The 66,658-nt window shown below is 42.6% G+C and overlaps 1 protein-coding gene across 1 annotated transcript; it reads right to left on the minus strand.

The window, feature by feature from the left end:
• Window positions 1-19,469: 19,469 nt before the first annotated feature.
• Window positions 19,470-58,230, minus strand: TBC1D25 (TBC1 domain family member 25). Its single transcript, XM_082264026.1, has 6 exons — window positions 58,085-58,230; window positions 42,902-43,011; window positions 38,949-39,100; window positions 35,239-35,360; window positions 28,654-28,842; window positions 19,470-21,776 (listed from the first exon to the last, which is right to left on the minus strand). The coding sequence occupies exons 1-6, from the start codon at window positions 58,172-58,174 to the stop codon at window positions 20,346-20,348; spliced, it is 2,094 nt and encodes a 697-aa protein (XP_082120152.1). The 5' UTR covers window positions 58,175-58,230; the 3' UTR covers window positions 19,470-20,345.
• Between the last annotated feature and the right edge of the window lie 8,428 nt (window positions 58,231-66,658).

Consider the following 66,658-nt stretch of genomic DNA (forward strand, 5'->3'; position numbering starts at 1 on the left):
GTTTCCTGTTCTTATCTGACAGGAGTGGCCCCCTGTGTGGTCTTCTGCTGCTCTAGCCCATCTGCCTCAAAGTTCGATATGCTGTGCATTCAGAGATGGTATTCTGCATATCTTGGTTACAACCCGTGGTTACTTGAATTACTGTTGCCTTTCTATTGCTTTGAACCAGTCTTCCCATTCTCCTCTAACATAAACAAGGCATTTTCGTCCACAGAACTGCCAATCACTGGCTATTTTCTCTTTTTTGGACCATTCTCTGTAAACCCTAGAGATGGTTGTGCATAAAAATTCCAGTAGATCAGCAGTTTTTTAACTACCAGGCCATCTGGCACCAACAACCATGTTCAAAGTTACCTAAATCCCCTTTCTTCCCAATTCTAATGCTTCGTTTGAACTTCAGCAAGTGATCTTCACCACGTCTAGATGCCTAAATGCATTGTGTTGCTGCCATGTGATGGGCTGATTAGCAATTTTTGTTACTAACTAAATTGAACAAGTGTACCAAATAAAGTGGTTGGTGAGTGTATTTCCTTTTGACTTCTCGTAAACTATTGCTACTTTTTATCCCGTTATCCCCCTTTGAGTGTGTTTATTTGAAAGCTTAAAGTGATTGTAAATAATCACCTTGTACAACAACCCATTATGTTTAAAATCTTAATAAAAGGCAAAACATTTGTGTATAGATATATAAAAAGAAAAATTATATATTTTTTTTTTCCCTTTATAAGTGATCACATTCCCTCTGTTCTCAGCTGCATAAGAGCTGGGGGAAGGAGAAGCAACAGTACACTGAGCTTCCCAGTGAATGGCTATGCAGAGGGGGTGTGTGTCGGGACAAGTCTGATCATTGGAGGAGTGCAGCCTGAGTTCCCAGGACAGCTAGAGAGCTAACCACGCTGTGTTCTCCTGCTTTGTGTGATCAGTTTTTATTAGGAAAGCAGAGGGACTGGCAGGAACACCATTGACTTTACACAAAGGAAGCAATACAAAGAGAACAGGAGAATTTTTCATGCGAGCACATGGTACAGTAGGCTCACATCATGAATATGAAATGCTGGGGTAACAAACATCTTAAAGTGGAGTTCCGGCCACAAATTTTTTTTTTCAATAAAAATACCCACGGAACAGTCAGGGCTAGTACATTCCACAATGGATAGCCTCTGAACTGTTTCTTCTCCAGCGCTGCCATCTCGGATGTGGGCAGCTGAAGCCAGCGCGTCCTCTTCCGTGTTCTCTTCTCCCAGAATGCGCCTGAACCGGCCCGCTCGTCACTTCCGGTGCGGGCGCGTCATCCCTCCACAGCTTCTGGGCATGCCCAGAAGCTGTTTAGCAGGGAATGAGGCGCCGCACCCGAAGTGACAAGCGGTGCCGGTGCAGGCGCATTGATTCCTGGGAGCGATGACGTTCAGCTCCCAGGAATCAATGCAAAGAGGAAGTGACGGCGCGGGAAGAAAGGGAGGAAGTGGAAGAAAGGTGAGTATATTTTTCTTCAATAACAAGGTAAGTAAACAAAAAAAGAAAAAATCGTAACTATCCATTTCTTTTGCAGGTGACCAAAAGCAAGCGGATGGCCCAAAATCGATTATGTCGATTTTGTGGCCGGAACTCCGCTTTAAATAATTTGAAAAACAAAAATGGCTAGAAAGTAGGCATGGCATGAAAATTCAGCAAAGGGAAGACTTGTAAGAAAGATTTAGAAAAAAACAAAAAGAGGAATTTGACTTACCTGTAAAATTCTATATCCTGAAGTACAGGATAAGGGCAGAACATTTTTAAACCATGAGTTATAAGCATGTACCTTCAGTTGAATTGACATTGGCAAAGCTTTAGTGGGCTTCTTCCTGGGCACCTTCCCTACACACTACCCCACTCTGAATTTTGTAGCAAGCAATGGAGAGTAAACCAGGAAATGGCAAGTAGGGTGGTCTGTAGTATACTCCAAGATATGGAATTTACAGGTAAGTCAATTCTTCTTACAGTACAGAACACAGGTAGAATATTATACACCATGGGACACCCCAAGCATAGGAAGGTTGGGCAACAATAAGGAGAACAGAACTGTACCAACAGGACCCCAACAAGGGTCAGAAAACTCAACCTCAGAGAGCCACTATGAGAACTTTACCTTGGATGTCCACCTTGTAAAACTTTGAAAAAGTATAAACAGAAGACCACATAGTGGCTTTTCACAGCCACTACTTAGGCTACAGAAGCTTGATGCTGAAATGGCCAGGAAATGCCCACCAATCCAGTGGAATGGGTACGTAAAAGCAAAGTAGGAGATTTCTATTTGAGAATGTAAGGTCTCGCAATCAGATTTCATATCCATCATGCAATGGTGGACTTTGAAGGGTGTCTGTTGTGAGATCCAGAGAACAGGACAAGCAACGATCTGTCTGCCGATTGGAGAAGCACTGTGGTATACTCTAATGGCTCTGACTACATCCAAGCAATGTGAGGAGATTTCCCTTGTATGTTTAGAAGCCAGGCCCAAGGATGGGACAACAAAATCTTCATTGAGGTGGAATGCGGAGACCATGTTCAGGAGAAAAGATGGCCTGGGATGCATGACACCCTTATCGTTGTGAAGTATGAGGAAAGTCTCTTTACAGGAATGGCCCCCAGTTGGGAAACACATCTGGCAGATGTGACAGTGACAAAAAAAAGGCTATTTTTCATGAGAGAACATCTAGGGCATGGGTGCTCAATCTGTGGCCCTCCAGCTGTACACTCCCACAATAGGTTAAAAGGGTGGTTTCTGCAGGGCACAAAGAACCAAGTTGAGATAAGGAAATACAGCGTGCTGGAAGGGGGACGCAATACAGGACACACTTTGAAGAAAAGTTCTTACAAGGGAAAGTGAAGCCAGAGGCTTATGAAAAAAGAATAAGGCAGATTCCTGACCTTTAAGAGTTCTTAAGCCCAATTTCTGGTCAAGAATTGATTGCTGCAAAACCAGGATGGAAGGCGCAGAGTAATCTCTGGGACTAAACAGGAGTTTCAATAGCCATGTCGTTAAAGCCAGAGACTGAGAAACAGGATGAAATAGAGCACTTGAGATAGCAGACCTGGCCTCTGGGCATTGTCAAAAGTTAGACAATTCCTTGGCATGGCATTGTCTAACTGTACCCAGATTGGGTGCCCCTTCAGAAGAGGGTCCAGTGCTTCAGAGCAAGGCTGACTGCTCTGAGCTCCAGCTTCTATCAATGACCATGTGCCTTGTATAATTAGGGATAAGAACACTCCTCCCCATCCTGGGAGACTTGCATCTGTTGTGACTACTTTCCAGTGATAGGGAAGGAAGAACTTCCCCACTGTTAGGGCTGGTGATCCACCAAGATAGGGAATGCCCTACTTTGCTGGACAGAAGCATTGGCAAATCAAGAGAAGGTGCCTGCTTTATCCAGGTCAAAAAGATATTTGGTTGGAGAGTTCTTTATTGGCATTGGTTGAATGGTACTGCTTTTAAGGAGGCTACCATTGGGCCTAATACTCTCATTGAAAATCTCAATGTGGGATTCTTCTTGGATCTCTGTTCTCAAGCTTGTTCTCTTTGGTAAATAATTTTCTTTTCTGGTAGAAAGACTTTTGCTTGGGGTGTGCTAGGTGTGGCATATTGAAAACTGACTCCAGTTGAGAAACAGGAGCAGGAGAAGAGGCGTAGCATTTTTAGGGCCTGGACAGAGATAGCTGTAATAAAGCTATAATCCGTCAAAGGAAATGTGACATACATGCACAGAATTCTGCTGTAGTCAATAAAGCTGCTAGATGTGTGCCTGAAATAGAATCTAATACTGAGACTGGCGTTAGCCAGTTCTTGCTCTCGCTTATTGGACACATTGTCATTGAGGTTGAGTGTTCTGTGGTCCTTCAGCATATCGATGTTTGCTAGCAAATTTGCATTGGCTTCCTTTCATCTGGTCTCCACCATAGATACAAGTTAGGGTATTCCCCTGTGAGGTACTCAAAGATGTTAAAGCGTAACTCCACTTTTATTGAGAAAAAAAAAAATTCCCCTCTGGGTGATACATGTACATTGTAGGGATTTTAACAAACTTTGTTGCAGATTCCTACCTTTTGTTTTTCTGAAGGAATCAGTGTTTGTTCCTCTGTGCCGAGTGGATCAAATGGTGGTTTCATAATTATCAGCTGTGCAGCTGCTGGGCCTGCATCCCTTTAGACGCGTTTCTATTGGGAGTAACTCACCAAAAATATCATTTTTATTGCAGGGGATGCCAAAATATGACTTGTATCTTAACCACTTGCTACCCAGTGCAGCCATTGTTCTGGGACGCTGTCATATGACGGCGCACCAGAACAGCCTCTCGCGCATGTCCCCTTGGGGGCGCGGAGCGGCAATCGTGGCAGCACCGTGTTGCTAGGACACGGCGTGACTCCGATCTCGGTAAAGAGTCAATGACATGACTCTTTACCCATGTGATCGGCTGTGTCCGATCACAGCCAGTCACATGTAAATGAGGAATTGCCGTTATTCGGTTCTCCTCGCCTCACACTGGCGAGGAGAGCCGATCAGCGGCTCCTCCTCATCGGGGAGACAAATACAAGTAATCAGGTCAGTGATCATCAGTGCCCTGATTACACAAAATGTAAATTAACTGCCAATTACTATCCACCATCAGTGCCCATAGTGCTGCCAGTCAGTCCCGTTCCTCTAGGCACTGATTGGCAGCACTATGGGCACTGATGGTGCTGCCCATCAGTGCCGACTGTCAGTGCCGCCTATCAGTGCCACCTATCAGTGCTCATCAGTGCCGCCTATCAGTGTGTGGCATATTAGTACCTCCTCATCAGTGCCACCTCATAAGTGCCACCTCATCAGCACACATCAGTGAAGGAGAAAAATTATTTATTTTCAAAATTTACTCAGAAAAAAAGAAAAACTTTTTTTTTTTCAAAATGTTGTCTTTTTTCTTTTTTTGTAAGAAATAAAAAACCCAGAGGTGATTAAATGCCACCAAAAGAAAGTTCTATTTGTGTGAAAAAAATGATACAAATTTCATATGGGTACAGTGTAGCATGACCGCGCAATTGTCATTCAAAGTGTGACAGCGCTGAAAGCTGAAAATTGGCCTGTGCAGGAAGGGGGTGAAAGTGCACTGTAGGCAAGTGGTTAGGCAGACTTCTGGGAAAATTGGTGAACCAATCACAAAAGCAGGAAATTATGTTTCTGGGGTGTGGACAGTACACATTCTGTGTACAGAACAGCTTCAGGTAGCCATATTCCATTGCAATTTAAGAAAATTACAACAGCTGCAGACTGAAAAGTAAAAGGTAATTTTTAATAACATTCAACTACAATATGATTTGTGTCGCAATTATATACGCTATATTGTTTTTTTTCTTTATTTGCTCCCCCCCCCGAAAGTGGAGTTACCCTTTAAAGGTGCAGAATATAGGTTAAACCTGTCTGTAATGAGTAAGCGGTATACCCAGGTGTAGACAGTCCTGTAGCCAATCCTAATCGCGAAAGGGCAGGATTAGCGAGAATACCGAATTAGGGCTCTAGATGGAAGTGGCATTAAAATATTCGACCAGTGGTGTAATGAAATACCTGGTCTTCCACCTGAGACTGAGCTTTGAGTGGTTGAGTTTTAGTGCCAAGTATGAAACGTTTACACTGAGGGGGAATACATTTCAAACCTAAAGCCGTTGTAACTGTAACGGTCAGAAATTTTAGGTGACCCTCTCTTCATGACACAGAAGAGGAAATAAAATTCAGGCTTCACCCAGCACAGTGGGCATACTCCTAAAGGGGTTTTCAAGGACTAGGGTTCATAACGATAGACCATGGCCCTGGAACCTGTATAGCCTCCTGTAGCTAACTAAAAAAAAAACCCAAAACAGTGGAGTTCATATAGACATGGATAAGCGAGTTTGGGGTGGAGGATCTTGATTAGCCTGCACAGAGTCCTGACCTCAACCCGATAGAACACCTTTGGTATGAATTGGGATGACTTAGACGGGAGACTGCGAGGCAGTGCCTGATGCACTTCTGGAAGAATGGTCAAACATTCCCATAGACACACTCCTAAACCTTGTGGACAGCCTTCCCAGAAGAGTTGAAGCTGTTATAGCAGCAAAGGGTGGGCCAACTCAATATTGAACCCTACGGACTAAGACTGGGATGCCATTAAAGTTCATGTTCATGGTAATAGAGTGTATATTATTAACTGTTTTCTTTTTCTTGGTTAAGATTTGAACAGGCTTCCCTCCAGGTCACAACACCATACTTTATTTTTTAAAAGTAGGAATAAAGTAGAGCCAACCAGCTGATGTGGTCCAATAAAGACCGTTCTTTTTTTTCAACCAAGTTCATAAATAAGCCCGTGTCTGCAATTTAGTTAAAGAGTTTTTAGCTAAAGTCAAAAGTGTGGATTTGATTGCATTTCCTAACTGTATATCTGTATGCACATTGGCTTTTAAAAGTTTATGCTAAATCCTGTCAGCCTTATTTGACAGTAAGAAATGTACAAGGCCAAAAAAATAGCTATATATAGGCCTATATTTGTTCAAGCCTTTTTAGCCTCAAGGTAAGTTATCAAACCTGCCATGTAACACAGTTCCATATTGTCATGCTGTGTCCTATTTATCTAGATGCTGCAGGTAAAAAATGGTCTCAGACGGTTTGCTTTACCCACAGAAACCAATCAGCTAGGCCCTCTGCTCTCCCATGCTGCATTGGGAGAATGAAATATGTAACCCTTCTCAATAACTATATAATAGTCACTGAGTGATGACTTCATCGCATGATGATACCACCTTTTTTTTTGCACCAAGGTAGTAAAGGCTGATGGATCTATTAAGATAAGCGCAAACCAAGAAGACGATATGCAAAAGGAAGTGATCGCTAACAGCCAGCAAGATTCAAGTTCATCATAGTCAGACCTGGAAAGGATTTAGGATTGGTAATTACAGGTTGCGGCACTTTACACACCACTCTACTCCTTGAATTGCCTTCTGGAATAAGCTCATTAGTGTTGCCTGGACTTAAAGTATGGGTATAGAAAATAATCCCCCCCCTCCTTTAAAATAATCACATTTTGTTGCAGCCTGAAATGAAGACAGACACAGCTTTTGTTTTATCCAGCTGTATTGACATATAACATCCAAGTGAAAGATAGAACACCAACATGTCAGGAAAAAAATAAAAAAACAATCACTGAGTTGTAAAAAAGGATCACCTCCCCTTATGTCAGTATTTTATTGGAACCACCTTTAAATACAGCCTTTAGCTTGTTGGGATATGTCTCTACTAACTTTGCACGACTAGACTTTGCAATATTTGCCCCCTCTTTGCAGAACTGCTCAAGTTCAGTTAAATATGATGGGGACCGTTTATGAACTGCAGCCTTCAAGGCATATTCCACGGATTTTCAGTGAGGTTTAAAGCGGAGTTCCGGCCTCAAATACCTTTTTTAACTAAAAATACCCCTAGAATACTAATCCATCGCCCTTTACAGAACCGCTAATCTCATACTTACAAGGTGTACAGTATTGGATTTTAGTCAAAATCGTACTTTTAAAAACGCTGTCTGGGCGCAGCCATCTTGGATGTGGGCATCTGAAGCCGAAGTGTAATCTGCTGTGTCAATCTTCCTGTTTCCAGGGAGTGTTCTGGGAGTTCTGCCTGATTCCAGCCTCCTGGGAGTGATGACAAACAGCTCCCAGGATGCAATGCAAAGGCGGAAGTGATGTCGGTGTCCGTGGTCACAGAGGGGGGAGAAGGAGGAAGTACAATCAAAAATGCCCTGAAAATAAGGTAAAGGACCCCCGAAAAAAATTGAAAATGCCCAATTGTTGATCAGCATAGCGAGCACTCCAGGAATCACTAAAGTTGCAAAATAGGCCGGAACTCCGCTTTAAGTCTGGGCTCTGACTAGGCCATGCAAGGACATTCACCTTTTTCTCCTTCAACCACCGTGTGCTCATTTTTGCTGCATGCTTTGGGTCATTGTCATGTTGGAAGGTAAACCTCATTGCCAACTTTCTGGCAGAGAGGTTTTTCCTCAAGTATTTGACAGTATTTTGCTCAATCCATTTTACTTCTATCCTTACAAGTGTTCCAGTCCCTGCTGCAGAGAAACATCCCCATAAAAGCATATTACCACTTCCATGCTTTACTGTAAAAATTGTGTTATTTGGATGGGGAGCTGAATTGGATTTCTGCCAGACATATTGTTTGGTGTTGACACCTTTTTTCCATGTGGCCTCAGAATCTTCAAGGAGCATTTTGGCAAAGCTCAGTCGTGACTGCATGTGGCTTTTTTTAAGTCGTCACAATGACCACTCTTTGCCATAAATTCCTTCAACTTCTTCAGAATTGCTGTAGGCCTCTTGGTAGCCTTTCTGACCAGTTTCTTCCTGGCTCTTTCATCCAGTTTGGAGTGACGTCCTGATCCAGGGAGGGTCTGTGTTGTACCAAATACCTTCAACTTCTTAATAATAGACTTCACTCACTGTGCTTCTAGGCATTGATAAAGCCTTTGAAACTTTTTTGTATCCATCTCCTGACTCCACAAGTTTCCGGGAGATCCTTTGACAGTGCCTTGCCACCCATAGTTGATTGTTTGCTTCAGTTACACTACCGCGACTGAAATGCTTCAGGAAAGCTCTTTTCATGCTGAGGAAATCAAAATGATCACAGCTGAAAATCAAATGGCTTTGTGTACCATTAAGAAGGTGATTAGCTACACCGGATTGAGTTTACAAATCATTTTTAGGCGGGGAGCTGATCTTTTTTCCAACTCAGTGACTCCGTTTTGATTTTTTTTTCTGACATGTTGGTGTTATATCTTTCACTTGGATGTTATAAGTTGCACTAACTAGATTCAGCTGGATAAAACAAAAACTGTTTATTTTAGGCCTCAAAGCAAAAAAATGTGATTATTTTAAAAGGGGGTGATTCTTTTCTATACCCACTGTCTATGAATCCTCACCATGTAAAAACAACCCATTCAGGGCAAAACGTGTGTATACATATAAAAAAAAAAAAAAAACATAATACATTTTTTTCACAAGTGATCACATAATCTCTGTTCTGAGCTGCATAAGTAGCTTAGAGAGCTGGGGGAGAAGAAACAGCAGCACATTGAACTTCCTAGAGAGTAGCTGTGCATGGGGGGGGGGGGGCATGTCAGCACAAGTCTGACTATTGGAGAACAGGCTAAGATTCCAGCACAGCCAGAAAATGACCACAGTGTGCTCTCATAGCTAGCGTGGTCAGTTTTTAATAGGGAAGCAGGAGGATTGGTAGGATCACCAGGTATTTCACACAAAGGAAGCAATACAAAGGGAACAGGATACATTGTATTGCTTCCTTTGTGTGAAATACATGGTGATACAAAGGGAACAGGATACTTTTTCATATCAATACATGGTACAGCAGGCACATATCAGGAATATGAAATGTTGGGTTAAAATTCTTTAAAGTACAACTCCAGCTTTCCCTTCAGCCTTGACAAATAAGAAATCATAAGCCAGGGAAGAGAAATACTTTAGTAAACGGTGTTTAATACGTTTTTGCTCTTTAATGAGGTGATGGAGTTCATTAACCAGCAAAGAATGTATGTGAACAATGAACTGTCAACTGCAAGCAGACAATGCTACCAGTAACCTTCTAATACAGTTGGGTTGACACTGCTGTCCTCTTCTCTGTTTAATGCCATAATAATTCAATTGCAAAAGCATAACACAATAAAAGGAGTTCAATACTATTTACACACTTTATTATTTTGTGGCCCTGACTTACAATAACTGATTGATGAACAGAAAATGTAGAATGACACTAAGTTGGAGTTACATAGGAAATGCCATTATAATTTAGACAATAAATATAACAATACATAAAGACACATGTTTTTTTTGGTAACAGATATTAGCCGTTGTGGTCACCATTAAAGGGCTATGTCCCCAACTCTGTTTGCTGTGGTGAGTAGAGGGCCCAAATAACTCAGCAGCGTATAATATCTCCCATGGACTACAACAATGACCCCTCTGTTCTTCCAGCTCCACCCCTAATGCCTTGGACTCTCAGTCATTTTGCTTTGACCCATGTAGTGTGAAAAGTAAAAAATAAAATATAGACATTTACCAGGGATAGCGTAAACCTTTCAAACTGGCTGAAGTAGATGAGCAGAGCTGGAATCTCAGGTGCAAGAATTTAAAAGTTTCCAAGATGCTAAAGGGTCATTCAACCTGATGGCGCCAACCAAAAAATGACCACGTTTAGAGATTGCTCGGACCCTTAAAAGGAAAACCCAGTACACGAACACATTGACAATGGTTTGTGACTGAGGTAGGTCTGGCTGTCCACAAGAAAGCTTCAGTGTCATGGAATTGGTGAAAAAGCAGGGATCCACAACACCCCTTCATCTAGAAAGCTACCACCAGGGGCATGGTACTAAAAAAAGGCAAAAAAAAGGTATGTTGCAGTGTTACTACTGAAATATATAAAACCTATAAAATGTATTCGCCCTTTTGGAATTGTTCATGTTTTATCACCAGAGCATGAACCACATTGGAGTCAATCTTGTGGGTTTTTTTTTTCTTTTTTTTTTACTGATAACAGAAATGAAAACAGATTTAATAAAATTAAAATTTAATTAAATTCTTAATTAAAATGTAAAAGAAAAGACACAAAATATCTGCATAGGGTTGCAAACTAAAGGCTGCCATACACTGCTTGATTCTCTCTCAACTCAGCCCACAGGCTGAAAGAGGAAATCTATTGATTACCCTAGCTATGCCAACAAGGATGAAGGAATCTCCACTACGTCTGGCTAGCTTTGGTACTGGCAATAGTGAGGATCCCCCCCCTGGGAGTTCTAAACCTCCTTGTCTTGCATGGCCCCCAAGTTCACCCCCCTGATCACTTATCACCCTCTCCTTCGCATCTGAAGTCGATCAGCACCCACCCAATTAGTCCTAAAGAAGCAAGTATATCTCGCGAAACGCGTAGACGTTTAATGTATGGAGCAACATAGGGGCCGCTTTTTGGTGATCTACATTGACACTATATCTACTGAATTCACTGTTGGATTTCAGGACGCTTTATGATGTGTTGTGGCTCTTTACCTCCATACAATAGGATTGGGTATCGGTTGACTCTTTTTTAGATGGAGGGTATTTTTTTCGTTTTTTTTTCAATGTTTGTTGCATTTTAATGTATTCCTAATAAAACTAAGTAATTTTTTTGATACATACCACCTCATGCTATGCCTACAAAGTCCACCTTTTTGAGAAGTTTAGCCTCTCCACATTGTCAGATGTTGTATTCAGACTGTTGTGACACCCGCGGCTGTCTGAATACCTGAACAGTAACTGCATCTGATAGGATGCAGTCACTGTTTGGTTCATAATTTTCCACCTGACCTGAATTTTTAAACTGACTTTTACAAAAGCTGGGTGGTGCTTATAGGACCACCCACAGTCTAGCTGTCTATGGGGACCTGAGCTTCCCTTCACACCACTCTACTACAGCAATGCATATTAGCATTACAAGCGGTAAGAGTGAGGTGTTGCCATTCCATCTGAAATCAACACACTTGCACAGCAGCGCAAGGAAATGCACTAACACGTTGTCGTGAGCGTATGTATGTACATTTTTCGGTGCATTTTGGTGTGTTCAATTGAACTAGTTGTCTTAATGCAAGGCACATTAATGAATGGCATTACTTGCACTAATACGAATGTGCTAACACAGTGTAACAGTGTGAATGGGCTCCTAAAGTTAGTACTTAGCTGATGCAATTTTGGTAGCAAAATTACAGTCTTCAGTGTGTGTATGGATCTTTATCAGCTTTGCACATCTGGACACAAATTTCCACCATTCCTCTTCAGAACAGATCCAGATCAGTCAGACTGCATAAGGATTGCGAGTGAACAGACTATTTTATGTCCAGCCACACTTCTCTATTGCAGTGGCCTCCAAGCTGTGGCCCTCTGCTTACCTCTATCTGGTCCTTGGGCCACTATTGCTCCTACTGACACCAATGGTAGGACACTATTCTTCCCACTGACACCAATGGGGCACCATTCCTTCCCCTGATAACAAATGGGGCAATATTCCTCCCACAAATACCAATGATGGGGCGTTGTGTATTCCCATTGACGCCAAGGCATTTTTTACTGTCAATGGTCACAGTTCGCGGCCCCCCCCCCCAAAGTCTGAAGGAGAGTAAACTCGCACTCTGTTTAGAAAGTTTGGAGACCCCTGCTCTATTGGTTTCAGATCTTGACTCCTACCTGGCCATTCTGGGAGATTAAAACTTCCAAAAGGGTGAATACTTTTAATAGGCAATATATGTACACATGAACAGCTGTGTGTCTGCCCAAATATCCCTTAGTTACAAACAAAGGGTTTTTTTTACACCAAAGTGTGAGATATGGATTCTACATTGGGTCCAAGTCCTTCTCTTTAGAGCCACCAACCTGTGTTCATAAATTTATATATACACTCCAAAAGCCTCCCATGGGTTATTATGACTCAAAGTCTGGTAAATTTGTCTACTGTAAAACACTACTATGTGAAAAATAAAGATATAAGTCTGATCTCCTGATAATGCTAATTGCCTGGCTGGTATGCCCGATCCAGCAGCAAACATGAAAAACGTCCTGATATGCAAGTTTGTTCTAGCTGAGCAGTGCAGGAAAGCATTAAAGCCTGGAGATGAGCATGACAGCCAAAAAACTAGCAGTTTCAGGGGATCAGCAACCAAACCAAAAGGTTTTTTCTGAAACGCTTTACATTTATACTTGTCACTGTAATTAGAGCCAGTAGGATAGACCAGTCATTTCCCATAAAAAAACAAGAAATTAAGAACCTGTGAAATTTGGCAGACAATAAAGTACTTTAAAGAGAATGTGTGCCTAGTAGTAGGCTCCCGTTAATGTGCCTTCCCCAGCTGTTTATTAAAAGGAATTTATCTAGCTCTAACAATTTCACACAGAACTTTACATACTGTACCATTCACATCAGTCCCTGCCCTCATGGAGCTTACAATTTAAGTTTATATGCATACATACACAAACACACATGCTAGGGCCCATTAACCTAACATGTCTATGGAGTGTGGGAGGAAACCAGACTACCCAGAAGAAACCCATGCAAACACAGAGAGAACATGCACACTCCACGCAGAAATCTGCCGGGGAAACGTACCAAGGACCCCCAGTGCTGCAAGACAGAAGTGCTAAGCACTAGGCCACTGTGCTGGCCTTTTCCTTTCCTTAACTCCCTCTCACTCTGTTCAGCCGACAGGGTCACATTAGTTGGAGCTTACACAAAGGGTTAAGGACTCACCTCCACGTGACAGCTCTGGTCAATCACAGAGGCAGCTACATGGGCTGAGTCACAAGTTCCTCCATACCCAGAAGAACAAGGTAATTTCTTGGCTCCTGATGACTAAACAAAGTGGTAGGGAGCAAAGAAAAGGCGAGAGTGTGCTGCTAGGGAAGGGACATTAAAGTGAACATTTTACTATTCACTACATAGGCAAAATACAGGTTTGCTTTAAAAGGGGTTTCCTAACTTCAGATGACTGAACCTGTTGATCTGTAAAAGCACTTCTGCAAGTGTTCAGGTAAAGGCGTTATTGTTGTTCTGGGATCCAGACTATTAGCTTTGCTCCTTGCATTAGAGTCTACTGTATCCAGAAAGCGACTTTATATGCTATCCCAGGACAACAGAAATACACTTAGCTGATGATAGATATAACAACATGGCTGAACAGAAGGAAGCTATATAGCAAGGCATGTAAGCTTACATAAACTGACTGATTGCCGCAGGGCTGTGGTGCAAACCACTGGTTTCTAAGCATTTTTAGCCACTGACATGGAACAAGTATACAGATTTGGAGTGCTTATTAGAGTCACTGCATGCTGCTAAAGGTCAGTGACTCAAAGGACTGAAGATAGGCAGGCAACTAGCATTTTCAACAGCATTTCAAGTCAGTCAGTCCATTAAATCTTCTTGACAGCTTACCTTTAAAGCTTAAAGCGGACATCCAGGGATGAAAGATTTTGCAAACTTACCATGGGCCAGCTGGGTACAATGTAAGTATGCATATGTAATACCCGATTCCCCTCTGTGAAGCTCTAAATCACTGTAGTGGTTAATAAACAGTTATTACCTTTTGTATCACTTAACTATTCCTCTTAGGCCTGGCCATACACAGAGATAAATAAATTTGCTCGATTTATCCCATCGACAGACAGTTGATGAGAGATTCCCTCCTGCCGGCCCATTGTCTTCTCCCAGTGGCAATGCCATCCCCACCGGGAAAAGACAGTAATTATTGCTAGTTGCTAGAGTACCCGCTAGCGATAATCGCAGGTAAAACCCGGCATGCTGGCTGTATCCAGGTTGATCAGTCAAATACAGTGATGGCAGTGATATTCCAGGTGTCTGCAGAGCTGTGATAAGCAGTACTTCTGCATAGTAACTACAGTCGGTTGCAACAATGCATGGGTAGAGGTCCTCAGCACAGTGGGAAGATTCTGGCCATCACCGTCATAGCTAGGGCTATTACAGTGAATTCCATGGAGGTTGATCAGGTATCACATGAGCTTAAATTGGGCCACGTTGGCCCAATGCAAGTATGCAAATTATATCATCCCTGTAGATTAATTGAAGTGCAACCAAAGCTAATTTTAGGTTTGGATAGAGTAGGGGAAGCATTAGAACCACTTATACTTTATCAGGTGCTCCATGTTAGAGATTTTCCCTCACGTCCTACCATGGTGACCGCAGCTTCATCAGAGAGGAAGTGAGAGAAAATCTCCAACAGCAACACAAATCATTTATTTTTTCTCAAGGTAGGCTAAAAATTTTCTGTGTCCCTGCTGCAGGTTTTCATCAGGACAAGGAAAAATGTCTCCAACAGAGCCCCAGATAGCACTGAAAACCTGACCAGCTTCCTAATCCTTTCCCACTCTATCCAAAAGTAAAAAAAAAAAAAAAAAGAAAAAAAACTGGACTGGAATTACACTTCAGGAAGACCCCATTTACAGAATAACAATTTATTTCCAAAAAAAGCCACGCTTACAAACTAACACATTGCCACAGTCCGAGGATTAGTGTTGTACAGCCATCAATTGGTTCCCTCCTCGATCCTTGTCGCACATGTACATTAAGAAACCTTTCTTTGGCAAAAACCAAAAAACATCATAAAAAAAAAAGAACAGTACAACGAAACACAATTAAGAACAAACCATAATTAAAACGGAACTAAATAAATAAATAAGAGGCACGGTGCCCATGTGCAAAATTAAAGGCTGGAATGAAATGAACGAGGACCGGGCAGCAGACACCCCAACCTCCTCTACAGTTTTTGGAAAATACTGACTTCCTCCCACCCTATGAAGTTTAATGTAAGGTGCGTACAAAGAACAGGGGAGATTTACAAAGCAGAGAGCAGTGTGCTATTAGCCCAGTGTAGTGTCAACTTGCAATCTTAGTTGGAAATTTCAGCTCTAGTAGTAACAACCATTGATTGCATCAAGTATAAGGACGTAGTTGACATGGACATGATTTTTTATTTGCATGATATATTTACTGGACTTCTGTGAATATTGGCGGTTTCCTGCAATAGGTTCAGTTTGACCTCCACCGTCTGCTGTAATAACTAGGTGCTGGCTAATTGCACTCAGTTCAACTGGCATGCAGAATCTGGTTACACATTAGCTGGTGGTGCATGTAAATACCATCATGGTGCACATTTATCATCAATGCAAATATTGTATTTGCACTGCAAAGGTACCCAACTGACCCCGTTTTTGTAAATTGCCCCTTATTTTTCTGCCTTGCCTTTTATAATTGGCGTTTTCAGGTAGTTATTTTGGTTCAAGTGCACCTGTCTCCTTTGCAGAGAACATAGCCCATCACGTTTCTCGAAGATGTTGCACGTTACCAGTAAATTACAGCTAAATTGCTGTCATTCTTGCCTTGCAGAACTGGAATCTTGGGTTTAGTACCAGCAGGGACACAATTTGCAAGACTCCTGTGTTTTCTCCTGCTCCTTTAGTTGCCGCTCAAAACTAAAAAGGTATAGTGATAGTATAACTGGATTCTACCCAGCCCTCATTACTTATTCTAAAATCGAAAGATTGAACAATCAGATTGTAATGTGTTCGGCCAGCTTTAGACAAATTGGCTACCTGGCTTGCGGTACGCCCTGAGCCAAATACCAGTTCATGCACGGAAGACAAGTGCTCTTCAAGGGTCATTAAATGAAATCTGCGCTCAATCAATAAGGAAGTGCAGACAAAAACAAAGATTTGTTCTACTTAATATGAAGGAAAAGGGCCACAGCAGGGAATGTACATTGTGGCATCTCACTGAAATATTTCCATTGCTATTTGTTCTATGTGCTTAATATACTTGGGTCTGATACACTGTCACGTATGCTATAAATCACGTATAGGTTGTACTATATTATTATAAAGGCTATACAATACCTAACCATGGTCGGTTATCACTAGCTACCAATTTATTTCCCACTGTCCCATCTATGCTAGAAATATGACATTGTCAGGCACCTTGTATATACATCACCCCCAATACATTCTATTATATGGTAATACATCCCTCTTCAATCAAAAAACCCTACCCCCCAAATCAATATTACCCAAATTATACCAAATGGAGATATCAAAATTCTGTATTCTCATAGAAAAAAAATGAGGATAATGTTTTTAGACAAGGTGGTGAGGAAATCTAAAACCAAATAACACTTTAGAGCAGTTGGGCCCAGTTACCAGCACCTTCAAAAAGTACATATTCATAAAGTATCCACCCCTTGCACTAGATCATGCTGCTTGGCAGAACTACTCACGCAGGAACCAAACAGCTAGTATGACCTCAAGGGAGATGGGATTTAAATGCCTGATTTGTACCTTTCTAGCTATGACATGCCAGGGAGAGGCGACTGCACACTGAAAAAACGAAATCTATTTTCTCCCCATCTAGCTGACAGTCAGAGGCATGGGAACTGCACGGATGGTGTCTCCCTGATTTGTTTAATTACTATATGCAACAAAGACAGTTCTTATTTTAGTAAAGGAACAAATACCGCTGCTCCAGGTGAGCCTGCTAGGCTGGAAGTAATGAACAAGCTCCTGAGATGGGGTGCACACCCTGTCAATGCTGCAGAGAGTCATGGACGAAACAAAACAAAGGATGGCTGCACTTCCCATACAAAGCAATTACAGTTTATCCAGGAGATATAAAAGCAAGCACAGATGATAAACGGCATACAGTAGGGCAGGGGTCTCCAAACTGCGGCCCGAGGGCCAGATGTGGCCCTTTGCTAGTCTTTATCTGGCCCTCGGGGCACTATTCCTCCCACTGATATCAGGCACTATTCTTATAACTCTTCCACCAATACCAATGATGCGATACTATTCCCCCTACTAATGGGGACACTGTTCCTTTTTCCTATTGACCACCAAACCTAAGGCCATATTTATTCTCCTTGATGCCGAGCCCAGGACATTTACTGCCCTGCGGGCCACAATCCGGCCCTCCTAAAGTCTGAAGGATAATAAACTCGCCCTTTGTTTAAAATATTTGGAGATCTCTGCAGTAGGGGAATAAAGGTGACGCATTTCACACGACTTGCGTGCTTCATCAAAACCATCAAACAGTAATTGCATCGTATGGGAAGTGCAGCCATCCTTTGTTTCATCCATTATTTTAGCAAATTTTATCCATACAGCCCTAAAATTACTCGGTGCTTTATCAGGGCAAAAAAAAAAAAAAACCTTAAGAGGTCATTTTTTTTCCGCCCATTTTAGATACAGGCGGGATAGATTAAAACTGCTGTGAGCTTTTATTTTTTTTGCTATCTTTGACACCGGTAGATTTCCCTTAATTTCCTGTACTGTACACTCAACAGGAAGCGAGAGGATATCTTTCCCAAGAGAGGAATGTCCCCTTTAAGACAGCTGTTTCAGAAACAAGTGCAAGATTTCCCCTTTATTCCTGTTCTGGTGAAGACTTCATTTTTTATTTATTCTCACTTTCATTCTTGGTGACACTGGTGATCAAGACATTAAAGCTGGGTACACATTATTCATTGAAAAAGAAATAAAAACGAACGGCTCTGGTCTGAGGCGCTGTCATAAATAACGAAAGGTTATTTCAGCGATCTCCCCGCTGAGCTGATGTCTTCTTACAGCGCCCTCTCCCCCGGCAGAACACTCCGATCAGCGCTCTCTGCCACTGGCTGAGAGCGCTGATCAGGAGTCGGTCAGCAGCTGGTTTTTGGCCAGCTTCAATCAGACAGACCGACATACACATTGGCAAAATGTCAGACTTTTTTTTGAACCAGCAAACATCTCCTGACATTCTGCCCATGTGTACCCAGTTTTAGAGAGAGTAAATCTCCCTAAAGAGGGTACAGACAGCAATAAATACCTGACCATAGTTCTAACCCCTGACCACCCTATAAAGTTTGCCTTTGGTTATACCTTAAAGTGGTTGTAAACTACATTCATGAAAGTTGGACTAAGCACATCTATCTGTAGTGTTTACATATCTCTCTCCACCAAAGCTCTAAGTGACGTTTCTCTCTGGTGCTTCGTTCCTCCGTTATTAGCATCACTTCACTTCTGAGAAGTTCTCTGACACATTTATGTAAGGGAGGGAGCTTAGAGGGAGATAAGCACACAGCTTGTCTATTCAGAATACAGGTTTGCATGTTCCTTCGTTCCTTTGCCTAGGTGGGGGGTGTCCCTTTCCTCCAATTAGCTCTCACACAATGTAAGTCCAGTCTCTCCACCCACCCCTATGTGCTGCCGAAAGAGGAAGAAAGATTTTTAACATGATCTGCACTTTTCAAAAAGTGTAGAAACTTATAGACAGCAGATATTCAAGTAAAACCTATGTAGGAGGATTTGTTTCATCTCTGGGTATCACCTGAGGCTATTCACTTCACTGGGTATAGGAGAGGGTTTACAACCACTTTAACTTTCCGTTGTTCCATCCACTGCCAGCAGTGAAAAAAAAGAAGACGTGCAAGCTCAGAGCCGGAGCTTTACAAGGCTATCCCCGCACTCACGTGACACAGCACTGCGCCAATCACCAAGCACCAGCACGGTCACCTGAAAGAAAGTGAAGGGAGTCACATGATCCTCATACTCAGAAGTACCTGCTATTTCTCTTCAATCTCAGTGGTGAATGGAAAAGGCAGAGAAAAAAAATGGAAAATAAACATAACCTGATGTGAAGGCATTAAAGTGAACCTGACGCTTTGCCTTGCATGGCTAAATCATAAGTTCACTTTAAGAAAACAAAGCCTTACAACCTAAACCCAAATGCTTATCCACTTGCTCCCTCTAGTGTCCATCTCTTAAACTGCTGCTAAAGTGTTTTACACGTTTGCACCAAGCTTTATTGCATGTTCCTAAATAGTACTCCGTCTACATAATTCTGGTCCATGGGTTGTCAAGTTGCCTCTGCTCCTTGGCCTCCAAAATATAGGATTCCCATGTAATCCAACACAGCCAATGATATTTGTAATACCAAGACCAGAGATACACAAACTCTTCCATACCAGGCTCTTAGTTTTAAAATGCATCCTTCTAGGTCCTTAACTGATAAACCAAGATGATGGGCAAGTTCATTAACCCATAGTAGCCAATCATATTTCAGTTTATCCAACTCGGAACCAAGTGAACTCTGCTGGGGACTACTGAGCTTTGAATGTTATTTTTTGCCATACTGAATTTGCTTGTTTGCCATAGTACTTGCATCCTAAAATGATTTTATGCTTAGTGTAAACTTAAAATATAAATAAAGTTTCCTATCCATAAGATGAATTGCAGGCAATACAGGCAAACATTAGTGGTTCCTTGATAAATCCCAAAATAAAAAGTACCTTGCACGCCAAATATGAAACTGATGCTTATAAAAGATTGCCATGAATGTAAATGTCACTTTTTAGTGTGTAGCGGCACCGAAACATGACATCGATTAACATGAAGGGAAGTAGCAGTACCATATTTGTTGTGTGACATGTTCAACTGTATTTGTGGCCACATAAAATTGCAAAACAAAATTCCTAGAAGTTAAATTGGTGTTTACTGGCTCTTTTTTTGTTTTAGCTAGGTCTGACAAATCAAACCCGCTCATCCCATTAATGCCAGCAAAAAACATTTTTGCATTCCTAAATGTCATTGTTCAAAATATGGCGATACAACATATGCTAGGGACTTCTTTGCAAATATTGGTCTGCAGAGTAGTTTTTGTTCTATCCCTTTTACTATATTGTTCCCTGCCTGGAAACATTGGTACCCATCCAGCTATGAAATGACGTAGGAGGTGGTCAGGAAGTGGAAGGTGATTCTGCTGCGGCCTCGTCTCCCTCCTCGGAATCCCACACCTTAGACTGTAGGTAGTCCGCAAAGAGAGCTTTGGCGCGGTGCAGCACACGGTTCAGGTTGTGCCTCCTGACCAGGCGGTTAAAGTGCATCGCCAGCTCATCGTAACCCATGTTTTGTTTCATGATCTGCTCGCGGTGTTCCAGCAAGATGGAAAGGCATAAAAACAGCATAAAAGGATTTCCGCGTCCAAACTCCTGGGGTGGGGGAAGGCTGATAGGGGCTGGAGAAGTGGCCATAGTCTGTTCAGCTTCTGGCACAACCTCATTTTCAGGCTTAGCAGCAAAGGTTTCACCAGCTTGGTCCGCAGTTTCAAGAGATGTTGAGCTCTGTGAAGTGGGGGAGCAAGACGTCAAAGAAAGAGCAGATATGGATTTGGTGACACTAAGGGAATCGGGTCCTATGAGAGGTTCCTGTTCCCATAACTGTTCTTCATCCTCTTCCTCCTCTGTGGATTGTCTGACCTGCAAGGTAGGACTTACTAGATCATCAGTCTCAAAACTTGACCGTGGTTCATTCTCCTCATAACATTTGAACTCCCCGAAGCTTGCCTGTTTCAACAGAGAACATCTCAATGCTGGAGACCCCTCCAGTGCAACAGGTTCTTTGTGTTCCGTCACCTCCTCCACTTCTTTCTCCACCACTTCATTTGCCTCCTCCTCTGGGCTCAGGCCACGGTCTGGCCTCATCATGTGCCTTTTCCTCGTGTTTTTTCGGTACTCCCCTGGAGCGCAGGGAGGTCCCACCAGCTCAACCTCTTTCTCTGGAGGATCTGGGGGCAAAGAGCTCCACATGACCTCTAGCATTCTCAAGGCATCCTCAAAGGCAAACTCCCTTTTAAGTTCTAGCAGCAGCCAACGATAGCAGAAGAAGAGGTCATCAGCACCACGTGACATTAGGTAGGTGTTGAATTCTGGGTCAGAGTAACGCAAGAGAAGTTTGAGATGGGAGAACTTCACGGACATGCACTCGCCATCCATGCGGAAGTTGCCCTCAAGCCTCTTCATAATGCCGCAGAAGCAGATAAAGGCATGAGCTTCATTGTCCATGACCGCTAAGATAGGTGATGCGATATCACTCATACCTTGACAGTAAGACACCTGTGGGTGGGTAACGGCATAGGTGGTAAGCAGGTCGTGCAGGGCCTGTAGATGAGGATTATCCTCAGAACCAGAGTAATACGGGTGAGTGCGGTCTGTTCGGAGGACATCTTTCATTACGTTACCCTGAATGAACTCCAGGTCCTCCTGGCTGCACCTCTCTCTCCACTCACTCTTCAGCTGATAATACTCCCGGGTTTTACCCTTCATGTAATCCATGCGCTCCTGTCCTGTTAGCCCATCTGGGTACACGTTGAGCAAATAACGCCAGACGACCTGCATGGAGAAGACAGAAAACAATACAGGAACCACAGGGAAAGGGAATTTCAAATCTAAAGAGGGTATGGGAAACATATCAGAAGAAAAAATTTAAAATAGGCAAATCCAAGCAAAAAGTAATACATTTACTGAATTGCTATAATATTCACCATACTTATGGTTACTGGACACCGTTTAAAACTGCCACAAGATGCATGCTATGATCTTTTTTAGAAAAAAAAAAAAGCCACAGTAAATGCACCTCTCTGATTTATATTCACTTGGGTTTTCTTGCTGTCAGTATGTCTGCAGAACAATCATGGACAGGCTGGACATAAACAGAGGAGTACCAGATTCATTGGGTGCTTAATTTACTTGACTGCCATTCTTCTATGTAATAAGAATGCACTTACTGCCCATTAAAGGGCAAGTCCAGCCTAAAACTAAAATCTGTAAATCTACTTGCAGGCACAATCTAAGACTAACCTATATAACCCTGTAAAGCAAAACTTGCTATACACACACCTTTTCTGAAGCTGATCCGATCTCCAGCAGCGAAAGCTGTGTTTGCCCTAATTTGATTTAATTTTGCTGCTTGTGAACACTGCTGTTCACCTGTTCACTGAGAGCACTTAAAAAGGGAAGACCGACCTAAAACTAAAATCTCTAAATCTACTTGCAGGCACAATCCAAGACTAACCTATCTATCCCTGTAAAGCAAAACTCACTATACATACCTTTTCTGAAGCTTATCCGATCCAATCCAATCCCATCCCATGCTGAGCTGTCAGCAGCGGCTTCGCTTTGGAGGTGGGTGCAAAAGCGGTAGCGACAGCGGAAGCCCCAAAGTAAGTCTATGGGTGATGTCACTTCCCGGCATTTTACAGCCGATGGCTTATGGTAGAGATTATATATATATATATATATATATATATATCGCTATCTATCTCTTAATGCGAAATAAAACAAATATTTTAGCTTGGAAGATAGAGGCTATGACCTACTGCTTATACACTTGTACCTACAGGTAAACTTATATTAAAGCTTACCTGTAGGTACTGTAAATATTTTGTAAACGGACAGAAAGGAGGTGGAGTTGGATTCCTTTTATCCCCGCAAAGCACCTACAAAGTCCTTCCAAATCCTCCCCCTCTGTCGCTCTCTTCTTTCGAGATACACTGTATTCGTCTGTTTTCTCCCATTTCTCTAAGGATTGCAGCAATTTATCAGCCGCCTGGACCAGCATCACACTTTCTCAATGACTTCGCTGCCTGGCTACCCTACTTTCTCTCCTCTGAAATACCCACTATCATTCTTGGTGACTTCAACATTCCTGTCAATGTTAACAGCCCAGCTACAACTCAACTCCTCATCTTAACCTCTTCTTTTGACCTAACCCAATGGACACACACTTCCACTCACTCCAATAGTAATACCCTCGACCTTATATTCTCCCATCTCTGCTCTGCCGGCAACCTCACCAACACCCCATTTCCTCTCTCTGATCACAATCTCATCAGTTTCACTGTATCCTTGCCTCAAATCATCCATCCCTCCAAGCAGCAAACAATTACTTGTAGGAAAGTTTGTTACTTTAACCCTTCTCTCCTCTATTCTGCTACTGACCACCTACATGACTTAATCTCTCCCCTGTCCTGTCCTGTGATGGCCACCTCTGTTTACATCAGTTCACTCTCATCATCACTTGATGCACTTGCTCCTTTAACTACACGCAGAATCAGGCCCCGACCATTGCAACCCTGGCAAACTGACAACAGTAGAAGTCTCAAGAGACATTGCCGTCCTCTTGAACGACGGTGGCGTAAAACCAAATGCCTGCAGGACTTCACCCTATATAAATCTGCTCTCCAAACATACAATTCATGCCTCCATGCTGCCAAACAAGCCTGCTTTGTCTCTCTTATTACTACCCTGTCATCCAGTCCCCGCCGGCTCTTCTCAACTTTTAACTCTCTGCTTCGTCCCCCACCCCTCTACTCACTAACTCACTCACTGCCCAAGAGATTGCCAATCACTTCAAAGACAAGGTTGATGCAATATGTGAGGACACCTCCACTCCACGCACATCTTCCCCACTCAACATACCCTGCCTAAGAGCACAGTCAACACTCTCCTCCTTTGAACTGGCTACTACTGAAGAGGTTAAAAATTTTTTCTCAGATGCCCACCTAACCACCTGTTCCCTGGATCCTGTTCCCTCACAACTACTACGGACACCCTCTTATTCTATCCTATGCTCCATTACTTTCATCTTCAATCTCTCCCTCTCTAGAGGCACCTTCCCCTCCCCTCTAAAACATGCGCAGATCACTCCCATACTTAAAAAGCCCTCACTGGACCCCACCAACCTGAACAACCTAAGACCCATTTCACTGCTCCCATTCACTTCTAAACTTCTAGAACGCTTAGTCTACAACCGTCTCAGCTCCTACCTCAGTGAAAATAACCTTCTTGACCCCTTACAGTCTGGCTTTCGCTCACAGCACTCCACAGAAACTGCCTTATTAAAACTCACCAACGATTTACTAACTGCTAAAACCAATGGCCACTACTCCATACTCCTACTACTTGACCTCTCTGTGGCCTTTGATACTGTTAACCACCCGCTCCTTCTTAATAAACTCTGTTCCCTTGGCCTCCAAGATTCTGCTCTATCTTGGTTCTCCTCCTACCTATTACAGCGCTCCTTCAGTGTTACCCACAACTCTACCTCCTCCTCCCCATTGCCCCTTTCTGTGGGGGTTCCCCAAGGCTCTGTTCTTGGACCCCTCCTCTTCTCTATCAACACTGCCTGAAAACTCATCTCTTCAGGGAAGCCTATCACTAATCTTCCATCAGCTCATTCCCCACTGTTACAACCTCTTGTAACATCTGCCCCACCCCATTAGATTGTAAGCTCTTCTGAGCAGGGCCCTCTTAATCCTCTTGTATTTTATTGTATTGTAACTGTACTGTCTCCCTTTTATATTGTAAAGCGCTGTGTAAACTGCTGGCGCTATATAAATCCTGAATAATAATAATAAATAATAAACTTGTGCCATTTAGAAGATATTCACAGCGGCTGCCACTTGTGATGTCACTGGCAGATGCGATCAGCTCTGCATTCAGGGCACACTGAGTGTGTTGTCAATGCACAGACCACTGTGCCGCGATCTTGATTCCCATGCAAATGCACAGTAGTGACATCTTCACGGCACAGCCATTCAAATGGCTGGAGAGTACAAACTGGAGATCGGGTGAAGACGAAGTGCCGGCAACGGTGACAGCATGCCGCTGGAGGGCTCCATTTGAAAGGTAAGTCTGCCAAGATGTGCTAGTATGCAGTGCATACTAGTACATTATGGCATTAACCTGCAGACGACCCAGCTAATTTTTGGTTAATGATTCATGATTATAGAGCTGTCAGCAGAAGCCTAGGCTACTGTTCTATTTATATTCAGCCTCTCCTTTTGTGCACTGTAATTGCCCAAAAAAAATTGACAACCTGAAAGTCACCCTCTCCATGCACCTGTTTGATTCATTATGAACCAAATGGAAAATTGTGTGAGCTGCTCAGGCATTGAGGGGTTCAAGTCTTGTGCCCACCGCTGTGAGTGCCGGCTGGGGAAGGAGCTTGTGTCAGCTCCAAGTGTTAGCATGTAGTAAAAGAAGTGTCCCATGAGCTGCACATCGAAGCAAACCCGCTGTAATGTGATATGTTCCAACCTCAGCCTGGGCTGCAAACAGGCCATACCCCAACACGTTTCTCTCTGCCTCTTGGAGCTTATTCATGGGGCATGGGGCACCAGGGGGCAGAGTGAAACATGTTGGGAGTGTGGCCAGGTTGGATCCCAGGCTGAGGTTGCCACATAACATATTGCAGCGGATTTGCTTTGATGCGCAGCTCATGGGACACTTCTTTTACTACATGTTTGATTCATTACCTTCGGTGTAAGATACCATAAATGAGGACTTGTAAGCTGCAATAGATTAATGTAGTCAGTGAAGGTTAAAACTGCTAGTAGCCCTTGCAAAGTTTGATCACATTGTAGAGCTTGCACAAGAGCTGCACGATTCTGGATAAAATGAGAATCACAACTTTTTTGCTTAGAATAAAGATCACGATTCTTGGGGTAGCATCATCTTTCACATTATACAAAAAAATTGGGCTAACTTTACTGTTTAGTTTTTTTCTTTAATTCATTAAAGTCTATGTTTTCCCACAAAATTGCATTTGAAAGACCGCTGCGCAAATACAGTGAGACATAAAATAGTACAACAGCCCCCATCTCATTCTCAACGGTCTCTGCTAAAAAAAAAAAAAAAAAAAATTATATAAAAAAAAAAAAAAAAAAGTTTGGGGGTTCCAAGTAATTTTCTAGCAAAAAATACTGATTTTAACTTGTAAGTGACAAGTGTCAGAAAAAGGCTCAGTCTTTAAGGCTAAGTTCACATGTAAGCGTTTTGGGGCGTTTTTCTGCTCTAGAATCAGCTCAAAAAACGCCCAACAAGACAAATCCTATTCATTTCAATGGCCCCTGTTCACATCTGAGCATTTTGACGTTTTAAGCAAAACGCCCAATGCTCAAAAAAGTACATGAGCTTCTTTTTGGGCAGATTACAGACGTTTATTTTTTTCCATTGTTAACTAGTCAACCTAAAAACGCCTGCACAAAAACGCCTGAAAAAACGCCCTTAAAAACGCCGAAAAAACGACTGTAAATAGCAGCGCCAAGATGTGAACGTAGTCTTAAGAGGTTGTAAATTTCCAAAAAAACAAAATAATAAAAACAAAATTAAACAAATAAAAACCTGAAAGACAAAGGCATACTAGCTCATTACGAAATACTTACCTTAGAACGAAACCCTGCAGCGCCGCCCGCTCCCTGCTGACACGGCCGACATGTTCACCCGTCTTCCTTCCGGGTTCGCGTCCTCCGGTCATCTGATTGGCCAGAGCAGCGATGACGTCACTCTCGTGCATGCGTGCGGGAGCTGCCGTTCACGACACAGGGCTCTGAATGAACGGCACGGGCGGTCTTTCAGAGCGCATGCGCCAGTGATGTCACTTGCTGCATGCAAAGTAAATGTCTCCTAAACATTGCATGTTTAGGAGATATATACAGTACCTATACGTAAGCCTCATCATAGGTTCATCTATAGATACAAGTTACAGAGGAAGCTTTACTTCCTCTATAAGTGGTTAAAATGACCTCATTTACAGACCAACGTTCATTCCTTTGATCCAAAAGAATGAAATGATACATTGAAAAAAATTAGTGTTTAATGCTCGGTTCACACTGGGGGGGCACGACTGCTTACTACTTCGGGGGCGACTTGTACATTCCCATGCACCACGACTTCGGAGCGACTTGCATGGACGTCTATGCAAGTCGCTCCGAGGTTGCCCCGAAGTAGTACAGGACCCCTTTTCTAAGTCGGAGCGACTTGTGTCGCTCCTATTAGAACGGGTCCTGTAGCAGTCAATGGACCGCGAGGGAGCGCGACTTGTGTGAATCGAGTCTAAAGGTATCTCCCAGCCTTAGCAATGTTGATAAACATGGAGGCTCTTTTTTTTTTTTTTTGACAGCTTTTCAACGATTAATCGTGCAGCTCTAGCTTGCATGTATCCAGACCAAAGCAGAGAACAAAGAAGACATCAGGGCTCCCTCTAGACCAGTGTTTCTCAACCATTTTACCGTCGAGGAACCCCTGGCAAAAGTCTGAAATCTCAGGGAACCCCTGAAATAATTTTCATATCAACAGGTCACAGAACCTCGGTGTAATCTGCGAGCTGTAGATATAATAATTATTTTTCAAAATAGCATTAGATAAAATAATAAATATTAAATTGTACCTGATCAATGTGAAACTTGTACTTGTTTTTTTCTGCACATATGCTGAATTCTGGGTCCAACTTGATAGCAGTGTACAGGGCTGCAGAAGCAGGGCAAGGTACAGGGGGCAAGCAGGGCATAGCACACAAGGCAGGAGGGCACAGTACATGATAGACGAAGCACATGATTACATGGGAGCAGAGCACATGATTACATGGGAGCAGAGTACACAAGAGCAGGGCACAGGATTACACAGGAGCAGGGCACAGAATTACACGGGAGCAGGGCACATATTTACAAAGGAACAAAGCACACAATTACATGGGGGCAGGGCACATTCCTACATTTGAACAGGACACATTCTTACATTGGAGCACGGAGGTTTCCTTTTCATGCAGAGGTACACAGGGAAGTTGTGGTAGTCCTGACTCTCGTGAGCTTTTCCCGGCCAGCCCCTCCTCTCTTGTCCATCCTGTCACATACAAGCACCTGGGATGGACATGAAGGGGGCCGGCTGGGAAGAGCAGAGACACTCTGTTTCCTGGACCGCTCTACAAGCAGACGTGATTGTAAGTAGTGGGGATGCAATCTACCTGTCAGCGGCTTGCGATTGACAGGTAGATTGCCACGGAACCCCCCAGTTGAGAAACACTGCTCTAGATGTATGTTCTGTTTTCCAAATCTGGCCACCTAGAACTACATAGAATATGCATGTGTTAAATACATCTATACAGGGGCCGCCTGCTTCTAGCAATTTGACCTCCACTGATTACACAAGTGCAGCACAAAAATCACTATTTATAGATATAGCCTCCAAAAACATTAAAAACATATGTATGTAAAGCAGAAGATCAAGTTTCCTGTCTTTTCTGCCAATGTTTTCATTTGGCTTAGGCCTGTAATGATACCGTAAAGCACACGAAAAAAGGCAAGAAATGCAATATTTGCAAAGTTGCTTGGTTTTCTTCTATATATTAAAAAGGCTTCTACCCCATGCAGTTAGAAAATTGCTGCTGCCATAACATGATGATATGATTATTAAATGCTCTTCTCTTCACCTTTCTCAAGGAGGGCTCTACGCCACCATGGTATATGCGAAGACGAAGCTCTTCTGGACGGGTCAGCTGTCCTTCGTGGTTCAGGTAGGTGTGGAACTCAACATCACTGAGCGGTGGCTTAAAAGGTTTCACATCCTCACCATACGTCCAGCTCAGCGCCTGTTGCATACGGGAAATTGTACGACCCACCTGCATCACAAGCAAAGTTCCCTTGTCAAAGTGTAACCATCTACTCTAAACAGTGAAGACAGCCAATTTTGACAAACTTTCAAAAGGTAGCGGATGTCTGACAAGTGATATTCAAAGTTTCTAAACAAAACTGAAAACCCTTTCAAACAAAATCTGAAGCCAAAAGTTTTTTTTTTTTTTTACACTTTACTTTTTTTTTTTTTATCAAAGTGATTCGTTAAAACCACTGTTATTTATTTTTTTCATTTTGAGTCTGTGGCCCAATGATGAGATTTCCCTCACCACCTGTTTCATTGACAACTGTACAGTTTTGTATTCCCCCCTTCTTTTCTGTATAAGTGACTGATCAGTACATAGGGTGAATGCCCCAGGCAGGGACATGGGCTGCAATAAAAACCTGATAGGAGTTTTAGGGTTCATGCACACTGGACTTAAAAAAAAAAAAGCCAGTTCTTTTGGTAGAAACAAAACGCTTATATAGAGCAGTTTTTGTACATGCCTTTAGGCGGGTTTTGCGTTTTTTTTTCTTCCAGAAAACTCCTTTCAAAAACGCAATCCAGAAGGGTTTTCCCAGCCCTTGGATGTCAAAAATGGTCCTCAGTGACCAAAAACCGCGCTCCCAGCCCGTGGCAGCTAAAAATGGTCCTAGGTGACAAAAAACAGTATTTCCTGCCCTTGGAGGCTATAAATAGTCCTTGCAGGCCAAAAAGAGCAGCCCTGGCCCTCGGAAGCCAAAAATGGTCCTCGGTGACAAAAAAAAAAAAAAAAAAACAGCACTCCCGACCCTTGGGAGGCCATACATGGTCCTTGTTGACAAAAAGCCGCACGCTCGACCCTTGAAAGCCAAAAATGGTCCTATTTTATCAAAACAGCACTTCCAGCCCTTGGATGCCAAAAATGATCCTCGGTGACAAATAGCACTCCAGGCCCTTGGAGGCCAAAAATGGTCCTTTGTGACCAAAAACAGCACTCCTGGCCCTTGGAGGCCATAATTGGTCTGATTTTATCAAAAACAGAACTTTTTGCCCTTGGAGGCCAAAAATGGTCCTCCATGACCAAAAACAGCGCTCCCGATCGTGGAAGCCAAAAACGGTCCTAGGTGACAAAAAAAAAAAAAAAAAAACAGTATTTCCTGCCTTGGAGGCTATAAATGGTCCTTGAAGCCCAAAAACAGCAGTCTTGGCCTTCGGAAGCCAAAAATGGTCCTCAGCGACCAACAACCGCAAACAAAACTGAAAACCCTTTCAAAGAAAATCTGAAGCCAAAACTTTTTTTTTTACTTTACTTTTTTTTTAACCAAAGGGATTTGTTAAAATTTGTTAATTTTTTCATTTTGGGTATGTGGCCCATTGAAGAGATTTCCCTCACCCCGTGTTTTGTTGACAACTGTACAATTTAGTATTCCCCCTTCTTTTCTATATAAGTGACTGATCAGTACACAGGGTGTGTCCCCCAGGCAGGGTCATGGGCCACAGTAAAACCTAACAGGAGTTTTATGGTCCATGCACACTGGGGTTAAAAAAAAAAAAAAAAACCCGCTTACCGTGTTTCTCCGAAGATAAAACCGGGTCTTCTATAAGTTTTGGCACTAAAAGGCACAGTGGGGCTTATTTTCGGGGTAGGTCTTATCGTGTAATGTGCTGTCTTCTCTCCCCCTCTTTCTCCCTGCCTGTCAGGAATCCCCTGTGTGAACCGAGTAAAAGTGTTTGTAAAATCCTAGAATCCACTCTATTATATCATGTCCAGTGTGTGTTCCTGTATTAGAATTGTGCCAAATACCTTCGTTAGAGCGCTGCTCAGCGCTTCCCTGGCCCGCTGGAGCTCTCTTCTCTTAGCATTATACAATGTCCAATGTGAGTTCCTGTATTATAATTGTGTGAAATACCTTCGTTACAGCACCGCTCGGCGCTTCCGTGACCCGCTCCAAGCACTGCAGAGGGGAGGGGCCGAGATCCCCCGCTGACAGCTGGGAGAAGAGGAGAGCAGCGGGAGATCAGCTGAGCGCCAAGCGGCGCTGTACCGAAGGTATTTGACACCATTATAATACAGAAACACACACATTGGACATTATATAAAACAGTGAGAGTGGATTCTAGGATTTTACAAACACTTTATACTAGGGCTTATTTTCAGGGTAGGGCTTATATTGCAGCCCTACCCGAAAAGTAACAGTAGGTCTTATTTTCGGAGTATATATATATATATATATATATATATATATATATATATATATATATATATATAGAAGTATGTGCAGTTACTTTTTAACATATTGTTGTTTTGTCTGATGATTTTTGATATGTCAATGTAAGAATGATCTTTTTACTATATGTATACTTTATGCCATTTTGTATGAGTTGATGGCCATTGTAATATCGCTACACTGTACTCCATCAGTGTCCACTATCAAGTAGATATAGGAGGAGTCCCTTGTAGTGCATTAGCACATCTCTCCCAGCAAGGAGTGTTGTCTCCAAGGGTTAGAGAGGCTTGATTCACCCCTTTTTTTTGGATAGTGTAGGACCCCCTGACAATGGGGTACTTTGACATAGTGGTGGGCTTGAGCACGATATGGCCATATGGTGGGACTAAATCCCCATTTTTATTTATGGATTGTCTTCATATTTGATAGTCATTTCTTTAGCATGTGTGCGCAATTCTTTTTTAATATGCATGTCGCTTGGTCCATAGCTGCACCAGCTTTAGAAATACATGTTCAGGGTTTGCTCCCCCAACTTGCTTGTTTATTAAATATCGCTACTATATTGTGGAGTTGTCCACCCATCATGTGATTGATTTTACCTATTATATAATATTATATTATGGGCCAATTGATATATATATATATATATATATATATATTTACCCCTTTCCCCCCTCCCCCTTTTTTCTTTTCTATTTTCGGAGAAACACGGAATATAGAGCATTTAGGCGCGTTTTGCGATTTTTTTCTTCCAGAAAACTCCTCTCAAAAATGCAATCTACAAGGGTTCTTTTTTCGGCCTCTAAACGGGAGCCTACAATATGCCTCTAAACATCAAAATGTGCATAGACACATAGGATGACAAGAAGCAGTGTTTTTTTTAAACCCACTGTGCACGGACCCTTAAACTTTCTCACTCTATACATATATAGAAATGTAGTCTGGGCTTTAGATACACTAAATATATTATTCTTTCTTACAAAAAATACATTTTATTTTATAGTGACTGTCGCCACCTAAATAAATAAAATGTTCCCTGTACAGATTGGCAATGGTCTTTGAGCTTTTGTGGATGGCATTAGTTTTAAACTATTTCTGAGATCATTCAGAATTCATTCACAGGTGAATCTGACCTGAATCTATCTTCCTTTATTTCCTGGAACACATGGCAGTGCACATCATCTGAGAGGGAAGACACTGGTGATGTAGCCTTCCCAGGATGGATATATGTGGCCCTGGCTACATCATCAGTGCCCAATACAGGACAGACATTTATTGTAACCAAAGATTTTTGTTTACCTAATAATGTAAGCTGATTTCCTATGAGCATGCGGAGCTACATGCTTATGTGATTTTTAAGAAGAGTGGAGCTCTCACACTTGTATGCCTTATATGATCACCTGTTGGGGCTGATTATTCAGCTATAACAATTTCATTATTTAAAACAACAAAGTAATACATACACTGTGTTTTTATGACAATCTATGCTTTTATTCAGCAATATTGTCTGGCAACAAATATTTTATTATTTTCTATGCAATATGATTTTAAAAATTGCTTTTTCTATTTTCAACAGTTGTCATTTTAAAATTACAACTTGCAGCAGCCCTTGCAGCCTCTCTAAATAGCGGTCCAACTGGGTTGGTTGACAGGCTCGCTGCCTAATTTAATCCTGAAAAGCTGGCACCACCATGCCACAACCTCATGCATTACATGTGGTTGCAGTTCAGCCCCATTCACTTGAATGGGGTGCATTTAAAGTGTTAGTATACTGATTTTTGTGACTTTCACCTACAGGTAAGCCTATAATAAGGCTTACCTGTAGGTACAATTAATATCTCCTAAACCTGCACAGTTTAGGAGATATTTGCACTGCATGCAGCCGCTGACGCTAGCGGCGCATGCGCTCTGAAGGTCCGGCAGACCTTCAGAGTACCTTGCCGGGAAGTTGCCAGAAAGTTAAAACCCCGCCCGCATGCGCGGGGTGACGTCATAACGGCTCCGGCCACTCACAGCGCCGGAGCCGCCGAACCCGGAAGAGACGCCGAGGGATCATGTCCGATTACACAGTGGTGTCCAGGGGTCCGTGTCGGGGCTTTGTTTTAAGGCAAGTATTTCTTAATGAGCTAGTATGCGATGCATACTAGCTCATTATGCCTTTGTCTTGCAGGGTTTTTTTTCTTTTTAGAGTATACTACCGCTTTAAGGGGGGGGGGGGGGTTCTGCTCCCCAAACGACACATAGGGAAAGTTTTTGCCTCAGGCACAAAGCATGTGTACAACTCTGTCCCGCTGCCATTGCAGATGAGAGGAGAAGTCGACGGGTAGTAAAACAGTGGTTTAACCACCTATTTTTATCACACCCAGGCCACCCATGTTAATGAGCCCCAACTGTAAATAAAAAGTATTCTTTTTATAATTTGTCTCATGCACACCGAATGCTCTTGATGCTTTTTTTTCCTACAGGAGTTTAGCAGTAGCAAAAACGCAGTAAAAAGACGCATTTTGCAAGGGTGTTAATGCACATTCAGGCATCTGAATCGGACGTTAATACATTCTATTGCCCAGAATTCTGGCCATTAGAATGCATTAACGCAGGCACGCTCCTAGCGTTAACGTGCGTTAAGGAGCTTTTGAGCGTTTTAATGCTCAAAAGCTCCTCTACTAAATGCACAAGTCGTACCCTTTTTTCTGCCTGTAAACTCCCCTGCAACTCAACTACTATAAACTCCTATAGTGTAGAAAGACACAGAGGCTAAATGGAAAGCAGTTTACATGCGATGCCTGAAGAAGCAGCTTTTTTGAGCTGCAGTGTGCAGTGGTGTTAAATTACATTAAAATTATGTTTCTGGTACAAAGCAAAGGCAAAGTACTTTGCAAATGGAAAAAAAGGGCTATTTTTTTTTTAAATTTTGCATAATTTAGGCAACACCTAAGAGCTGGTTCACACTGGGGCAACTTGTCAGGCGACCTGGTCGCCTGACAAGTCGCCGCGGGTCGCCTGCCATAGATTAGCACAGGACCCGTTCCAATAGGAGCGACACAAGTCGCTCCGACTTAGAAAAAGGGTCCTGAGCTACTTTGGGGCGACCTGGAGCGACCTGCATTGACTTCAATGATATGAAGTCTGTGCATACCGCTCCGAGGTCGCGGTGCGAGCTGCGCACCAAGACTTCACAGGTCGCCCCGGCAAGTCAGGTCGCGCCTATGTGAACCGGCTCTTAAAAAAGGAATGAAAACAAGCAAAAGGAATAAAAAACAAAAACATTATCAAAAGTATTGCTACATGGAAAAGGGGATTAAGGAGTTAATTAGGACTGATTAGGATTAACTGGCTTTTGATAAGGGATTAAACAGTATCACATTTTTTTTTTTTTTTTAATAAAAAGTTTTTTTTTCTACTTGTAAGGTTTCTTTAAGATCAGAGGTCACTCCTTTCAGCTACATATGAATGATATAGTAAGTGCAATGTGACAATACATTTTTATTACTCAATGACACTTGCAGACTATCTGCATGTGTCATTTTACAGAAGACAGCCTGCCTGACACTCAGCAAGTTCTGGCTGTCATTTTGACAGCCAAGAATTGGTAAGAATAGCGGTTAGAAGAGGAGCAGGGTATAACATATACGCCGAAGAAACATTGTTAATGTTATTAAGGTGCATTTCCTATGCCTTAGGTCCTCAGTGATTAAAGAGTCACTAACCTGAAAGATGGTCGGGACCACTGACCTGCATACTTGCTCCAGGTCAGTAATTCAAGAAGCAGGGAAGCCAGGAACAAACAAGACAAAAACAAGTAGGGCTTCATAAGCAGCTTTCACCACTCTCCACCCCAAGCATTTTTTTTTTATAATTTGGATACACTGGGGGAATTTTCTGCTGGAATTTTTTTTCTGACTGTGTCCTGATGGGGAGATTTCCCTTATTCACAAAGAGAGAAAGTGAGAGGATATAGCTCCAAAATGGGAGAAAAACCCTTCTTTGCACACAATTGGTGTGGCATACAATTTAGGATTTCATATCACTTTCTATCCCGGTGACAAATGGGTTCATCTTCATGGGGAGTAGGGGAGCGGACTGTAATACCTTCAGCACTGTATTCAAAAATTTGTGAAAAACAGTCTGGGATACAGCTACACTTTACATTTTGAGTTGAGGTCTTCCTCAATTGTGCAGAGCTTGTCTCTCACCTGGGATAGTAAGGACTGAGTGAAGGGCAGAGCTGCTGTGAATGAACGCTTGTCCACAAGAAATAAGTCGGTTCCAATGACATCTTTAGGGCTGATGATGTCCCAGTCCTCCAGGAGAGGACCTACAATGACATTAATACCCATCAGGTGGCCAATGTATGCTTTAAAAAGAAGGAACTTGGTATAAAATTATTTAAATGTCAATCCCACCCAAAACTGCTAGCAGCTTAAAGCAGTATTAAACCCAAAACCAAAAAAACATAAAATATTGCAGTTCCTCAATCCTTAGATGTGGTGGCTGCATTCGTTCTCTTTTTTAGTCTTTTTCCCTTCTGTTTTTATCTGGTGATCTGGCCAGCAACACCCCTCCTGTATTAGAATGCCCCCACTCCCAATGAAGGAGCACAGGAGTACCTTTGGACAGTAGCATTGTCCACCCGGGGGGGAAGGGAGTGTTCGATGTACCAACAGATTTAGATACCCTAACTAATTAAAGCCAAACTGCATCTCACACTGCAGTTGCAGCAGCAGTTGTTTTTCTTTTAGACCCCGTTCACACTGGGGCGACGCTACTTGCCGGGGCGACCTCACAGGAAGTCAATGCAGGCCGCTCCAGGTCGCCCCAAAGAAGCTCCGGACCCTTTTTCTAAGTCGGAGCGACTTGTGTCGCTCCTATTAGAACGGGTCCACAGCTACTCTATGGCAGGCGACCTGTCAGGCGACCAGGTCGCCCCAGTGTGAACGGAGTCTAAGGATAAAGGCTTTACAATAAAAGCTGATATTTGTAAACACACCTGTCAGTGGTAAGTGGTTTGTCTCAACACTAAAATATTTGCAGGAGAGCTTGTTCTGCTGAAAAACAACAGACTTACTGACCAGATCACCAGATAAAAATAAAGCTTCAAAAAGAAAACAAATGCAGCCACTACATCTAAGATTTGGTAAGCTGAAATACAGGCAATCCCCGGGTTACAAACAAGATATAGTCTGCAGGTTTGATCCTGTTGAATTTGTATGCAAGTTGGAACAGGTATATGTTTTAAAATGGTTGTAACGTCAGAAGATTTTTTTCTTATCTTAATGCATCCTATACATTAAGATAAAAAACCTTCTGTGTGCAGCAGCCCCCTTCAGCCCCACCTAATACATACCTGAGCCCCCTCTTGATCCAGCGATGTTGCACGAGAGACTCGGCTGTCTCTCCTCCCTCATTGGCTGAGACAGTAGCGGGGTGCCATTGACTCCCGCTGCTGTCTAACAAAGTTAATGAGCCAATGAAGTGAGAGAGTGGGTGGGGCTGAGCAGCAACTGTCTAAATGGACACACAGAGCAGCGCTCGGCTCGGGTGCCCCCATGGCAAGCTGCTTGCTGTAGGGGCACTCGGTCAGGGGAGCTGACGAGGAACCCAAGAAGAGAGGGATTGGGGCTGCTCTGTGCAAAACCAATGCACAGAGCAGGAAAGTATAACAGGTTTGTTATTTTTAATCAAAAAAGCCAAGACTTTAATACCACTTTAAGTGCAACTCCAGCCCAAATTCTTTTTTTTACATTTTGTGGATAGCATAGGGGGAGATTTCCTCTCACTTCCTGTTGTCTCACCCCATTTGTAAGTATGAGTCGTATGTAAGTCGCATGTTTGTACCTCGGGGACTGCTTGTATAATAAATGTTTGCTTCTGGGTTTAGAACTGCATTAAAGATGACCTGAATTAAAAGTTTCTAAGGTAACAAAATCAGGTAATTGATCAAAAAATGTCATAAGTCTATGCGGGCCTCCTTTTGTATACTAGGCCCCGGCTGTACATAGGGCTGAAATTATGTCCCATTCCCTCAACTGCTATGTTCTGCCACTGGTATTTTACAGTCAAAAGCCAAGTCTCTGCAGCCCACTGAAGCTGTGGTATTTAATAGTTTAATGTCAAGAGGAAGGCATTACACCCATTAGGAGGCAGAACTTAGTTTATACTTGTATTTGGCAGAAATCAAAGCCCCATGTACAACGTTGGCCTCATATCCATCCAAGGGGCTCCACGGAGACAGAAGGGTCGAACTTCAGACTTATGCCTCGTACACATGCAACGATTATCGGCCGACCGATCGTCCGACTTTTGTCCAGAGTGGTGTTTTGTTGGTTGGAATGTGCCTAGACTGCACACGAATTTTCTCGGCCAACAAAAATCTACTTCAGAAGTGATGTCATGTGATGGTTTACTTTCCGTGTGTTTTTTCTTCTCTGAGCATGCCCAGTCTTGCTCATCAGATTTTTGTCTGCCGAAATCTGTACTGACTGACGGAAAATCGGCCGTGTGTTGATGGCCAACAAAAATTTTATAGCCTGCACACCAGATTTTTTTCGGCCGAAAAGTCGCAGTCGGTTGTTGGAAGCATCATACTAACAAGCCGAAAATCGGCCGATCGGACGTTGGCCGAAAATTCCCGGCCAATAATCGATGCGTGTGTACAGGGCTTAAACACAGTTACTTGCAGGCACTGCAATATCCTTACACTTCAGCACAATCATCTTCGAGATGTTTTGGGCAAGATCAGGCTCAATTTATTAGCCCCTTCTAGCTCATGCTCTGATCTACCTGGCAAGTAGTATGTTCAAGGCTCATTACAACCAATTCTCATATTTCAGTTTCTGGTAGATGCAAAAATTGTATTGCTTTTAGCCCTGGTTCACACTGGTGCAATTTGTCATGTGATTTGACAGTTCAAAAATCGCATGACAAGTCCCACCCCATGACCAGCAATAGAATTTTTGAAAAAGATCCCTGCGCTACCCATTTCATTGCAGCTTGCATTGACTACCGTTAAATGAAGTCGCAAACAGCAATGAAATCGGAGGTGCAAAACGCATTTCTATGCGGCTGTGACATCACACTGAAGTAGTGCGATTTCAAAGCCAGATCAGCGCAAATCCGGGTTTAACGGTTACTTGTGAATCTCAGGTACTTTGTAAATGGCCTCTCCTTGCTGGCACCCTTAGTTGTCAGTTATAGTAAAGTTCTCATGTTGGATTTTTATTTTGTACTATAGACAATACAGTGTGAGGGATGCAAATGCCCACGGTAGCAGAAGATGAGATGGCAAGGTAGGTTGGTAAAAATCTAGGAAGTATGGCAGGGAGATTTTACCTCTAAAGTGTAAATACAGGCAAAAACTAACTAATGCTAAACCTGCTCTGTGCCACATTCGAAACCTAATCTATCCAAACCTGTAAAGCAAAAATCTCTGTACTTACCTATTCTGCAGCCGACCTGGTCTGGTTTCCAGCGGCAGGTGCTGTGTGTAGGAGAAGACCGACAATGTGACATGGCTGGGAAGTGATGTCACCCATAGACTTACTATGGGGCTTCCGTTGTCGGCTGCCTCTCCTGCACACTCCCACACACTGAAGCTGCTGCTAACAGCTGATGCTGGGACGGGACCAGATTGGCTGCAGAATAGGGAAGTACAGTGATTTTTCCTTTACAGGGTTAGATAGATTAGGTTTAGAATGTGGCAGAGAGCAGGTTTAGCGTTAGTTTGGTTTTGCCTGAACTTCCACTTTGAAGTCCTCAAGAAAAAGGTAAACTAGTAAAACTTTTCACTGAAATATGGATTTTGGTGGACTGACCGTTTAATCTACAACCCTACATAAAAGGCTAGCTTCTTCTAGCATTACTATTCTTTTGGATTCCTGGCCTCCACCCAAGCCCACATGCTTACTGTCTTCAGAAGGCTTGATGTCCAGCTTTAGCTGTAGGTATGGTTTGGAGGCGCTGGCGAATGCTGCTCCCAGGTCCCAGTCAGACATGAGTGACAGGTAGTTTTCATGTCCCTGCTTGTCACGCCCAAGGTAACTGATCCCAAAGTTCTTCCTGCAGAGAAACAATATTGTCAAAAGGTGTCTACAACAGATCAGGAGAGATTCCACTGAAGGGAATGTATAGCAGGTTTCTATACAAACTACAACCAAGTATATTTTCTTAGTCAGGTAAATATTCCAGCTAGCAGTCAGAGCTCTCATTTTTCCTGGGTAAGCTTATCTGAGGTTATGAGAGGTCAATAGCTGAAGCTTAAAATTACACATAAAGCTGGATACGTCAAAAGAATGATTCATTTCCAAGCTACAGTTACAAACAGACTTATCAATTAGAAAGAGAAAGCCTGACAGCAGACAGCTACTACTGGTCTCTTTAGAAAACCCATACAGGTGCTCATTGTAGTAAATAGGGTTGCACTGATACCAGTATTAGTGCCCATACTAAGCATATGCATGAATATCGGTACTCGTGCAAATGCATTGATACTTAGAACTGATAATGTCATTATGTTGGAAGATAAACTTTCTTCCCATTAACAACTTTCTGGCAGAGGGCAGCAGATTTTCCTCAAGAATTTGATGGCATTTTTCCCCCATCCAGTTTTCCTTCTATCCTGACAGATGCTCCAATCCCTGCTGCAGAGAAACACCCCCCATATCAGGATATCAATGCCTCCATGCCTTACTGTAGGAATGGTGTTATTTGGATGGTGATCTGTATTGGATTTCTGCCAGACATATTGTTTGGTGTTGAAGCCAAATAATTAAATGTTAGTCTCATCTGACCATCATAACATAACATAAAACTTTCCATGTGGCCTCAGAATCTTCAAGGTGGCTTTTTCTTGAACCCACTTATACAAGCCACATTTGTGGGGAATTTGTGAGCTTGTTGTCACATGCACACAACGGCTTCAGAGTTGCTGTAGGCCTCTTGGTAGCCTCTCTGACCAGTTTCCTTCTGGCTCTTTCATCCAGTTTGGAGCGATGTCCTGATCCAGGGAGGGTCTGTGTTGTATCAAATACCTTTTACTTCTTAATAATATACTTCACTGTGCTTCTAGGCATTGATAAAGCCTTTAACATTTTTTTGTATCCATCTCTTGACTTATGCCTGTCCACAACTATCCTGGAAAACCTTTGAGAGTTCCTTGCCACCCATAGTGGATGGTTTGCTTCAGATGCACTACCAGGGACTTAAATGTTCCAGGAAAGCTCTTTTCATGCTGAGCTAATCAAAAGAACCACAGCTTGATCACAGTTGAAAGTCAAATGGCTGTGTGAGCCATTGAGAAGGTGATTAGCTACAACCAGATGAGTTTACAAGTCATTTTTAGGAGGGGTGATCCTTTTTCCAGTAATTGTTTTTGACTCTTAAATGTTTCTCTCATACGTCAGTCGCATGTGTAAAAATGTCATATGTCAGCTAATGTAAATTGTATGAAATACAAAGTTCCACAGCACTCTAGCGTGACATACGGTCCGTTCACTCGAATGGGGCATAAACTGTGTTTTTGACTCAAAGTCTAAAATATTTAAAGCTTGTGTGAGCATTCATAAAAAAGGGGGTGGAGAGCTGAAGTCACATTCTGCAGAATTCAGTGGGAGCTCTGAGAGCTGACTGGATGGAACAGAGGATACAGCACATAGGAACAGAACTGAGGCTGTCAATCAGCTGGAGCTCCCTCCACTGTCACCTTTTTTTCTCTTGGTGTCCAGAAAACTTGTCAAAAGTTATTCATGCTGATAGCAGAGGAAAGAAGCAGCAGACAGAAATGACACTTAGGGGTTGATTTACTAAAACTGGAGTGCAAAATCTGGTGCAGCTCTGCATAGAAACCAATCAGCTTCCAGATTTTTTTTTTGTAAAGCTTATTTGAACAAGATGAAGTTAGAAGCTGATTGGCTATAATGCACAGCTGCACCAGATTTTGCACTCAAGTTTTAGTAACACAGCCCCATTGTGTTCCTAACAGAGATGTATAGTAACGAAGTAGAACTACTTAAGTACTGTACTTAAGTACCGAAATGCGGTATCTGTACTTTCCTAGAGTAGAATTTTTTTCTCCTACTTCTACTTTTACTTCACTACATTTTTTCGATGATTTCGATACTTCTACTCAAGTATTTTTTTTTTGTGCTGCATAGTTACTCGTTACTTTTAAAAAAATTACCACTGCCAGAACAGTAGATGGCAGGTTGCATAAAGCTCAACAAAAATGTGTATAATGTCATTTGTAAATCAGCGCATACGGAAATAAAGGCTGTGTATAATAAAAGCTGCTATATCAAATCTTTCCAATAAAAAGAAAATATGAAACAAACAAATAAATGGTGCTACAGCGCTTAAAGTGCATCAAGAAACTACTAACAAACACCGGTTAATCATTTGAATAAATCATTTGAAATAATAGAAACAATATGATGTTCATACTTTTGACTTCTTTCTTTAATAACTACATAACACAGTACTTGTACTTCTACTTTCAGTACTTGAGTAGAATTTTTTTTTCAAAACTACTGGTACTTTTTACTTTTAGTACTTAAGTAGCAAATTTTTTGAAAAAACTACTTGCAATACTTAAGTAAAAAAAATGTTGAATACTTTAGTACTTCTACTTAAGTAACTTTTTCTGCGAGCACTTCCACTTCTACTCAAGTAATTTTTTGATCGAGCACTTGTACTTTTACTCAAGTAGAAATTTCGAGTACTTTATACAAGTCTGGTTCCTAATTGAGACAAGTAAACACTATAGATGGATATGCTTTGCTCATGGTTCACATCTGAGGTTTACAACCACTTTAAAGAGGAAGTAAACCCTCCTCTGACACTTTTACCTATAGGTAAGCCTATGATAAGGCTTACCTATAGGTACTGTAAATATCTCCTAAACATGTACCGTTTAGGAGATATTTACCTTACATGCAGCCAGAGACGTCACTGGCGCATGCGCTCTGAAGGAACGACCGCTGGTGCTGTTCCTTCAGAGTCCCGTGCCGTGACCATCGGCAGTGACGTCACCGTGGCTCCGGCCAATCAGATGGCCGGATGCCGCGATCCCGGAAGACGGGCGACTGGACATGTCGCCCGTCATAGAGGTAAGAGGACTGCACGGCGGGGGCTCATACTATGGTAAGTATTTCATAATGAGCTAGTATGCGATGCATACTAGCTCATTATGTTTTTCTCTTTCAGGTCGAAAAAAAAAAAAAAAAAAAAAAAATGTTTGTATGGGTTTACAACCTCTTTAAAGAGGTTGTAAAGTCAGATGTTTTCTATCCTAATGCATTCTATGCATTAAGATAAAAAGTCTTCTGTGTGTAGCAGCTGCCCCAGCACCACCTAATACTAACCTGAGCCCCATCTCTATCCAGCGATGTCCACGAGTCCCTAGGCCGTCTGGGACTCCCCCTTCTGATTGGCTGAAAGACAGCAGTGGCGCCATTGGCTCCTGCTGCTGTCAAAATCAATTAGCCAATCAGGAGAGAGAGGGGGCAAGGCCTAATGTGAGAAGGCCTAATAGAAGACACACGGAGCTGCAGCTCAGCTCAGGTCCCCCCATAGCAAGCTGCTTGCTGTGGGGGCACTCATCAGGAGGGAGGGGCCGAGCAGCGAAGAGGGACCCAAGAAAAGGAGGATCTGGGCTGCCCTGTGCAATACCACTGCACAGAGGAGGTAAGTATAACATGTTTGTGATTTAAAAAAATAAAAACAACAAATACGAGCCTTTACAATCACTTTCTGATTGAACTTTTCTGTAACTTAAAAACATCTTACAAAGTGAGAATCGACTAATATCTAACATGTTACACAATAGTTCAATTTAGGTCACATGGTCAACAATGATGCACTCACCCATTTAAATCAAAGGCCCGGGTCAAAATGTGCTGAAGGACATCCAGGGAGGTGATCTGGGGGTCCACGGCAAATGACCGGGACTCTGGCTGCAGGACACCTTCGCATTTCTATAGGGAAAAAGGGAAACAAATGCCAGGCAAAACCTAAAGATATAATATGCAGGAAACATTGGGGAGCAGAAATTAAAGTGGTACTCCAGGGAAACAAAAATAGTACATACTGTATATATGTCTAAATAGGGGAGCCACACACCACCACTAATATCTTTTTAGTTTTAACCGGTCAAGTGGGCTCCAAAGACCGCTGTACACACAATTTGATTCCAGAAAGCAGCAGGAGCAAACTGCTTACAGCAAAGAATGAATTTATTTCAGGAATTTCTCCTTACATGACACAGTGAAGCATTAATTCAAAATGTCAGTTTGGGGTGTCCCCACCCTTCAAGTTCAAGTGCATATCAGTAATAAAAAATTATTACATATAAGTAAGCGGAGAACAGGAAACACACTATAAAAATGTAACTAGTGTAAGCAATGCTGACACATCTACTGATTATAACAAATAGTGTAGCAGAGGATGTTATTCTAAGCCAAGGGTGTCCAAACTTTAGAAACAAAGAGCCACTTTACTGTCATTCAGACTTTAAGGGGGCCTGATTGTGAATAATGGGAGTAGAAAACGTCCTGGCGTCAGTGGGAGTAAACAGTGTCCAATCGTTGGTGTCAATAGGACTAAACAGTGTTCCATCATTAGTGTCAATGGGAGGAATACTACCCCATCATTGGTACAAGAAAACATCCTGGCATCCATGGGAGTAAATAGTGCTCCATTGTGTCTGTTTAAGAAATTATGCCCCATTGTTGGGGGGGGGGGGGGAATAGTGTCCCAAGGGCCAGATTAAGGCAAGCAAGGGCCACATCCAGCCCTTGGGCCACAGTTTGGAGACCACTGTTCTAAACCACAACACGTCCATTAAAAAGACTGGTAAGATCTTATTATGAAAGCATTACCTAAAATTACCAATGTCTATATAAAAGACATGCAAACTGAAATCTTTAGTCGATCCATTGGGGAGAGTGATGAAAGGCGGTCAAATCCACCATATCTCCTAAAACTCTGTCACCACGTTTCCTAGATCTGGGCATTTCATCAATTATGAACCTAAATCACTATCTTTATGTCCCATTTGGGTGAAATGTCTAGAGACAACAAGCTTAAGCCGTCACTCCCGGACCAAACAGCGATGTTGGACAATTCTATCTTTTATCTTTTGTGTAGTTTCACCCACATAGATGGGATTACAGGGACATACCAAAGCACAAAAGGCATCTCCCTTGATAGGAAGAGAGCATTAAACACGTCCGAAAAAGGGATAGAAACCGTAGCATTTAAATCTAGAAAAAAGCTGGCCTTTCTTTTTGGAATTCCGCTCAGAATAACTGCGCCCCCCTTGATAAGAGGAAATCATTGAAAACATCCAAAACAGATAGGAACCGCAATGCTAAGGTCCTAAAAAAATGTGTCTTTCTTTTTGGAATTCTGCCCAGGCTAACCATTCCCATGAGCTTGGATTGCGTTTAAACGCCTGAATCGGATAATTTTGGAATCTAGAGATATCTGGATTTGCTTCCTTAAGAATAGGCCAATGTTTCTAAATTACCCCAAAATAGATTGTCTATGGACATTGAATTGTGTGGAAAAGGGGACTCGTTTAGGCCTACCGCTCTCTAGTCTTGACGTGTGGGTTCCAGAGTTGCCTCTCGAGCTTCTTTATCTTCTGATTGATGAATGATCTGGCATATTTCGGTGGACACAGCAGGTGACAGATAGCGCCATAGCACAGCACGATTTAGGAGGACGTCATATGACGTCCACCTGGATCAACGAGAGTCCCGCCCAATTGGCATCTTGCTAAAGGCTGGGCTGGAATTGGTTAAGGAACACAGGGGCGTCAGGTCTCCACACCCACCCTGCTTTACACTGTACTGTACAGTGAAGGAGCAGCAGGATGCTGATGAGGTTGCATGAAGCACATCAGATTGGCTCCCAGTACTGCCTCTATGTTCCCTTGAGCTGCTGTACAGGGAATTGTAAGAAGCAGATGTCAGTCAAATGTGTGTACTACCGACATCTACCATCATGGAATAACAGATGGACAGCACAAAGGGCACAGGCTCCTGGTAAAAAATACTATGCAGAGGGGGGGGGGGGGGGGGTTATGTGATGAAATGCAGAAAGAATCTAAGTCTGGGTAGAGGTGATATATTACACATAACTGGGCGGAATATACAGTACAGACCAAAAGTTTGGACACACCTTCTCATTCAAGTTTTCTTTATTTTCATGTCTATGAAAATTGTAGCGTCACACTTCAAGAGGTAGTCACCTGAAATGGTCTTCCAACAGTCTTGAAGGAGTTCCCAGAGATGCTTGGCACTTGTTGGCCCTTTTGCCTTCACTCTGCGGTCCAGCTCACCCCAAACCATCTCAATTGGGTTCAGGTCCGGTGACTGTGGAAGCCAGGTCATCTGGCGCAGCACCCCATCAGTCTCCTTCTTGGTCAAATAGCCCTTACCCAGCCTGGAGGTGTGTTTGGGGTCATTGTCCTGTTGAAAAATAAATGATGGTCCAACTAAACGCAAACCGGTTGGACTAGCATGCCGCTGCAAGATGCTGTGGTAGCCATGCTGGTTCAGTATGCCTTCAATTTTGAATAAATCCCCAACAGTGTCACCAGCAAAGCACCCCCACACCATCACACCTCCTCCTCCATGCTTCACGGTGGGAACCAGGCATGTAGAGTCCATCCGTTCACCTTTTCTGCGTCGCACAACGACACAGTGGTTGGAACCAAAGATCTCAAATTTGGACTCATCAGACCAAAGCACAGATTTCCACTGGTCTAATGTCCACTCCTTGTGTTCTTTAGCCCAAACAAGTCTCTTCTGCTTGTTGCCTTTCTTTAGCAGTGGTTTCCTAGCAGATATTCTACCATGAAGGCCTGATTCACACAGTCTCCTCTTAACAGTTGTTCTAGAGATGTGTCTGCTGCTAGAATTCCGTGTGCCATTGACCTGGTCTCTAATCTGAGCTGCTGTTAACCTGCGATTTCTGAGGCTGGTGACTCGGATGAACATATCCTCCACAGCAGAGGTGACTCTTGGTCTCCCTTTCCTGGGGCGGTCCGCATGTGAGCCAGTTTCTTTGTAGCACTTGATGGTTTTTGTGACTGCACTTTCAAAGTTTTCCCAATTTTTCGGACTGACTGACCTTCATTTCTTAAAGTAATGATGGCCACTCGTTTTCCTGTAATTTGTATTCTGGCAAGAAAAAAGCAGCTAACAGTCTATTCAGTAGGACTATCAGCTGTGTATCCAACTGACTTCTGCACAACACAACTGATGGTGCCAACCCCATTTATAAGGCAAGAAATCAGACTTGTTAAACCTGACAGGGCACACCTGTGAAGTGAAAACAATTTCAGGTGACTACCTCTTGAAGTGTGACACTACAATTTTCATAGTCATGAAAATAAGAAAACTCTTTGAATGAGAAGGTGTGTCCAAACTTTTGGTCTGTACTGTATGTGCAAAAGGGGTGCAACCCTATGAGCAGACAGGACACAAAAGATGGTAAAGTAAGCACATATAGCATAATGGTGGGTATACAATGAACATTGATTATGGGTGAAGGATGAAATGGGTACCTTAGTTAATTCTATAGGCATTTTAAAGAGGGGTTGCTCAGCGTTCAAATAGTATTCGGAGAACAAAGGATGAGGATAAACAATATAGAGAAGAGCTGTAAACAATGAGTGGGTTGGAAAGGGTATACAAGGGGGTGCCAGTAGTAGTCTCCATGCAGTGCTTCTGGGACAGGCCAGAGTGATTCTGATTGGTCAGTGTCGTCACAGTGAATTGCTCTGGTCCATCCTGGAGGTGCTGCACAAAGAAGAGCCAAGATTTCAAATGCCTGGACTGTTGGAGCGGTTACGGCGACACTGACAACTCAGCTTTGCGGGAGGTAAGTACAACTACTAGGGAGGTGGGGAGGGTGTAGTGTTAATTCACCTTTACATTTTTTCTGTAAAGAAGGACTAACTCTTTAATCTAACCCTTTCAATCCCCATGGAATGTGTAGATGTTAATTGTCTAAAAACCAGGGTTGGAGGTATGAAAGTTAAGAAGCCACGTTCTAGTTATATAATCCCATCTTCAGTATCAGGAAGTCTGTTACTTCCTCGATTTTTATGGCTGAAGGTAAGAATTGTTGTCAAATAAAATGGGGTAGAGATCTTAAAGCTGCATTATGCAGTATCTCACAAAAGTGAGTACACCCCTCACATTTTTGTAAATATTTTATTATGTTTTCATGTGACAACGCTGAAGAAATTACACTTTGCTACAATGTAAAGTAGTGAGTTTACAGCTTGTATATGGGCTCTTTCACACGGGCGGTCCGATCAGATCCGCCTATCAGTTTTTTAGGCGGATCTGATCGGATCCTCCATGCAGCTCTATGGGGCAGCGGGTGTCAGCGGAGACACCTCCGCTGACACCCGCTGCCATCCGCATCCGATCCTGTGCTGAAATCTGGACGGATGGAAACCCTATTTTTCCATTCGTTCAGTAATCGGAGCGGAGCGGATCTGATGAGAGAGGACAAGCGGTCCGCTCTCCTCCGATCCCCCATAGAGGGCAGCGGGTGCTGAGACAACTCCCTCTCCGCTCTGCAAGCGGAGACGGAGCTGTCATCCGCCCGGCTCAAGCGGGGATCGCGGATCGATCCCCGCTGAGCAACACGGATCCGCCTGCGGAGGCGGACCGTGTGAAAGAAGCCTAACAGTGTAAATTTGCTGTCCCCTCAAAATAACTCAACACACAGCCATTAAGGTCTAAACCGCTGGCAACAAAACTAAGTACACCCCTAACTGACCATGTCCAAATTGGGCCCAAAGTGTCAATATTTTGTGTGGCTTCCATTATTTTCCAGCACTGCCTTAACCCTCTTGGGCATGGCGTTCACCAGAGCTTCACAGGTTGCCACTGGAGTCTTCTTCCACTCCTCCATGATGACATCACGGAGCTGGTGGATGTTAGAGACCTTGCGCTTTTCCACCTTCCATTTGAGGATGCCCAATAGGGTTTAGGTCTGGAGACATGCTTGGCCAGTCCGTCGCTTTTACCCTCAGCTTCTTTAGCAAGGCAGTTGTCATCTTGGAGGTCTGTTTGGGTCGTTATGTTGGAACACTGCCCTACGGCCCAGCCCCCGAAGGGAGGGGATCATGCTTTGCTTCAGTATGTCACAGTACATGTTGGCATTCATGGTTCCCTCAATAAACTGTATCTCCCCAGTGTCGGCAGCGCTCATGCAGCCCCAGACCATGACACTCCCACCACCATGCTTAACTTTAGGCAAGACACACTTGTCTTTGTACTCCTCACCTGGTTGCTGCCACACACACTTGACACCATCTGAACCAAATAAGTTTATCTTGGTCTCATCAAAACACAGGGCATGGTTGTCTTCAGAAAACTGTTTGCGGGCTTTCTTGTGCATCATCTTTAAAAGAGGTTTCCTTCTGGGACGACAGCCATGTAGACCAATTTGATGCAATGTGTGCGGCATATGGTCTGAGCACTGACAGGCTGACCCCTTCAACCTCTGCAGCAATGCTGGCAGCACTCATTTGTCTATTTCCCAAAGACAACCTCTGGATATGATGCTGAACATGTGCACTCAACGTCTTTGGTCGACCACAGCGAGGCTTGTTCTGAGTGGAACCTGTCCTGTTAAACCACTGTATGGTCTTGGCCACCATGCTGCAGCTCAGTTTTAGGGTCTTGGCAATCTTTTTATAGCCTAGGCCATCTTTTTGTAGAGCAACAATTCTTTTTTCTGATCCTTTGAGAGTTCTTTGCCACGAGGTGTTGAACTTCCAGTGACCAGTATGAGAGAGTGAGGGTGATCACATCAAATTTAACACACATTCACACCTGAGACCTTGTTACACTAACAAGTCACATGACACTGGGAGGGAAAATGGCTAATTGGGCCCAATTTGGACATTGTCGCTTAGGGGTGTACTCACTTTTGTTGCCAGTGGTTTAGACATGAATGGCTGTGTGTGGAGTTATTTTGAGGGGACAGCTAATGCACACTGTTATACAAGCTGTACACACACTACTTTACATTGTAGCAAAGTATAATTTCTTCAGTGTTGTCACATCAAAAAATATAGTAAAATATTTACAAAGATGTGGGGGGTGTACTCACATTTGTGAGAAACTGTATGTGGAAAACAGATGGTGCTGAAGGCCCTTGAAGGATCGTTCTTCCAGTATGACGTAGGTGGCCTCTTTCATGCCTCCTATGAACCAGCTGTCCTGTCTGTCCAAAATTTCCACCTCACTGTGTTGAAAAGAATGTCCCTTTTTCTGACACAGATAGAGCTTGCTTTTGGGGGTATTCAATCACCACTGGGTTATTTTTTTGCTATGCAAATGAAAAAAAAAGACAGAAAATTTTAGAAGAAAAAAAAATGTTGCAATTAAGTAATTTTTCTTCAATGATGGGCACTGATGAGACTGCACTGATGAGCAGTGCCAGCAATGTTCTGTCTGCCTTGCCGGCTATCGGCACTCTTTTCCTAACAGACACAGCTCGTGAGAAAAGGACTGCCGATAACTGAAGGTCACGGACCGTGGCCGATGAGCGCCCCAGACGGTGAGGCTCTGGGAGGAAGTCCATGGACGTCCCCTCCCAGATCTGGATGACCACGCTGTAGCTGTCTTTAGGCTATAGTGAGGTATTGAAGCCTTATGGTTAAAGTATAACCATAGCAACATTTTTACTAGTTTTGTCTAGCGTGGAGAGGATTTAGAACCCAGTTTTTGTTGCCATCTGTGCTCTCGTTAGGAAGATTCCCCCTTTCTATTTGTCCTGTTTACTGTTATCATCGAAAGTGAAAGAAAATTCAAAATTTCGGATTGACAGCAGAACAATATTGGGGGGGGGAATCTTCAACTAGGGACACTAGTTCTGGTCACACCCCAGATTCCCTCACTTTGTAAGGACCGATTGCTCTTGTATTAAATGGTATTATAACTGTACTGCCTCCGTCCACTTTGTTAAGCACTGCGCAAACGGCTGGCGCTATACAAATCCTGTATAATAATTATTATTTTTCCTCACTTCCCGTTTTGGCAATAAGAAACAGGAAGTGAAATCTCCCAAATGGAACAAAGATGGCAAAAGTAAAACTGACAGGGGTGACTGCATTAGTTTTCATTTTATTTATGTTTTTTTTCCTGTATTATCAACTGGTGATCTGGCCAGTAACACCCCTTCTGGATTGCAGCATTGACAGTCTGGAGAGGCTAGTGTAAGATGTACTAGCAGATTTATATGGACTTCACTAAAAAAAGCTCAACTCCAGCTAAAGCCTCGTACACACGCAACGATTGTTGGCCGTGAATTTTCGGCCAGTGTCCGATCGGCCGATTATCGGCTTGTTAGTATGATGCTTCCGACAACCGACTGCGACTTTTCGGCCGAAAAAAATCTGGTGTGCATGCTATAAAATTTTTGTTGGCCAACACCAGAATGGCCGATTGTTCGTCAGTCAGTACAGATTTCGGCAGACAAAAATCAGATGAGCAAGACTGGGCATGCTCAGAGAAGAAAAAACACACGGAAAGTAAACCAGAACATGACATCACTTCTGAAGTTGGTTGTTGTTGGCCGATAAAATTCGTGTGCAGTCTAGAGCACATTTCAAACAACACTGGACAAAAGACAGCTGATCGGTCGGCCAACAATCGTTGCGTGTGTACGAGGCTTAACTCTTTCTAAGCAGTTAAAGCAACAGTTTTTCCTTGGATAAAGTTTTTCCATAATTAAAATTAAAGGTGATCATTGGAATCACCCCTGCAAGGTGGTAAATGATTTGTCTCAACGTGGTCTGTAGAGGTGGAACCATACTCACCGGCACTTCCTCGCTGTGGTGTCCAGAGGTTCCGTCACCAGCCTCTGGCTTCTTTGACCAGTCTTCTTCCAGCGTCCAGTCTTCACCATTTTGATTGGCTGAGACAAGATGATGTCACTCCCGCGCATGTTCGGGAGTTCATTCTATCGGCATCCAAGCATGCATCTCAGTATACATTGCGGACAGGCAGATAATTTCATGCAGAAGAAACAGAGTCTCTTCTGTTTTAAAAAGCCAGCCTGTTTGACTGCAAACTTTTTTTTAAAGAAAGAGAAGTTGAAAAAAATAAACTTACTGGCTGGATCACCAACTGTAACAATAAAAAGGAAAAAAAAAAAAGTGAACGCAGCCATCACCTTAATGATCGGTAAACTGCTATGCATTCCATTTTTGTGTTGGAGTTTAGTAGGACTTCAAGGTGTAGGAAGACTGAGGAGTCTTGGCCTGCAAGGTTTGCACTCTAATGCTTGGCCATTTGTTTCTGGAGAGGTTGCCTCGTCTCCCCAGCCTACAGGTCATTGCACTCCTCACTACACTTGTGATTGGGTTTTCTGGATGTACAACCTTCTCCCTCCATGTATTGCTGGGCTTGAAGAACACAGGGATGCCATGTCTGTTAAAGATCCTTTTGAGTTTTTAAGGCTGTACAGGGTGGTATGCTATAGATCAGGGTCTCTCAATCAAGGTTCCCTGGATCCCTAGGGTTCCTCCAGAGGTTGCTAGGGGTTCCTTGAGCAATGGGAAATTTCTGCCTCTCAGATAAATTCCCTGTGACACCAATGATCTTTTTAGCTATCTTTACAGGGGTAATTCTTCCCAACGTCCACAAGTGTAAGAAGCATTCTTCTGGTTGTACAGTGCCTTGCAAAAGTATTTGGCCCCCTTGAACTTTGCAACCTTTTGCCACATTTCAGGCTTCAAACATAAAGATATAAAACTGGAATTTTTTGTGAAGAATCAACAAGTGGGACACAATCATGAAGTGGAACGAAATTTATTGGATATTTCAAACTTTGTTAACAAATAAAAAAATGAAAAATTGGGCGTGCAAAATTATTCAGCTCCTTTACTTTCAGTGCAGCAAACTCTCTCCAGAAGTTCGGTGAGGATCTCTGAATGATCCAATGTTGATCTAAATGACTAATGATGATAAATAGAATCCACCTGTGTGTAATCAAGTCTCCGTATAAATGCACCTGCACTGTGATAGTCTCAGAGGTCCGTTTAAAGCGCAGAGAGCATCATGAAGAACAAGGAACACACCAGGCAGGTCCGAGATACTGATGTGGAGAAGTTTAAAGCCGGATTTGGATGCAAAAAGATTTCCCAAGCTTTAAACATCCCAAGGAGCACTGTGCAAGCGATAATATTGAAATGGAAGGAGTATCAGACCACTGCAAACCTACAAAGATCTGGCCGTCCCTCTAAACTTTCAGCTCATACAAGGAGAAGACTGATCAGAGATGCAGCCAAGAGGCCCATGATCACTCTGGATCAACTGCAGAGATCTACAGCTGAGGTGGGAGACTCTGTCCATAGGACAACAATCAGTCCTATACTGCACAAATCTGGCCTTTATGGAAGAGTGGGAAGAAGAAAGCCATTTCTTAAAGATATCCATCATAAAAAGTGTAGTTTAAAGTTTGCCACAAGCCACCTGGGAGACACACCAAACATGTGGAAGAAGGTGCTCTGGTCAGATGAAACCAAAATCGAACTTTTTGGCAACAATGCAAAACGTTATGTTTGGCGTAAAAGCAACACAGCTCATCACCCTGAACACACCATCCCCACTGTCAAACATGGCGGTGGCAGCATCATGGTTTGGGTCTGCTTTTCTTCAGCAGGGACGTGGAAGATGGTTAAAATTGATGGGAAGATTGATGGAGCCAAATACTGGACCATTCTGGAAGAAAACCTGATGGAGTCTGCAAAAGACCTGAGACTGGGACGGAGATTTGTCTTCCAACAAGACAATGATCCAAAACAGAGCAAAATCTACAATGGAATGGTTCACAAATAAACATATCCAGGTGTTAGAATGGCCAAGTCAAAGCCCAGACCTGAATCCAATCGAAAATCTGTGGAAAGAACTGAAAACTGCTGTTCACAAACGCTCTCCATCCAACCTCACTGAGCTCGAGCTGTTTTGCAAGGAGGAATGGGCCAAAATTTCAGTCTCTCAATGTGCAAAACTGATAGAGACATACCCCAAGCGACTTACAGCTGTAATCGCAGCAAAAGGTGGTGCTACAAAGTATTAACTTAACCACTTAAGCCCCGGAAGATTTTACCCCCATTTCCGACCAGGGGGTATTTTGCGATTCGGCACTGCGTGACTTTAACGGACAATTGCGCGGTCGTGCGACGCTGTACCTAAACGAATTTGGCATCCTTTTTTTCCCACAAACAGAGCTTTCTTTTGGTGGTATTTGATCACCTGTGCGATTTTTTGATCACGCGCTATAAACAAAAAAAGAGCGTCAATTTTGCAAAAATAACAATATTTTTCAAATTTTTTTATATGAAATTCCCCCCCAAAAAAATGTAAAAATCAAAATTTTTTAACATTTTCGGCCAATTTGCTTTATGCTACCTATGTTTGGTAAAAAAAAAAAAAATCGCAAAAAGCGTATTTTGATTGGTTTGCGCAAAAGTTATCGCGTTTACTAACAAAGGGAAAGATTTTTGTCATTTTTGTTGTTTTTTTTTTTAACGCGTAATGGCGGCGATCTGCGATTTTTTTTGCGGTACTGCGACATTGCGGCGGACAGATCGGACCCTTGACTGACATTTTTGACACTTTTGGGGTTACCAGTTACATTTCTACAGTAATCAGTGCTATATATATGCACTGTTACTGTAAAAATACACTGGTAGTGAAGGGGTTAACTTTATTTGGGAGGGAGGGGCTGTGTGTGTCCCTAGGGGCGTGCTTTCTACTGTGATTGACTGTGGCTTCAGCTGTAAGGACACTGATCAACGGATCTACATAGTAGATCCATGTGATCAGTGTCTTTGCAGTGAGGAGAATGACAGGCAGCTTGTTTACACAAGCTGCCTGACATTCTCCCTCTCCCCCGCCGATCGCCGAGTGGCCGGCGGACATCGGGTCCGCTGGTCACACGCGCGGGGGGGGTCCGTGACCACGCGGGAGCGCGCCTCCGGGGGCGCGCGCTCGCTCCCTAGACCCTCACAAGCAAGCAACGTAGCCCTACGTTAGTTTGCCTGTGAGGGGCTGACCGCCGACGTAGATAGTCGTGCGGCGGTCGGCAAGTGGTTAAGGGGGCTGAATAATTTTGCACGCCCAATTTTTCAGTTTTTTATTTGTTAAAAAAAGTTTGAAATATCCAATAAATTTCGTTCCACTTCATGATTGTGTCCCACTTGTTGATTCTTCCCAAAAAATTACAGTTTTATATCTTTACGTTTGAAGCCTGAAATGTGGCAAAAGGTCGAAAAGGTCAAGGGGGCCGAATACTCGCAAAGCACTGTATATACAGTAGGAGAGCCTGGCAGGTTTCCAAAGTTATGATGGCATTAGGGACACAGAAGGATATACAGTAAGCAGGTTGGAGAGGGTAGACAAGGTTGGGCTGTAAGCTATAAACAATAGAAGAAAAGATATAGAGGAAAGTGTGATGGGCGCTCAGTGTTGTGATGAGATTAGAAGAGAGAGGTACACCATGGCCAGGTTAGAAAAGAGAATGTTATAGATCAGGGTTTATCAACCAGGGTTCTGTTCCGTGGAACCCTAGGGCTCCTCCTGAGGTTGCTAGGGGTTCCTTGAGCAAGGGGGTAATTCTTCCAATTCATCAATGATGACAAGAGTAAGGAACATTCTTCCCGCTGACTGTCACACTAATGTGTCATGAGTTGTAGATTTTAAATTTTTATCAGGGGCTTCCCGAGATCAGAAATTTATTTCAAGGGTTCCTCTGTGTTGAAAAGGTGGAGAAAGGCTGTTATAGACCATAGAGGGGATACAGGCAGGGATGCTATGGTGGTATCAGGGGAGGACACAATCACTACAGGGGAAGAGGGCCTACCGAGGGGGGAAGGGAAAGACAATTATGGGTGGAAACTGAAAAAGGGTGTATATCTGTATAAGGGGGTCTAGAATAGATAATGGAGGTGAGCAACAGGGAGGGGAGGGGGATAATCTAGAGTAAACAGACACCCAGTGTAATGATAGTAGGTAAAGATGTGTGCATGGTATATAGGAGAGGTAAACAATACACAGGGGTGATAGATTATGGGTGGAGATGTGTACACTGTACAGAAGAGGGGATACAATACACAGGGAGTACAGATTATGGGTAGAGATGTATACACAGTATACAGAAGGGCATACAATACACAGGGAGTACAGATTATGGGTGGAGCTGTGCACACTGTACAGAAGAGGGGATACAATACACAGGGAGTACAGATGTATACACAGTATACAGGAGGGCATACAATACACGGAGTACAGATTATAGGTGGAGCTGTATACACAGCACAGAGGAGGGAGGTACAATGCACAGGGGTGATAGATTATGGGTGAAGCAGAGTACACAGTATATAGGAGAGGTATACAATACACAGGGGGGGTATATTATGAGATGTGAATACTAGGGGGAGGGGTGGGTCCAGTTGTAAACAGTATATAAGAGGGGTGATAGATTATGGGTGGAGATGTGTACAATTTGGGGAGTGAGGTCCAGTTGTACACAGTGCCCAGTCACATGACTGGACTAGGACAGGTATACAATACACATGGAGGTATATATTATGGGTGGAGCTGTGTACACAGTATATAGGAGAGGTATACAATACACGGGGGGTATATATTATGGGTGGAGCTGTGTACACAGTATATAGGAGAGGTATACAATACACAGGGGTATATATTATGGGTGGAGATGTGTACACAGTATATAGGAGAGATATACAATACACAGGGGTATATATTATGGGTGGAGATGTGTACACAGTATATAGGAGAGGTATACAATACACAGGGGTATATATTATGGGTGGAGATGTGTACACAGTATATAGGAGAGATATACAATACACAGGGGTATATATTATGGGTGGAGCTGTGTACACAGTATATAGGAGAGGTATACAATACACAGGGGTATATATTATGGGTGGAGCTGTGTACACAGTATATAGGAGAGGTATACAATACACAGGGGGGGTATATATTATGGGTGGAGATGTGTACACAGTATATAGGAGAGGTATACAATACACAGGGAGGTATATATTATGGGTGGAGATGTGTACACAGTATATAGGAGAGGTATACAATACACAGGGGGTATATATTATGGGTGGAGATGTGTACACTGTATATAGGAGAGGTATACAATACACAGGGGGTATATATTATGGGTGGAGATGTGTACACAGTATATAGGAGAGGTATACAATACACAGGGGTATATATTATGGGTGGAGATGTGTACACAGTATATAGGAGAGGTATACAATACACAGGGGTATATATTATGGGTGGAGATGTGTACACAGTATATAGGAGAGGTATACCATACACAGGGGGTATATATTATGGGTGGAGATGTGTACACAGTATATAGGAGAGGTATACAATACACAGGGGTATATATTATGGGTGGAGATGTGTACACAGTATATAGGAGAGGTATACCATACACAGGGGTATATATTATGGGTGGAGATGTGAACACAGTATATAGGAGAGGTATACAATACACAGGGGTATATATTATGGGTGGAGATGTGTACACAGTATATAGGAGAGGTATACAATACACAGGGGTATATATTATGGGTGGAGCTGTGTACACAGTATATAGGAGAGGTATACAATACACAGGGGTATATATTATGGGTGGAGATGTGTACACTGTATATAGGAGAGGTATACAACACACAGGGGGTATATATTATGGGTGGAGATGTGTACACAGTATATAGGAGAGATATACAATACACAGGGGTATATATTATGGGTGAAGCTGTGTACACAGTATATAGCAGAGGTATACAATACACATGGAGGTATATATTATGGGTGGAGATGTGTACACAGTATATAGGAGAGGTATACAATACACAGGGGTATACATTATGGGTGGAGAATAGATGTGTACACAGTATATAGGAGAGGTATACAATACACAGGGGGTATATATTATGGGTGGAGATGTGAACACAGTATATAGGAGAGGTATACAATACACAGGGGTATATATTATGGGTGGAGATGTGTACACAGTATATAGGAGAGGTATACAATACACAGGGGTATATATTATGGGTGGAGATGTGTACACTGTATATAGGAGAGGTATACAATACACAGGGGGTATATATTATGGGTGGAGATGTGTACACAGTATATAGGAGAGGTATACAATACACAGGGGTATATATTATGGGTGGAGCTGTGTACACAGTATATAGGAGAGGTATACAATACACAGGGGTATATATTATGGGTGGAGATGTGTACACAGTATATAGGAGAGGTATACCATACACAGGGGTATATATTATGGGTGGAGATGTGTACACAGTATATAGGAGAGGTATACAATACACAGGGGGGGGGGTATATATTATGGGTGGAGATGTGTACACAGTATATAGGAGGTATACAATACACAGGGGGTATATATTATGGGTGGAGATGTGTACACAGTATATAGGAGAGGTATACAATACACAGGGGGTATATATTATGGGTGGAGAATAGATGTGTACACAGTATATAGGAGAGGTATACAATAAACACAAGGGGGGGTATATTATGAGATATTATGAGATGTGTATATTGGGGGGGGGGGGTCCAGTTGTACACAGTATATAGTAGTGATAGGTTATGGGTGGATATGTGTATATTGGGGGGGGTCCAGTTATACACATTATATAGGAGAGGTTATGGGTGGATAGGTGTATATTGGGGGGGGGGGGGTCCAGTTGTACACATTATATAGGAGAGGTTATGGGTTGGATATGTGTATATTGGGGGGGGGGGGGGTCCAGTTGTACACATTATATAGGAGAGGTTATGGGTTGATATGTGTATATTGGGGGGGGGGGGTCCAGTTGTACACATTATATAGGAGAGGTTATGGGTTATGTGTATATTGGGGGGGGGGGGTCCAGTTGTACACAGCGCCCAGTGACATGACCCGGCCAGCCGGACTCACCCTGACCCGGACCCGGACCACCTCCCGCTCCTCTTCCTCCTCCATGTCCCAAACCTCTTCTGTCCGGGGAACATCCGGGAATGACGTCATCCCCTAGTCAACCACCGCACTCTGATGTCATCACACCCCACCTACCGACAACACAAGCTTTCGGAGCCTAGAGCGCCAATATTCTCCCACACTGTCCGCGCCTCATGCGTCTCTGCGCCATTTTGGTGACTAACAAGTGCCATGGAGTGGAATGGGTGTGTCCACAATAACATGGCGCCGCACCGGGGACAGATGGGGAAAGCTATCAGCTGGTTAGGAGAATGGTGGGGATTGTTTTGACGTTTCAGTGGCTCACATGTGTGAGGATCCCTGTGTCTGGAGGAGGAGGGGGTGAGGGAGGACAATAACACAGGGAGCCCTGACCAAATCACATCTCCTCCTATTGTGTGTACAGCACACTGATCACCATCACATTTCTTCTCTGGGTGTTATAATATGAGGAGCTGTACACAGAGGACATGAACATTACTACTATGATTAACCTCTTCAGTACAGGGCACTTTTACCCCCTTCCTGCCCCGGAATTTTCAGCTTTCAGCACTGTCACACATTGAAATGACAATTGCGCGGTCATGCAACACTGTACCAAAGATTTTATCATTCTTTTCACACAAATAGAGCTTTATTTTGGTGGTATTTAATCACCACTGGGATTTTCTTTTAATTTTTTTGCTAAATAAAAGGAAAAAGACAACATTTTGAAAAAGAAATGCGTTTTTCTTTGTTTCTGTTATAAAATTTTGCAAAAAAAATTTGTTCTTCAACAATTAAGCACAAAATGTAGTCTGCTACATTTCTTTGGTGAAAATAACCCAAATCAGTGTATATTATTGTGACGGGAGTCACTTGGGTTGGGGGGCCCGTGGAACCCAGCTTACCTTTGAGAGCTATGGAAACCCATTTTCCAGCTCCCCCATGCCCCTCTTATGTGTAAGTCACCCTGTGTCTATTAGGGGCGCAGGGTGACCAAGAAAATGATGGGCAGCTACTTACCCACTTGCCGACTTGCCTAACGCCGATTTACGTCGGCAGTCAGCCCCTCACAGGCAAAGTGACGTAGGTCTACATTGCTATCCTGTGAGGGTCTAGGGAGCGAGCAGCGCCGCCGGCAGTGCGCTACCGCTCGTTCACGGACCCCCCCCCGCGCGTGTGCACGGCGGACCCGATGTCCGCCGGGCACTCCCGATTGTCCATTACAGCGGGAGAAAGGCAGGCGGCTAATGTAAACACAGCCGCCTGTCATTCTCCCCTGTGTAAGTATAAGAATGGAGATCATACGTTTCTACTATGTAGGACCGTTGATCTCTGTTCTTACACCAGTAGCCACATCCAATCACAGTTAGAAGCACGCCCCTAGGGACACACTTAACCCCTCCCTCTCAAAAAAAAGTCAACCCCTTCACTGCCAGTGTCATTTTTACAGTAACAGTGCATATGTATAGCACTGATTACTGTAGAAATGTCACTGGTACCCCCAAAAGTGTCAAAAATGTCAGTCAAGGGTCCGCAATGTCGCAGTCCTGCAAAAAAAAAAAAACTCAGATCGCCGCCATTACTCGTTAAAAAAAAACCAACAAAAATGACAAAAATCTTTCCCTTAGTTAGTAAACGCAATAACTTTTGCGCAAACCAATCAAAATATGCTTTTTGCGATTTTTTTTACCAAACATATGTAGCAGAAAACAAATTGGCCTAAAATGTTAAAAAATTTAGATTTTTACATTTTTTTGGGGGGAATTTCATATAAAAAAATGTGAAAAATTTTGTTATTTTTGCAAAATTGACGCTGTTTTTTTGTTTATAGCGCGTGATCAAAAAATTGCACAGGTGATCAAATACCACCAAAAGAAAGCTCTCTTTGTTTGAAAAAAAGGACGTCAAATTCGTTTAGGTACAGCGTCGCACGACCGCGCAATTGTCCGTTAAAATCACGCAGTGACGAATCGCAAAATAGGCCCTGGTCAGGAAGGGGGTAAAATCTTCCGGGGCTTAAGTGGTTAAAGCAGAGTTCCACTGAAAAGTGGAACTTCCTCTTATCTGTCTCCTCCCCCTTCTGGTGCCACAATTGGCACCTTTCAGGGGGGAGGGGGTACCTTTTTTTACAGGTACCCTGTTCCCACTTCCGTCAGACCTAGCTGCGGCGAGGTTCGTCACAGCTACTCCTCCCTCTGCTTCGTGGCCAATTTCCGAGCACAGCGCGCTTTGTGCATGCACAGTAGGGACCCGGCCGTGAAGCCGCAAGGGTTCACTGCAGGGTTCCCTTACCGGCAATGGCGGCGGCAGCACCCGACAGCCGATGGAAACATTGGCTGCGGTGCTGACATCGCTGGACTCCAGGACAGGTAAGTGTGCTAATATTAAAAGCCGGCAGCTACAATATGCTTAATTTTTGGAGGGTGGGGGGCAGAACTCCGCTTTAATGGAGACTGAGAATATGATTTGGACAGTACAAATATCCCCCACATGACCCCTTTTTGGAAAGTAGACAGTCCAGGGTATTTAGTAAGAGGCATGGCGAGTTGTGAGTTGAAGTTGTATTATTGTTTTACATTTTTTGGAAAGTAAAAAAAAGAAAATATTTTTTTATTATTCTATTCACAAAAATAGAGCTTTATTTTGGTGGTATTTAATCACCACTAGGTTTTTTTTTTTAATTGTTTTGCTAAAAAAAAAAAAGGAAAAAGACTGAAAATAAAAAAAATGCATTTTTCTTAGTTTCTCTTATAAAATTTTGCAAAGAAATAATTGTTCTTGAACAATTTAGCACAAAATGTAGTCTGCTACATTTCATTGGTGAAAATAACCCAAATCAGTGTATATTATTCTGACGGGAGTCACTTGGGTGGGGGGGCCCGTGGAACCCAGCTTACATTTGAGAGCTCTGAAAACCCATTTTCCAGCTCCCTAGGCCCCTCTTATGTGTAAGTCACCCTGTGTCTATTAGGGGCACAGGGTGACCAAGAAAATGATGGGCAGCTCCTTAATGGACACTGAGAATATGGTTTGGATTACTTCAAATGGGACAATGATATTTATCAACCATATATCTCAAGAAATATATGAAGACTATTCCTGGTCTGTTTGATTCTGAACATGTTCATTGAAAGAGCTGGTCACATTGGCCTCTGTTCCATGTTCTTCAGTATAAGAGACGGACAGTCTGTTACTGGTGGTCTCCTGCTATTGTCTGTGTATTAAGGTGTGATGTGTTTTCTGCTAAGCATGTCTGTCCCATTGTTAATTGTTATTAATTCACCTATTGTTTCTGTCCAAATGGCTAGGTAAATAGCTCAGGTTAATTATGTTTCTGTATACAATTTCATCTGCATATGATATGAGATGATCAGGCACCTGACCTGTGTGTGATATATATTGTGTGTGAGTCTGTTCAATAAATGTTCCTGATCCAGGGTATTTAGTAAGAGGCATGCCGAGTTGTGAGTTGAAGTTGTATTATTGTTTCAAATTTTTTGGAAAGTAAAAAAAAAAAAAAAAAAAACACTTTTTTTTTCATACTGTCACCAGTGCAGTACAGCATCATCACATAACTGGTGTGGTGGTGAACAGGGACACTGACTGGTGACAGTATAAAAAAAAAGGATATGATTTTTTTTTTTTTTATTAAATTTTTGTCTTTTTCTTTACGATTTTTATTTTGTAAACACTGTAACCAGAGCCAAATAATGTTACCATAGTAACATTGTACTACTCTGGGGAAGTGATCAAGATTTTTATTTTATTACACATTAGGATTGTTTATAGTAGTATATTACATTGCTATCAGCAAGCATTTTACTGAATGAAACAGAATCATTCAGTCTGTATTGTTGTGATTATCTGTGATTGGTCAAAGCTAATCACATGGTACAGATAGGCTCTGATTGACCCTGTCTGTACCATGTGATCAAATTGACCAATCATAGCTAGCAACACAATTGTACACAATGGATGGCATGAAAGGATGCCATCCATTATGTACAACTCTCATGTGACCTGCTGTGATTTGTCAGAGTGGTCACATGGTACTGGTGTTCAGCCGAAAACTCCAACTTGCCAAAATCTCCAACCAGTCACTACTGGTGACTCTACAGCAGGAATAGTTGGAATTTTTTCGACGAGTTGCTGTTTTCACAGACCACCGGCAGCCTGTACACTACGCTACACGACTAGTTTCCTCTTTTCATAAAACACCGGGTAAAGAGGAAAAAAGATGTCACTGCCTTGGAGGCGTCCATGTTGTTGGTTGGTAGCGGGCGTTACTAACAATGTCCAGTCAATATGGCATGTACTGTAGTGTACAGGCTGCCAGTAGGGTTGCCACCTCATCCCTTTTAACCAGGACACACATTAATTACACAGGTTCTGAGGCTGATTAAGGTGGTAATTAAATTCACGTATTGCCTTATGTGCATTATATCAGCCACATCAACAACAGTGATGTGAGCCTGGGAGAGCAGAGTATGGGGGGGAGAGGAAGAGACATAGGGAAGAAGAGAAGTGAAACTGTGCAAATGGCCATAGCTATAGAATAAGAACACAAACTGATAATCACACAATATACTGTATAGGAGAGAAGTGATACTGTGCCATATCCAAAGAACAGAAACTGAGAATCACACCCAACATATAGAAGAAGAAAAGTGATATTATGCAATGTCGTTAGATATGGAATAAGAACAGATACTGATAATCACATCCAACATATAGAAGAACAGAAGTGATACTGTGCAATATCCATAGAAATAGAATAAGAAAAGATACTGAGACCCACACCCAACTAATAGAAGAAGAGAAGTAATACTGTGCAATATCCATACATATAATATAGGAAAAGATAATTTACATCCCATCCAAGGTTCATTCCCCACGGGGACTAAGTCTTCATGTCAAATATCCAGCGGGTTTCAAGTTTCGAAATCTCCCGCCGGATATGACTACCTCTCCAGTGGGGGGTGAATTTGTCAATACCCCAAACCTTAGTACCAGCAGGTTTCTTAGCGTGATACCTAGCGTATTGTTTGGACACACTATGGTTGGGGAAACCCCTTCTGATTTTCCCAAGATATTAGTTTACTCTCACTGCCAAAGTCCTAATAGTCTATATACTGTAGGCCGCACGGAAGGGGTAATAGACGTAAGCCTGCCAATAATGGTAGACGAGGTTTGGCTTGTCCCTTTGTGCATCCCGGGAGCTGCGACGCACGCCGTGCGTCCTCCCCTTCTCCCTCCGCCTTACAGACACGGGGGATCGGGTGGGCAGTACCGCTGCGCCTCGGCGCCACGCCTCTGTCAACTTCTGTCGTGCTTCTATTCCATACACTGTCGTGGCGTTAGACTTACAGAGCAGGGCTATCCCTCGGTGGACTCTGAGCACTATGTCATCAGTCTGGGTCTTCCCTCTTGGTATATTTCTGGCTTATCCCTTCTCACTTATACTTTCAATTGGTTGCTCACTTACTTTATTTATGGCACCTTTCGTCTTGTTTCTCCATTACCCTATTCATTTTCACTTTTACTCTTTTGCACACCACCTCCCACCCCCCCCCCCTTTTTTTTGGGCTTTCCTTCGCCACTTTTCCTTTATGCCATCATATGGTTTCATCTACTTCTTGGCTTATTGCTTATTTCCACACACTTTTTTATTCTACTTCCATTACTCATTGTCACATTCTTATTTTCCATTCATAGCACACTTCATCAGTATCACTATGACACTTTCCTAACCGTATACATTTATCTATTTTAATATATACTTCATTTTAAATTTCTATAGATATACTTATTATATTCCTTTTACAGACATATGTATACGGTGCTGCACTCATGGTCTTTTTACTTCATCCACCTTAGCCCACACATACCATGTGTGCGACGAGTTCCGCCTTGTCTTCCTGCATGTGTGCCCTCAGCTCCCATGGGAGACAATAGGGGCCATCTCCAGTTTCAATGCCATCTTGTGCTGCTACGTAAGTTTTTGGGAGTTTTGGGGCTGTGTTCCCCCTTTCTTCCCCCCATCCTCCCCTATTTTATCTTTTGCATTTATCCTCATTTGTGCCTATATTTCCACAAAACGCATTGAGGCTATGATGTTTTTTTATATACTGAACTACTCTACTACCTGAAATTTTAATTTTCTATGTTTTGAATACTTTTATTATCCTCATATTATTGGGAATCAGCCCTATTGGGTAATATGCATTTGTATTTGGGGAGTGTTTACCAGTTTCTTTATTATTTTGGTGTTCATTATTTTCCATCTGCTATGTATGTATAATTTATATGTACCAATAAATGTTGTTTACATTTTCCCTGCCGACCCCTTCATGTCTCTCATTTAAAGTCCCAACCTCTCTTCTTTAGTCCTTAACGGCTAGGTTGGTATCATGAAATCCCTCGGGATCCCCCTGGATCACAAAACGATGCAGTAAATCATTTCCAATGTACATTTGTTTCTGGGGATTATTTAATACCAGGAACACGTGTGTGGTGGCTTTACTCCCTATGGTGACAGGTAACATACACCTCACAATTGTGTTATAATCCTCAGAGTCATCATGGTGGTCAGAAGTCCAATGAGAAATCAAATAATTTCTGGGTCAGCTATTTGTTTTATTAGGCCATGGCTCACGAAGCTATGTTCTTGTCTGAAATTTAATTAGGCATATTTAGTTTTGCCAATACCATTGATTTTAACAGGAACAAATAAATTGTCGTTCACCCCTTCAATTCCTGCTAGGAATTGGGCATGATCTATTCCTTTAGAGGGCTTACTCTCTCTAAAAAGAGAAATGGTTAAAATATTGTCATGGATGGAGACACACTTTATTTTCTCCATACGGACTCTGACGGTATGATCATCGTCATTCCCTTTGGGACAATGGTCATTGGACTGGAGGACAGTGACATCGGGCAAGTGACTGTTCCTGAATTGAACTTCTATTGAGCCTGGCTTTTCCTCAATTAAATGGCAGTAATATAGAAAAAATTGGTGCAAACCAAAAAAGAACTGCGCAAAGGAGTGATAATTTGACAAAGTAGCACTGTTAAGTGCCAAATCACCAAGGATTTAAATAAATATGTAAATGTGCAATTGTGGGAATTTCTTCCGCACTGCGAGCAGCAATAAAAAACGTATAAACGTGATATATATGAACAAAAGGGGTGGATATTGCGCTCAACAATCAAGCTCACAATAAAGTGCTAATGTGCGTAATATAAAGTATCTAAAATTGCTAAAACCATAAATAGCAACAACTGCAATATTAGGTAAAAGCACAGACCAGCTTATATATTAATAACGTGAATAGATGAATAAATAAATAAATATATAAATATAGTCCTTCTTGAGGTAAATATCGTGAATATATATTTTGGATAAATAAAGTCCTTAAGGTGCTCAATTCTGAGTGATATCTCAGCAATGTGAATCAGCATGGACTTGGTGGAAAAAGCCTTCACCACAAAACCTTCACCCAGTGCTCTGATTAGATACTTCTTACCAGAGGGATATGACCCGTTAATTACAGGGGGTCATAATCAGCATTGATCTCCAAAAGGGCTCCAAGCCATCCTTATCGCTGTCTCCTCATCAGCAAGATATCATGACCAAATGCTATAGGAAATCCATTAAGCTTTCAAAAACTCCTTCAATGCATACACAAACAGTCGATGGGACTGGTGGATGGAACGCCGCTCCACGCCTGCGTTCCACCAAACCGGAACTCTAATGATATCTCAGCAGTGCCTCCAATTAATATGTCAAGTGCGTTACACGTTCGAGAATATTACTACAGTAGGGACTATGTAAGTATATTTATTCACAAGATATGTATTCATGATAAATAGTTAGACTTGAGGTGACACAAAAAGATAACTTTTACATAAAATACAAACTTAAGCAATAAATGCAAGTGTGATATGTAGCTCAGTAGAAAAAGTAAAAGAAAGCAGGATTACATTTTTCCAAGGTATAGTAGAAACCATAGGCAAGTGTTCTATATAATCAGACCAAAATTGTCTGCGAATTGCGCATCCAACAGTCACTCCGCTGCAGTTGGAGTGTTGGAGTGAGAATTGGCTATGCAAAACGGGAGATTAAATCGCTAATATTGCGCTAAATTGATACTAATAAAAAAATGTAGAAAAACAAAGATTTGTTTTTAGAGAAAAAATCGAATATGGTTAATACGACTGGGACTGTAATCTCGTTACCCTTTAGCATAAAATTCAAAACATATAAGGAAGGAAATAAACAATAGTAAATAATAATCAGATAAACAGCAATGGATATTTACCACTTTAAAATGGCTGCTAGCTTAAAATGGTCGTTACCAGAGTCCTTAGGATGGCTGCCTTTTCCAAAATGGTGGCCGATCAGGGAGGACTTGCGTCTGGCATCCTTCAGAGTTTCAGGTGAGGGATGGAGCAAGATGGAGAATGAATGTAGTAGCGTATGTGTTTGAAGTATATTGAAGTGTTGTAGTGATGTGTGTCCCATCTCACATCTGGGTTCCCTTTTTATTT

This window comes from Pelophylax lessonae (genome assembly GCF_965119305.1).
Source record: "Pelophylax lessonae genome assembly, chromosome: 7".
NCBI lineage: Eukaryota > Metazoa > Chordata > Amphibia > Anura > Ranidae > Pelophylax > Pelophylax lessonae.

Excerpts from the sequence above, each read along its gene's own strand:
- TBC1D25 (XM_082264026.1), bottom strand. The coding sequence starts at position 58,174 with ATGACGTCATTCCCGGATGTTCCCCGGACAGAAGAGGTTTGGGACATG. Across the intron at positions 39,101-42,901 it reads CGGGCCTTTGATTTAAATGG|GAAGAACTTTGGGATCAGTT; the intron begins GTGAGTGCATCA and ends GTTTCTCTGCAG. Across the intron at positions 28,843-35,238 it reads CTCAGTCCTTACTATCCCAG|GTGGGTCGTACAATTTCCCG; the intron begins GTGAGAGACAAG and ends CTTGTGATGCAG.